We start from the raw sequence: 70,040 nt of genomic DNA on the forward strand, positions 1-70,040 counted from the left end.
AAGAAGAAAGAAAAAAAAGAAAAGAATAAAAGAATGCCTACTCCATAAACAGAGCAGCCCTGAGGGCTGCTGGTTGCCCATTTCTATGGTTATTTCTTGATTATATGCTAAACAAAGCGTGGATTATTCATGCCTCCCCTTTTTAGACCATATAGGGTAACTTCCTTACATTGCCATGGCATTTATAAACTGTCATGGTGCTGATGTGAGTGTAGCAGTGAGGACAATCACAGGTCACTTTCGTTGCCGTCTTGATTTTGGTGGGATTTGGCAAGCTTGTTTACTGCAACTTATTTTATCAGCAAGGCCTTTATGACCTGTGTCTTGTGCTGACGTCCCGTCTCATCTTGTGACTTAGAATACCCAACCATCTGGAAATGCAGCCCAGTTGGTCTCAGCCCTCAGCCTCATTTTACCCAGCCCCTACTCAAGATGGAGTTGCTCTGGTTCAAATGCCTCTGACATTTAGACCAGTTGTTTGTTAATCTTAACTTTAGCCAAGCCAAATCCCAATTCAGTTACTTACCTAGGAATGGGTTTCAGGCTGAAGACTGCTCTCTACCATCCTAGAAGCAGGAAACAAACAAACAAACAAACAACTCATCTTCCCGGTTGGAAGTGAGCTTAAACTTCATAAAGGAGTTACCTGCCTTCCATCATGGGCCCAAGATATTTTCCTTTCACATTCCTATAAAGGATTATATAACTTCTGCCTGAACATTTTCAATGACAGAGAACCCACAAATCAAAACTTCTATTTCTTTTTCTTTTTTCTTTTTTTTTTTTTTTTTTTGAGACAGAGTCTCACTCTGTCGCCCAGGATGAAGTGTTTTAGCATGATCTAGGCTCACTGCAAGCTCCGCCTCCCAGATTCAAGTGATTCTCCTGCCTCAGCCTCCCAAATAGCTGGGATTACAGGTACATGCCACCACACCTGGCTAATTTTTTTTTTTTTTTTTTAGTAGAGACAGGGTTTCACTGTGTTGGCCAGGCTGGTCTTGAACTCTTAACCTCAAGTGATCTGTCCATCTCAGCCTCCCAAAGTGTTGGGATTACAGGCGTGAGCCACTATGCCTGGCCCAAAACTTCCATTTCTTAACAAGTTTTTCATATGTTTAGATCTGCTTTGCTGTAGCTTCTTATCCCCTCCTACCCCTACCCCCAACCCCATTTACTCTGTTTCTGACCTCCAGAACTACACAAAATAAGGACAGCCCTTTGCTTCATGACAGTTCTTTAATATTTTAGAACTTGGATCACTGTCCACAGTGCATCTCATCTTTGCCAGGCTGAAAGTATTCCTGGTCCTATCACGTGTCCACATAATATTAATACGTGATTTCAAGAGCTTCTGCTCTGCTGGTTACACTAGGATAAATATTCTTCTCTTCATAATATATCTCATGTAGGAAAAATGGTCCAAGTCTTAGAAATAGACCAAAGTGATTCCTGGTGTCCTTTCAGTGGAGGGCAGGACATTGTTAGCAGACCCTCTGGGATTCTCTAATTCCACTTTCGATTGCCTGTGATTGACTAGGCTATTTTACAACTCTGTAGGAATAGGGTTTAAGTTATAGAAAATGAATAACGATGCAAATGTTTCCTGCCCATAGCAATGCAAATGATTCCCGTACATGACAATGCAAATGAATTTTGTCCGGCAGAGAATACAAATCTCTGCAAATCAAAATCTCATTTTAAGTGGATTTTAATTAATGAGTTAAATAAAATATTTGACACATTTATTTTATTTTTGTGATTTTACCTTTTTGAAAATTATACTTTTAACCCTCAGGAAACAGGATTCCCAGAACGCAGTGAATCCTTCCTGCTTGCCTGGTGACTCTATGCATGGTAACTCAAGAGCTTTTTAATAACCTCGTTAGCACTATTGACACTCTAAGTACAGAGTGAAACAAAACACTTAATTATTTTCTTCACAGATGCTACTGTAGCCAAGTTTCTCGTATCTTATGCCTTTTATTTTGTAACATGAATGCTAGCTTTTTAAATATTTATTTCTTTTAAGTTTAATGTTGAGAATGTGAGCTCATTACTCCAGCCCAAGGAAACAATTGTCATGTCATTTATGTCTTTATCAAAGAAAAAGCCGGAATCCAAAACCACTTAGAACTCAGAGGACTTTGGTAAGCAGAACTTGCTTTCACAGTCAGGATGCGGGAGAGAGAAGGGAGTACAAGGGTTTCTCTGCAGAAGCACGATCCAGCCGAGGCTGATGCAGGTTTATGGGAAACTTACACAACTGAGGGGAAAGTGGTCCTCTCCAGGAAGAACTGTAACCACGGGAGCATCTCAAACTGGGCCTACTCTATTGATAATGGAATGTCTAAGTACCTTGTAGATATAACAGAGCCAAGACTGCAAGTCTATGGCCCAAGCATGTGCAATAGGAAAGATTTGACCTCTGACACCCAAAACCAACAATTCCTCCCCATAGAACCAGGAAGACCAGGACACAACTGGAACCTGAACATCAGAACCATTTCAAAAGTGAGGGGGCCTGATGGCCAGGAAGATCCAGGGCTAAAATCAGCCTCAGTGTACCTTACCAAAAATAGTCACTTTTGAAGCTCTCCAATCAGACCTTACCACACCAAAATCCTTTCGCTTGCCACCTTCCAAGCCCTTAAAACTTGCCCCATACTCAAATTTGGGAGACAGATTTCAGTCGTGCCTCCTGTATCCTTACTGCTCAGCCTCTCAATAAATCCTTTTTTATCTCAAAAGCTGATGCCACAGTATGGCTTCTAAGCACATCAAGCAATGAGCCCATTTGCTCAATAACAGAATAATGCAAAATTGTCCATTTTTCTTTATACAATGTTAATATACTTCACTAAAATTACTCTCCTCAAAAGAATATAAAATTAAGAATATAAAATTGCTAGAGCCTCTCCAAGGGCCTTGTAAGGTACCCTGTGAAGGTGAGGGGCCCTGAGCATAAGCTTCTTTGGCTTCCCCGTTAAGTCGGTCTGAAGGTCTGCTAAGGTGTGCCAGTGCAGAGAACATCCTCAGTACCTAGGAGTGCTGACTTCCTGCCTATCTCACAATTTTTATATCATTCATTTCTGTGACTCCCACCTCTCTACAAAAGATACATACAAGCTCCATGGACCTCCTTTTTGGGGGTGACCACTTATTATTACTATTATTATTATTATTCAGCCCTATGACTGCCTATATTATTCTTAGAGATCACTTGGGAAACTGATTATCTTGATTTTAACAGAATGAAGTTTTCAAAGCTGTTGACCTTTATAAAAATCTAGTCTCCGTGCACCTATTTTTTTGGAATCATTTAAAAATTATTCCAAGTTTACTCTGCTTTCCTTTTTAGAGGTCTCACAGATACAGACAAAGAATCTTTGCTTGGCCAAACTCTACTCAGCCTTCTGAATATTCTTCTAGGCCCATCTGTGCACTTCCATGTAAAATCCAGTTTTCGCAATACCCTTGCTAAATCAGTTTAGCCAGAATTCACCTTACCCCTGAGGTTCCCTCTTAGTAATTTTTCCATCTGCTGAACCCCACCCTGCTCCTTGGCTCTAAGGTCCCACTTGCCCACGCTGTACTTGGAGTTGAGCCCAGTCTCTCTCCTTCACTGCAATACCTCATTGCTGTGGCCCCTATACCTGTTGCAGTGGACCTGAATAAAGCCTGCCTTACTATGCTATGACATGTGTCATTGAATAATGTTTTTCTTTAACAATACCTATTTTCAGATGCCTGAATTTTTTTGGATTTTCTTTCCAGAGTGAAACAACAGATGTTGGTGTGGATGTAGAGAAAAGAGAATGCTTATACACTGTTTGGTAAAAATGTTAAATCAGTACGACCTCTATGGAAAACAGTATAGAGATTTCTCAAGGAACTAAAAGTAGAACTACCATTCTACCCAGCAACCCCACGACTGGTTATCTACCCAAAGGAAAACAAATCATTATATATAGAGACACCCACACTCATATGTTTATTGCAGTACTATTCACAGTAGCAAAGTCATGGAATCAACCTGAGTGTCCACCAATGGTTAAGTGGATAAAGATGATGTGTATGTGTACACCATGGAATACTAGACAGCCATAAAAAAGAATGAAATAATGTCCTTTACAGCAACATGAATGAACCTGGAGGCCATTATCCTAAATGAAATGACTCAGAAACGGAAAATCAAATACTGCATGTTCTCACGTATAAGAGGAAGCTAAACAATGGTATACATGGATATAAAGCTGAAAATAATAGATGCTGCAGACCCCGAAAGCAGGGAGAGCAGGAAGGGAGTGATAATAATTACCTATTGTGTGCAGTGTTCACTATTTGAGATTTGAGTGATGGGTATACTAGAAGCCCAAACCTCACCATTATGCAATACATCCATGTGACAAACCTGCACATGTACCCCCTGAATCTAAAATAATATTTCTTAAAGATACACAAAGGTATGAATCCTAAATATTATATGCATGGGTCTTCACAGAAAAAGAAAGTGAGTACTCGAAAAGCAGTGAGATTTGAAAGCTTATATACTATCTTAAAAGGGGAAGGAGAGGGAGATATAGGTCACTTGGAGAGTAAATGATATTTAGGAAAGATGAGGGGCCTTAGAAGAAGTAATGGGAGATATGATCATTTGGGACAACGTTTTTCTGGATTTAGTGTCAACTTCTAGTCTCCTCTGCTGTGAGAAGAGTCAATCTTCTCTGATTGATAAAATTTCCTGGAGAGGGGATTTATGACAATTGAGATCTTTTTGGAAGATCTGTCTTTAAGCAGATAAGGGGAGTTCAGAGAAAGCCTCTCCCTGAATTTGCTGTTTTTCAAATGCCTTCAGCTTAAAATAATCAAAGAGTGGCATATTTTTGGGTGGCACATCCTGAATTACTTCATAGTCATATTTTGGGGTGGCATATTCTGGTCTTTAACAATACAAGGAGGAAAATGCATGAGAAAAACAAAGAAATTTCTGGGCTTTGAGGAAGATTTGGAAATAATGATAAATCAAATATCTATTCATTTACTTTATAAGCATTTGTTGATCTCCTTCTTGTGCCAGACAATAAACAAATAATTGCATTGCAGGGTTAATAAGCACGAAGCTTATATGCAAAGCTCAGGGGCAGCCTAGAAGTAGGGTTGAGAGAGTAGTAGGTTAGATTATGGAGAAATTGGTCAAGTGGGCTTTGGGAATTATTCCATTAATTATTTAAAGAAGTTCTAGAATTTGTTAATTATGTTACACTTAACTTTGGAAAATATATTTGACCAATGCTTATATGGTGCTTAATTGCTGTGTGCCAGTCACTGTTCTAAGCATTCTATAATTGTTAATTCAATTAACAATCCAATGGGATAGTATTGTTATCATTCCCATTTTATAGATGAGAAAACTGAGTCTCTAAAGGTTTAGAAGGTACCATTCAGGGCCGGGTGCGGTGGCTCACACCTGTAATCCCAGAACTTTGGGAGGCCAAGGCGGGAGGATCACCTGAGGTCAGGACTTCGAGACCAGCCTGGTCAACATGGTGAAACCCCATCTCCACTAAAAATACTACAATTAGCGAGGCATGGTGGCATGTGCCTATAGTGCCAGCTACTTAGGAGACTGAAGAAGGAGAATCGCTTGAACCTGGGAAGCAGAGGTTGCAGTAGCTGAGATAGCACCACTGCACTCCATCCTGAGTGACAGAGTGAGACTCCATCTCAAAAAAAGAAGATGAATAAGAGGAGGAGGAGGAAGAAGAGGAAGAAGGAGAAGGAAAAGAAGAGAAGGAAGGAAGGAGAGAGAGAAAGAAAGAAAAGAAAGAGAGAGAGAGAGAAAGGAAAGACGAAAGAAAGAGAGAGAGAGAGAGAGAAAGAGAGAGAGAGAGAGAGAAAGAGAAAGGAAGGCAGGCAGGCAGGCAGGCGCGCGCGGTGGCTCAGGCTTGTAATCCCAGCACTTTGGGAGGCCGAGTCTGGCGGATCACGAGGTCAGGAAATTGAGACCATCCTGGCTAACACGGTGAAACCCCGTCTCTACTAAAAAAAAAATGCAAAAAATTAGCCGGGCGTGGTGGTGGGCGCCTGCAGTCCCAGCTACTTGGGAGGCAGAGGCAGGAGAATGGCGTGAACCCAGGAGGCAGAGCTTGCAATGAGCCAAGATGGCGCCACTGCACTCCAGCCTGGGCGACACTGCAAGGCTTTGTCTCAAAAAAAAAGAGCTTATTTTAACCTAACATATTTCTAGGGAACTGCTTCTAGAACTTTAATATGCATGCAAATCCCTGAGGATCTTGTTAAAAAGCAGATTTGGTTTCAATAGTCTGGCTTGGGGTCTGATGTCCTGCATTTCTAACAAGCTCCCAAGTGACACCTGGAACACCAGTGTTCCAGGAACCATACTTTGAGTTTCAAGGGTCTAGGATCTACTGTAGTTTTATTTTTCTTTTTTAATAAAACATGCTCATTCATAGATTTTTCTCTCCACGTCTACTCCTGTGCTTCTGGGAAAATTATGCAAAAACTTCACATTCTCATCACCACCATGAGTACTTGTGACTCTAATCAATACCCTCTAGCATCAGCATTTATCTGTATTAAGAATGTGAACAGAGCAAGGGAGCGGAGTGAGGAAGATTGGTTGAGGTTAGGGAAAGCAGGAAGTCAAGAGAGAGGGGACAGAATCAGGAAAGCAGAAGAAAGAAAGAATTCTAGCAGCAGAAATGCTCAACTCTTTTGGGACAGCTGTGAGGCATGTGTGTATGTGTGTGTGTACAACTGCTTCTGAGTTGTTATTCCAAAACAGATTGTTCACTTCCATAAACAAAGTATTGTATACATACCTGTTTCTTAGTCCACTGAAAATGCTATTAATAACATCTATGAGGCCCTTGTGACTATCTCTGCATCATCACTGGGTATGTATTCATTTCTTCTATGTGGAATACTGAAACTTAAATTGCGTTCTCCTTTGACTAAGAGAACTGACTTTTCCACAATGTCTGTTATTTTACAAACTGCAGTTGTTTGAAAGTTTGATAAATGATTCTATAGTATCCTCATCTTGCCCATTAAATAGGCAGCCTCTCTGTTTCCTGGAGTAACACAAAACTTATCTCCATTCTTTGCCTACAAATAACCTTCAAAGCCTTTGCAGAGAGGAAGGAGTCTTATTTCTTTTGAAGAATTTGAGTCATGGATCACTCTCTCTAAGAAGCCAGTATAGGCTGGTGGGTTATTTCACAATTCATGGCAAATTCCATAAATTTAAATCAAAGAAGATAGTCTCAGTTCAGAAAAGCATTTTGATCTAAAAAATTGCTGCTTTATATTTGCTTCATATGATATTGTGATAATACCATAGTAGCTAAGGCTCACAGGTGCTCACTTGGAGCCAGCCCTTGCTCTAAGCACTTTACACATATTAACTTCCTTGTGCCCAACCATCATCAGGACTGTTGCCCACATATTCCCAATTGTTTGGCATTCTAAAACAGCTCACCATTTCTAGTAATTCCAAATAGGGACACAGGTTCTTTGGTTCACAATTACAGTCATTATTATCCAATTTTTTATGTGTAAATGGAGGCACAGAGAAGTGAAGCAAATTGCCCAAGATCACACAGCTGGTAAATTTGAGAGCCAGAACCTGAAACTGGAAAGTTGGGATCCAGAGCCAAGCTCTTAAGCACCATGCTTTGTTGTTTCTCAAGAGTAAACTATGTCATGAAACTGGAAAAGAGTCCTTATCAAAAAGAGAAATGGTGGATCTCATTAATATGTAAGCTGTGCTTTGAAACCAACAAAGGTAAAATGTTTAATGAGTCAGCCAAGAGTTTTCCTAGTCAGCTGCAGGAAAATGCAGCCATTGATTTTGCAGACACAGTAAGAGCAAAAGTACCATCTGCCTGGCCTCAGCCTCTGCCCGGAAGGAAGGGAACTAGGAGGAAGACCAGAGTCAAGTGGAAAACTAGAGGAAGTGCCCCATCTCTGAGAAGGCTCGGCCGGGCGCAGTGGCTCACGCCTGTAATCCCAGCACTTTGGGAGGCCAAGGCGGGCAGACCACGAGGTCAGGAGTTCAAGAACAGCCTGGCCAACATAGTGAAACCCCGTCTCTACTAAAAATACAAAAAATTAGCCAGACATGGTGGCAGGCACCTGTAATCCTAGCTACTCAGGAGGCTGAGGCAGGAGAATTGCTTGAACCCGGGAGGCAGAGGTTACAGCCAGCCGAGATTGCGCCACTGCATACCAGCCGGGGTGACAGTGCAAGACTCTGTCTCAAAAAAATAAAAAAAAACAGCCTCATAGGGAATGGAGTGGCTGTATTTGAGGAGTCAGAGTGGTCTCTATAAGACAGACAATAAGAGATGGGGATTTGAAACTATAAGACTTGGATATTTTAGACAGTGAAGGAGGCAAGGTCTGCCCTGGGTAATTTGCCAGGATGAAGCCTTCCCTGCACGTAAATCCTCTGCCTCACTGTGGCCATTTCCCTCATAAACTCTTTTGAATTCCTCCCATGCTAGTAAACTGCAGGCATTCAGGTAATATTATTCAGAGACAGCTGGTTAAAGGATTTTGCTTTAGTCACATTTAGTCAGTGGGAGGTAGAGAGACCAAGCCATGAACTCAAAAGGGGATAAAAATAGTGCTCGTCTTAGCCATCTCTTGCTGTGTAATAAATGACTTCACGATATGGGGACTTAAACACATTCATTGTCTCACAGTTTCTGTGGGTCAAGAGTTTGGGTGCAGCTTGGATGTGCATCCCTGGCTCAGGGTCTCTCACCAAGGCTGTAGACAAAGTGTGGGCTTGGGCAAGGATTGATCTGCTTCCAAGTTGTTCACATGCAACTGTCAGCAACCTCGGTCCTCGGTGACTTTTGCCCGGAGTCCTCAGTTCCTTTCCACATGGGTCTCTCCACAGCACCAGTATCCCTTAGAGAGAAAGTGGCAGGTGATGAGCACCAAGACAAATACTGAATCTTTTTAGGCCTTAATCTTGGAAGAGTCATGCCATCACCTCTCCCCATTCTATTGGCTAGAAGCGACTCATAGAAGCTAGCCTACACTCAAGGGGCAAGGAGAGCACAAGGGTGTGGTTACCCTTGGGGCACCTTAGAGGCAAAGGAAAACAGAAGCAGTGGCAGAGATTTGATGAAGGAAAAGTCTCATCCAACAGTAAGATTATAATTTTTGATACAAAATCCCTTCTCTACATATCTAAGCCACAAGAAGTCTGTCAATTAAAGTATACAAGTATACCATAAAATGCAGGGGCATTTTTTTCCTATGGACACCATTTGTTGTCCAATATCTGCAAATGCTGGGCAATTTTCCTCCCTGGATGCACCACATGACAGTCAATATGCCAGGACAGGTGTCCTACTGTTAGGTATGCTACTGGCATTTGGGGCATTTGTGTATACAGGGTGACCATTTATCATCCATATTGGACAGTTTTAGAGTGAAGGGACACTCTAAAACTACCAGGATCACAGGCAAACCAAACTGTGTAGTCACCCTCCTTTAGGCCAAGCCAGTCTTCAAGGAGTCCCTTCTTCCTGCCCTCCTTCTTTTTGTCTTCTTCAGCCTCCATCTCACTCTGGTTGTTTTTCTTCCCTCATTTACTCCACTTTCTACTCTCTGTACTGACCATTGTCAGATGAATAGATTGCAAAAATTTTCTCTCACTCTGTAGGTTGTCTGTTCACTCTGATGATAGTTCCTTTTGCTGTGCAGAAGTGCTTTAGTTTAATTAGACCCCATTTGTCAATTTTTACTTTTGTTGCAATTGCTTTTGGCGTTTTCATCATGAAATCTTTGTCTGTGCCTATGTCCTGAATGGTATTGCCTAGATTCTCCTTTAGGGTTTTTATAGTTTTTGGGTTTTACATTTAAGTCTTTAATCTATCTTAAGTTAATTTTTGCATAAGGTGTAAGGAAGGGGTCCAGTTTCAATTTTCTGCATATAGCTAGCCAGCTCTCCCAGCACCATTTATTAAATAGAGAATCCTTTCCTCATTGCTTGTTTTTGTCAGGTTTGTCAAAGATCAGATAATTGTAGGTGTGTGGTCTTATTTCTGAGTTTTCTATTCGGTTCCATTGGTCTGTGTGTCTGTCTTTGTACCAGTACCATGCGGTTTTGGTTACTGTAGCCTTGTAGTATAGTTTGAAGTCAGGTAGCATGATGCCTCCAGCTTTGTTCTTTTTGCGTAGTATATTCTTGTCTATTTGGGCTCTTTTTTGGTTTCAGGTGAATTTCAAGTTTTTTTATAATATTGTGAAGAATATCAATGGTAGTTTAATGGGAATAGCATTGAATCTAAAATTACTTTGGGTAGTATGGCCATTTTCACGATATTGATTCTTCCTAAACATGAGCATGGAATGGAAAACAAAATGTTAAAAATATGTTTTAATCTAGCCGGGCGAGATGGCAGGCGCCTGTAGTCCCAGCTACTCAGGAGGCTGAGGCAGGAGAATGGCGTAAACCCGGGAGGCAGAGCTTGCAGTGAGCCGAGATCGCGCCACTGCACTTCAGCCTGGGCAACAGAGCGAGACTCCGTCTCAAAAAAAAAAAAAAAAATATGTTTTAATTACCACAAATAGACATTAGCCAGATTGTTGTTAGACAGGTGAAATTAAGGAAACTACTTTCACAAACTGAGTTATTCATTAAAATAATGCTGCTGCTTCCTCATTAAAATAATTTGGTTTCCCAGTTAGTTATTCTCTTGTCTTTCTTAGTAAATATCTGTTAACTCATTCTAAGAAAGCATGTATATGAACAGAAGAATATTTTCTTAAAACCAAAAAATAAATTTCTTACAATCTTAATAGCAATCATTTCTGGATCCTACACAGAGAAGCAACCCATATGGAAAATAACAGTTAAAGTTTTTTAATGATCTAGAGAAACCATATGTCTTTTTAACTGTTTAGTCATTCAGGAAAGATGAGCACAAAAGTGTATTTTCTCTTTTTTCTCAACCCATCTAAATTGAATTGGCAACAAATATGAAATGCATTTTTCAGAGCTATTACAGAGTGCATGTACAGTATTATCAAATACAGTCTAGGCTGCTATTAGTTTTGCAGCAAAGAAATGTTTCTATCATACAGTCCTTATCAAGAAAATTAAATAAAAGGATTGATAACTGGCGGCTAATATTCTCTCATGAGCCAGCTTTTAAATAGGTCACATTGTTCTTCACTTCATTGGAAACTGAAAATAGCTGCTGTATCAGCAATGTTTGTGAAAAATAGCACATTATCTGGAACTGTCTGGGGAGGGGGAGAGTGTATTTCTTTATGAATTAAACATCTAGTAGAACCATAAAGTTTTAAAATCTGACAGGGGCCTTATAGTTCATATATTTAAGCCCTTCATTTTCAATCTGAGGAAGCAGACATCCAGAAATATTAAGGGACCAAGTAAAACAACTACTTAGTATCAGAATTATGAGTTCAGTAGTTAAAATCTCTATTTCAACTTAAGTACATTTCCTACATTTTTTTCTGAATAAAGACAGTGGGGTAAAAAAGCATTTAGCTTTAAATTTTTTCTGTAATAAGTATCCTTTATAAGTTTTCAGATTTTATCCCTTGATGAGTCTTAACTGTAATGAAAGTCAATGAATCAAAAACAGAGAAAAATAAGACAGATAAACAATTTTTATCAGATGAACAACTTTTCTCCCTACTGTCTTTTAAGAGACAGAGAAAGGAATCAGGGAAGGATTCTCTCTACCTGCTCGAAAGGGGACAATATTAGCCTCACTGTTACTGCTTTCCCAGAAACGACAGTCAAGCACACCCAGCCAAAAGCCAGGCTGCAAGAGAGACTTTTGAACAAGATCAGATTTTTCTTTAGTGCCAAATTGTCTTTGACCTCTCGGCCACTCATCATTTACTAAATATGTTACAGGTTGTATTTTGTGTATTTAGGGCTTGAAGAGGGTTGAAAGTGAAAGTTTTGCATCCAGAACACATTAAATCAAGCTCCAATTTAGAACAACCTTTTTCCTGTCTCCTGCTTGCTGCTAAGGGCCATTTTGAAAAACAAGAAAATGAACAGCTGGAAGGCTAAGCAATTAGTATTTTTTTTTCTTTGTACTTGATCTCCTACATCTCAGCTGAAGGACATACAGGGAGACTCTGCGCTCTGCTAAATTAGTAGCTAGTGAAAGTCCCTTGATAAATTAAAAAGAAATGAATTAATATCAGTGCTTTGCAAGGTGAGGCCTGAAGCACCTCTCTGGCAGAGATAGCTTAGGATGACCCAGTTATGATGATAATGAAGGGGTGGATAGGATGATAGTCCCAACAGAATTTAAAAGAATAGAAGACTGTGTAGAAATGGTAACCCACTTATAAACAACAGGTAACATTTATTGAGCACTAACTGTCTAGCAGACAATGTGCTAAGCTATCTTCAAACATTATCTCATTGCTCATAGCAACCCTAAGAGATAGGTTCGATTAAATAGTAGCTAAGTAGTAGCAGCAGGGATTTGCATCCACTGCAGTCTCACTCCAGAGCTCACACTTTTCACTGCTATGCTACTGTTTTGATAAGAAAGACATTTATCAGGGCGATTGCAGTGGCGCATATCTGTAATCCCAGCAGTTTGGGAGGCAGAAGCCCGTGGATCACTTGAGGTCAGTAGTTCAAGCCCAGCCTGGTCAACGTGGCACAACCCTGTCTCTACCAAAAATACAAAAAAAAATTAGCCAGGCATGGTGATGCGCGCCTGTAGTCCCAGTTACTTGTGAGGTTGAGGCACAAGAATTACTTGAGCCAGGGAGATAGATGCCACAGTGAGCTGAGTTCGCACCACTGTACTCCAGCCTGGGTGACGGAGTGAGACTTCATCTTAAAAAAAAAGAAAAAGAAAAAGACACTTATCAGGTTATGACGTGTTCAAGGGTTTGTAATTATGAACAAAATCATTTAAAGACCAGAGTCAAAGAGCTACAATGACTCCAAAGGTGTGAAGGAGAAGGCTCACAAAAATGGACTAAGACAGAGAGAGATGAAAGTAGAAAAGCCTATGCAAGGCTGGAGGGATGATTTTGTCGAATGGTTTACGAGAGGAGAAAGCAACAGCAATACTCGGCATTTCATTATCATCAGAGACAGGAGAGAGTAAATGTTTCTTTTCCCTAATGGCCCTAATTTCAGGAAAGTAAGTAGAACGAAGTAAATTCACACGGCCGACTCTCACTGCATGTCAACTTCATTGTTCTGGTATTAGAAAATGTAAGATCAGATTAAGAAGGTCTTAATCAGGTCTTAAGAAAAGGAAGGCTGTGGGACTTTCCTTCCAGAATTCAAACTATGTGTTTGGGCATGGAAAATCCCCACTCTGGATTTCTGTCTTCTCACTAGAGTGAAGATGCCTGGCCTTTTGGTTTCTAAGAAGGTTCTGAAGATATGATGATGTAGCTGGGAAAACGGTGAACAAACATTAGGAACAAACCACTGCCTGAAGTTAAAATGAACCAAATTTTAACCTCAAAAAAAAAAAAAGTCATCTATTTTATTTACATGAAAAGGACTATTTCAGAGAAAAGTAACAGCCTTTTCCCTCAGTTTGTGTTATTGGTGTTGTTTAATTTTTGGTTTGCACATCCGAGGAGTTCTAAGATTTCATTTCATTTTGTGTAAACAGTTTCCAAACTTGGGTAACAGGGTTTCACTGTGGTGGAAAAGGTGGAACTCCCTACACACATACCATTCATTTGAAGTATTCCCAAGTTCCACTTTCCTCTGCAGAGCAGCTATTTAATTTGTGCAGCGGTGTTTACACTAAAACATTTTGTCAACACTCGTACCAAATACTGAGAGTTTTATTACAAATTACAAAATTAGAAGGCCACAGGTATAGACTTTACACATTTCCAACTTATTTAGTTCAGCATATGATAGTTTTCAGTTTGCTCCAGTTCTTTATTTTTATAGGTTTAGAAATAGAAATATACGTTGGATTACAAGGTGCTTTCCAGTGATCCTTTGTTAAGGGAAAAGTTACAACATTGGAAATAGATCCTGTGTTCATTTGTGTACCTTTCTTTAATCATGCATTGTGGCTTTTGCTGACCTAAGAGAGGCCACATGCCTACAAAAGTTCCATCTCTACTACATAACAGTCAGGTAGTCTTCCAGGGCATTCCTTAGGTCATTAATCACATTGCCTGAACTGAACTGAAGTTATAGAATAATATTGGACAACAATATTATTATTTCATTTCTAAAACCACTTAGCAGATTGGAAATAGTTATTAATAATTATGGTTCGACCCAAATGAAATATAATTACTAATTTAAACATATGAACTGTAGTGGGATAAAGCCACAACAAATATGGATTAAATGCTTTCCATGGGTCAGGAGCTTTACAGATGATCTGGACTCTGGATACAGTGGCTCTTGAGATACTCCTAGAACAACCACCCCTTCCGGAGTTCACAGTGCAAAGAGGGAAATGGCCATTAAGCCCCCAGTGGCAGAGATCTGTGTTAAATGGGTCATCCAGGGACCCAATAAGGGAGACACAGAAAAACAAGTACTGCATGATCTCACTTATGTGTGGAATCTAAAAAAATGAGTTCACAGAAGCAGAGAGCAGAAGGGTGGTTACCAGGGGCTGGAGGGAGGGAAAATAGGGAGATGTTAGCCAAGGGACACAAAATTTCAGTTACAAAATGAATAAATTCTGCCGATCTAATGTACAGCATGGTGACTACAGTTAATAATTATGTTTTGTATACTTGAAATTTGCTACAAGAGTAGATCTGAAATGTTCTCACCACACACACACACAGGTAACTATATGTGGTGATGGCTATGTTCATTAGCTTGATTGTGGTAATCATTTCATAATGTATACATATATCAAAACATCACATTATACATCTTACATATATGCAATTTTTATTGTGAAAAAAATAATTTAAAAAATGAAGTTTGTGAGGAAGAGGAAAAAAGTGTTGTAATGCAAGAAGCACAGGCATGCACAGGCTGTGTGTATAGTGAGGGGGAAGAAGACTCTTAACAGAGAGCTGGAAGAAAGGGAAGGGGGTCCCTGCCTTCACTTGTGATCTGGAGAAGGATTCATGTGTATCACATAGATGTTAGTAACACAACTGAAAGTGGCTAAGTTCTATGTGCTTTGATCACAGTTGTGAGAATCAAAGAAAGTTTCTTCTAGGAAGTGATAATTTGAACTAGACCTTAAGAATGGACAGGATTTCCAATAGAGCACAGACTCAGATGCAGTAAGAAACAAGGAGTGCTTCGGGCACAGCAGGTAGCACTGTTAGAGAGCAGAGCACCTGCGGAGCGATGTGGCTGCCAGGGTAGGTGTGCTTGATTTTCAGTAGGTATCAGTATTAAAGCAAAGGTACAAGTTCCTCATATGACTTAGCTATTTTAACCCATTAATTATTAATTAACCCATTACAAATGTACATTCTTATGTTTTCTCAGTTACGGTATTGGTCTTTCATATGGCTTCTGTATAAGATCACTTTATTTTTTTTCTCTCAAACATACTGGTCTTTTTGAAAAATGTACCTCCTGTAAGACTTCAACACATTTATATGAGATACTGTGAATCGATAAAGGTCATGTTAATGTTTTCCTATAATGTTGAATACATTTTTATTTAAAAGCTGGGGGAAGTGGAGTTTTAAAAAAAGCTCACTTCTCGCCATTGGCACTTTATGTGAGCCCATTACACTTTGCTTTCTTGTAAGAGATTTCTGTAATGCTTTTTGAGTGCTATTAAAACTGACCTCTTCGATAAATGTCAACTTGCTGTCTAAAGGCAACCAAAGGAATTTTAAGTCAAATTATGTTTCTACTAAAGCTGAGTTTGGTCAGCTTGACGAGTGGAAAGTTTTCTTTTAGAATTCTAAGTATTGTGATAATATTGCAAACTGAATACTCTCTCAGATTTCTCAAGAAGCTGTTCTAAGAGTGAATCTGTGGCCTCATGTTGTAAATCAGGGAGTAAGTCCCCCTTGTGGGGTGTTTAAGGATCTCTCCAACTCTGGAGATCTCTCCAGTCTCCGACTTGGGAAATTACACTCAGAAAACGTGAAATAAAAAGATTTGTTCTACTCATAGGTCATAGAGAGGGACACAGGCCACACCACGCCATGCAGGGGGCCATGTGGAAGAAGTACTAAGCTAGCGCTCCACGAAGCAGGTGGGGGGGCACAAGAGAGTCAGCCCCCATGAGCGAATGCCTTTACTGGGGGTCCTGGTGCAGTACACAAGCAAGAGGCATGAGGGAGTGTTATTAGTGCTTTTTTTTTTTTTTTTTTTTTTTTTTTTTTTGAGACGGAGTCTTGCTCTGTTGCCCGGGGTGGAGTGCAGTGGCCGGATCTCAGCTCACTGCAAGCTCCGCCTCCCGGGTTTACGCCATTCTCCTGCCTCAGCCTCCGGAGTAGCTGGGACTACAGGCGCCCGGCACCTCGCCCAGCTAATTTTTTGTATTTTTAGTAGAGACGGGGTTTCACCGTGTTAGCCAGGATGGTCTCGATCTCCTGACCTCGTGATCCGCCCCTCTCAGCCTCCCAAAGTGCTGGGATTACAGGCTTGAGCCACCGCGCCCGGCTTATTAGTGCTTTTAAATGTCAGTAAGTCACAGTCAGAGGAGAACAAGAAGAGGAACTTGTAGCTGAACCAACCTTATCACACTAGTGCACCTGGGCCCTGGGCAGCGTGCTCATGGCCTGTGTGATACTGAGGCATCAGGAAAATATGAAGTTTTTAAAATTTACAATACAGGCCTCTTTGGTATAGACTGAAGCCAGCAGCAGGGCAGGGGTGGGGAAGAAGTGGACCAGGACAGGGAGATGCACCCTGGAGAAGATGGGAGCTCTCACAGTGTTCTCTGAAGCTGGCATTTTAGATGGTGGCAGTTAAATGGGCTTGGTGAGTGGGTGTCCAGGTTGTGGGGCCCCATGCATGGCCTCCATGGCCACTGTATTCATGGGCTCATGGAGTCAGCTCTAGAGGTGGTGAAGGGTAGGGGCAGGCTGATGTCAATAGGCCAGGTCATTCTGTTTCCTCAGTCGTTCAGTGCCTCTTCCGTGGACACTCTTGTGAGTGTTAACATGGCATAAAAATCTTCACTTTCAGGCCCACTCCTTCTATCCATCCACATGCATCTATGATCTTCCAGTACTTCCCATGACTGTCATTATTTTCTAACTGTGGGCTGTATCTTTCTTCATTATAAAGTGGGTGACCAAGGGTGCTGCCAGAACCTCTGTCCATTAAGAGATTTCCTCTGGCCACACTCTGCAAGCCACCTTTGAATGAGGCTGCAGCCCTCATGCACTTTCCACCTGTACCCACAGAGTAAGCCTACCTGCTATAAAGCAAATGTGGGTTTTTCCTTCCTCCTGTAGGATCCTCTACGTAGCTGGCATCATACGCAAAAGGAGGGCTGTGCTGCAGGTGCCTTGGAGTCTGGGTAGACTGACTGTTGGCTTGTGTCCACTAGTGCTGCTCTTATTCAATCCTGGATGTACTCCTCTAAACCAAATTAAAGATAAAAACACATGAAATAGGCTAGGCATGGTGGAGCACACCTGCCTATAGTCCACACTACTCATAAGGCTGAGGTGGGAGGATTGCTTGGGTCCAAGAGTGTGAGACGGCAGTGTGCACAATCATGCCCGTGAATAACCTCTGCACTCCAACCTGGGCAACATAGCGAGACTCCATCTCTAAAACACACACGTGCACACACACACACACACATGCACACACATACACAAAATTCTCCCAAGTTCTTATTAGACCCAAATGTTTGCTACTCATTACCAAAGAGATAAGATTTTCCTTTTAATAAAAAGAAAAACGGCTGAGCATGGTGGCTCATGCCTGTAATCCAAGCACTTTGGGAGGCTGAGGCGGGTGAATCACTTGAGGTCAGGAGTTCAAGACCAGCCTGGTCAACATGGTGAAACCCTGTCTCTGCTAAAAAAAAAAAAAAAAAAAAAAAAAAAAATTAGCTGGGCATGCTGGCAGGTGCCTGTGATCCCAGCTACTCGGGAGGCTGAGGCAGGAGAATCACTTGATCACTTGAACCCTGGAGGCAGAGGTTGCAGTGAGCCGGGATTGTGTCACTGCATTCCAGCCTGGGCAACAGAACCAAACTCCAAAAAAGAAAAAAGAAAGAAAGAAAGAAAGAAAGACACATAAAATAAAAGATACATCCAATGAAATTAGCCTAGAAAAGCTCCTGTTTATTGCATATAATCTCTTTTCTTTTTCTTTTTTTTTTTTTTTTTTTTTTTTGAGATGGAGTCTTGCTCTGTTGCCCAGGTTGGAGCACAATGGCGCGATCTCAGCTCACTGCAACTTCCACCTCCCAGGTTCAAGCAATTCTCCTGCCTCAGCCTCCCGAGTAGCTGGGATAATAGGCACCTGCCACCATGCCCAGCTAATTTTTGTCCTTTTAGTAGAGATGGGATTTTGCCATGCTAGCCAGGCTGGTCTCAAACTCCTGACCTCATAATCTGTCCACCTCAGCCTCTCAAAGTGCTGGGATTACAGGTGTGAACCACCACGCCCAGCCTATTGCATGCAATCTCTTTCATTTTTCCTTGCCTCTTACGAGTAGACATTTGTACCTATAAAGAAATCTGAATTCTAACAGAACAGTAAGTGCTGGAGTGTACATGGAGGAACTGATACATTAATCTTGTTGATCACTTCTAAAATCCTATGTGCTTGACTACTGACTAAGAATTGTAGCCAATTAAATTTAAGCACACATATTTGTCCCTAGTTCAAAAAGAAAACAATGAGCTATGGAAACATTTCCAGTATAATCAAGCATAAATTTGCTGAAATGAACCATGTAGAATTTTTTTAACAATGCAAAAACAGAGTCGGTGATTTTAATAGCAATCAAATATTTACAGCTTCTAAATTCTGCTCCTGTAATTGTAGAAGAGTGGATGAAGTATACAGAACTATAAATGAAAAAGGAATGAATCTTCCATCAACCATCTGGCTGTTCACATTGACAATCTGATTAATTGACAATACCTTTGCCCAAACAAAAACAATGGTATTGTAGAGAGACATATTCTTCTAGTCTTCATTCTGACGTTTCCCACATGCCTCTTACCACCAAAGTAAATACACATCTCTACAAGCATATATATATACATATCACAATGGCACAGAAACATACACTGGAAATAAATTACGTTTCTGCTAAGGGTGTCCTCTTTCTTGTGCTCCTTCTTCTAAATATTCCCAGAAGAGGTAACATACACTATTATCATCTCACTGAAAATTTGTTTATCTTATCTTCTGTGACCCAGGTTGTGAGAGAGGAAGTGGGAACAGAAAGTGTTCAAGAAGAGGAAGTAGTGGCCTCAAAGACAAACAGCCTACTGCTTTTTCCATCCATGACAACAAGATTTAAATTGCTCACTAATGCATAAGTGAATGCTTTAGCATAATAAAATAGTGATATGCTTTAGCATAATCACAATCCCCAAAGTGAATTTTATTTGTTGCCACTACCAGCTACTCAGAAGGCAAGAAAGCATCCAATTCTTGTCTTTGTGACAAATTTGGGTATGCATAAACTATTTATGCATAAACTATTTATGAATTTTATTTGTTGCCACTACCAGCTACTCAGAAGACAAGAAAGCACCCAATTCTTGTCTTTGTGACAAATTTGGGTATGCATAAACTAAGAATGTGTACAATAAAAGTTTCCTTGATGAAAAGGGAGAATGTTATCACTATCTGCTATCAGATTTTTTCAGGCCCCAAAAAAGAAATTTTGATGTGACGTATAAACCATATGTAATGCTTTCCTGGATCTAATGCAATTCACATGCACACCATAGAAGAGGCAGTTGAGTGGGCCTGGCTGCTAGATGTAAGCAACACATATCCCCTCCTATGAATTTATTCTTAATTTCTCTCTAAGCAGGAAGACTGATATGGTGGTGGTTGTTTTTCTTTAGGCATAATGATTAAAAGTTAATCAATGGTATCAGTTATTGATGACACAATGGTCATCTTTCCAAGAGATGAAAATAGATAGATGAAAACAGACATCTGCAGCTCCAGATACAGACTAGCTGTACTAAATGATTCTATTTCATCACTAAGGAGGATTTGTCCAATGGGGCTGTACCCTGTGGCAACCATTTCTGCAAGAGTCACTTTTTAATAAGTGCTCCAAGCTCCAGATTGAGTATTGTTTGGGAATTTGGCCAGTTAATGGAGAGGTGGCAGATTCTGATTTTAAAATAAGGTGTTCAAAAGTCACTATCCCATTACAGCAGGCATGCCAGGCAAGTTTAAGTATACACCTCATGTCAGGATGATCTGGAACTTGCTGTGGGAAGAAATGGGCCCCTTAAGGCAGCTGCCCACTGAGCTCTCCCACCCAAATCTGGTTTTAATTTCCCCTTATATTTCTGCCATCAACATTTAAAAATTTTAAGAGTTGGTGATTTCACTTCTAAAACACTGTCCTTGAAGTATATTACTTTGGGCCTCACACTGCCTGACCACCATACCACTAGTGTTTGCTGACATACAGGAAATTCAGTTCAAGAGTAAAAGATTTTTGGATGCTAACCAATATTTATACTGCAACTGGGTATAAGTTTTTCAGAGGCCTCAAGAGTATGCATATTGTTGACCTAACAATTTGATTTTCAATAATTTTTCCAAAGAAAATAACAGAGAAAATTTATTCAAGGATTTTGCTATAAAAATTCTTATGATAAAGTTGTATAATGTCAAAAAAAAGCAAGCAATGTAAATATGCACCTATATGAAATTCCTAAATAATTTATGATTAGCCCATACAGTAGAATATTTTGCTGTCACTTAAATAGTATTAGCTAAATCTTTAAAAATGGAAAAATATTTATAGTCTAATATTAAGTTTAAAAAGAGCTTAGAATGCAACATTATGTTACTATATAAATTAAAGGGGAGAAAAGACTGAAAGGACACACCCAAATGCTAAGAAGGATTATACATGAGTGATGGAACTGACAAATACCTTTTATAATCTCCTTGTTTTTCTGTATTTCTCAGAAATAGTCTATAATGAATATGAATTAATTTTGTATTTAGAAAAAAGTAATTTCTAAAACATGAAGTAAATTAGGGAGTGCAGATGTTAGTTGCTGGAAGCTCAGAGCTCCAGGAAAGCAAAGGCTTGCAAATTAAGGAGTCTGTGCCAGACTTAGTAAACTGTTAGGTGGAAATGTGTGCTGTTGCTAAAACGTTTGTGCTTTTAACAAAATGTAATTGTTCAACTACTTTAAGTGATCGCAAACAGACATGTTTTTTTCCAAGAAGTTGTGGATGATGAGTATTTAATGATGCTGATGAGTTGAAGTGAAGAGCACTGATGTCATAGAAGCAGGGAGTAGAATGGTGGTTACCAGAGGATGCAGAGGGAAGCGGGTAATGGTGAGAGATTGGTCAAGGGATGCAAAGCTCCAGTTAGATAGAAAGAGTGAGTTCTGGTAGTCTATTGCACAGCATCATGACTAGAGTTTGCAGTAATGTATTGTACGTCCTCATCACAAATAAATTTATCACTGTTTAGGGTGATCAGTATGCTAATTACCCTGATTTGATCATTACACAATTTACATATATATTGAAACATCGCATTGTAATACATAAATATATACAACGATCATGTGTGATGTGGTTTGGTTGTGTCCCCAACCAAATCTCATCTTGAATTGTAGTTCCCATAATCCCTACATGTCATGGGAGGGACCTGTGGAGATAATTGAATCATGAGGAGGGTTTCCCTTTTCATCTGTTCTGGTGACAGTGAGTTAGTTCTCATGAGATCTGATGGTTTTATAAGAGGCTTTCGCCATCTCTTGCTCTGCACTTCTCCTTGCTGCTGCCATCTGAAGAAGGATGTGTTTGCTTCCCCTTCCAGGATGATTGTAAGCTTTCTGAGGCCTCCCCAGCCCTGTGGAACTATGAGTAAATTAAACTTCTTTCCTTTATAAATTACCTAATCTTGGGTATGTCTTTATTAGCAGTGTGAGAATAGACTAATATAGTAAATTAGTCCGGGGGTTGTACCCAGCAAAGCCACAGGGGCGGAGCTGCCTCAGGCCATGGGAGCCTACTTTTTGCATCAGCACACCCTAGATATGAGACATAGAGTCAAAGGAGATCATTTCGGAACTTTAAGGTTTAATAACTGCCCTATTGGATTTCGGACTTGCATGGAGCCTGTAGCCCCATTGTTTTGGCCAATTTCTCTTATTTAGAATGGGTGTATTTACCCAATACCTATACCCCCATTGTATCTAGAAACTGACTAACTTGCTTTTGATAGTACAGTCTCATAGGTAGAAGGAATTTGCCTTGTGTTAGATGAGACTTTGGACATGGACTTTTGGGTTAGTGCTGGAATGAGTTGACTTTGGGGGACTGTTGGAAGGGCATGATTGTATTTTGAACTGTGAGGGTATGAGATTTGGGAGGGGCCAGGGGGAGAATTGTATTGTTTGGCTGTGTCCCCACCCAAATCTCATCTTGAATTGTAGTTCCCATAATCCCCACATGTCGCAGGAGGGACCCAGTGGAGATAATTGAGTGATGGGGGTGGTTTCCTCCATCCTGTTCTCATGGTAGTGAGTTAGTTCTCATGAGATCTGATGGTTTTATAAGAGGCCTTCCCCCACCTATCACGCTGCACTTCTCCTTGCTGCCACCATGTGAAGAAAGACATGTTTGATTCCCCTTCCAGCATCATTGTAAGTTTCCTGAGGCCTTTTCAGCCCTGTGGAACTGTGAGTCAATTAAACCCCTTTCCTTTATAATTTATCCAGTCTATGGTATGTCTTCATTAGCAGCGTGAGAATGGACTAATATAATGTACCAATCATAAATCTTAAAAATGTTGGCCAAAGATAAAATGTAGGCAATAACACTAGGTTCGAAGGTGCTGTGTTCAGAATTACTGGGGATAAGAACAAAGGTTGACAATTCCTTTGACCCCATATGAGGACTGACTTTTCCTCTGCCCACACCACCATACTGCCCATACTTCCGGCTGCTCTAGGCACACATGGCCTGTCGACCAGGATGAGTAGACAACACACAGCTGAGAAGTCCCAATGCCCAAGACTAGGCTGTTTTGTCAAGCCATCTCCAATTCCTATGCACCAGTGATGGTGGCCAGGAAATGAGAACGTTCAAACTCAAAGTGGAAGAAACGTTCCTCACAATTTGAATGGCTGAAATGAAAATATCAACAACAGGAGAGCACAGCAAGGAACAAAGGGACAATTGTAAGCAGTGGAGGATTGAGGTCCTTAAGCTGAACTGAAATGGGGTCCACTTAGATTCAGAAAGCCTTCAGACATGTGAGCCAGGTCTCAGCTTCCTCATCTATGAAGTGGAGATGATGGTTGATTCTCCTTATTCATGGTAGTTACACTCTAAAGTGACTGCAAACACTGAATTTGTGAATAGTGAGCCAGTGCTTTTATGGGAAATATGGGGTTAGATCCCTGCCAGCCCCTGGTCACATTTCCATCAACTGATCAATACATAATCTTTTTTGTAATGTGTGTTTCTGTTTAAACACAGCATATTGAATCCCTAACAGAGACATTTAACCCTTACTCAGAAGTAAATAGTGCTATTTCCTCAATAAAATATTGCTGATTAGCTAACATTGAACAGCTGCCAGCACTACAACTCCTGCCTGAAGGAAGTTTATCTAACACATGCATTTTCTCCATAAGGTACCTCACAGCCTCTTGTGTTTAGGAACACCAGACGGCACTTCAGCACTAGCTTTGGGGGCCATCTCAAACAGAAAAATCACCAGTATTGACACTGGAGTTAAAAATCCATTTTTGCAAATATGTAAATTTGCAAATACAGAAGTGATGAATAGTGAAGATTGACGGTAATAACAATACAAGCTGTGGAGATTAATGAAATAATGCATGTCAAACATTTAACAGCATATGGAACATATGTACCAAATATGTGTTGAACAAATAACTGTTTTTGCCAAATATTTGAAGCCACTATTAAGGTGTTAAGTATATAACTATGAATATTACCATATACTGTAAAAAGGTACTCTAGAAAGAAGACTACAAAAACAGTCTAATGTTAAAATTACCTGATAAACAGGTACAGTTTTTTTGCCACAAATTTTTAAAAATCACTTTAAAAAAAAAAACACTCAAAATGAAGCTACGTACATGTTTTTCATACCAAGTTAGTTGAGTTAAAATTAAGACCCTTGAGAAATCTGGAAGTAGGTAGGAATGAGGAGCAAATTAATTGTTTTGCAATAAAACCTGCTCTCCAATCCTCCAATCCCTAACAGAGACAATTAACCCTTACTCAGAAGTAAATAGTGCCACTTCCTCAATAAAATATTAACAGGATTCAGTAAAGGATGTTTCAGTGTATTTTTTTCTTTTACTTTAACAACCACCTTGTTTGGCATTTATTTTTACTTTGTTGTAATAGTAAACACAGGGGATCCCCTTTATTTAGCATAAGATTTCCTTGCCAGAAAGTAAATATTTGATGATTATATAAGAAGTTATAAAAACAATTTCCTGGGAGATTTCTCCACAAAGATATTTACCTGCTTGAGCCAATGGATTGAGATGATTTGGAAACCAAACTTCCTTTCCAATGTGGCTAGGCAGGCATTTCCTTCTAACTCATCCTTCATAACTCACTACAACATTTGAAACCTCTTGTCTTCAGGATTTTGTGTTCAAAACTTCACTGAACTTTTTTTTGTTTGTTTAACTTATCTAAAATATTAGTAATACTCCATCTATAGTATCTATAACATTTATTTTCATTGTCTCAACTGCCAAACCCACTCTTCCTGCATTCCTGGTTTCTGTGATGGATCACCATTCTTGCAGTTGCCCAGGCTTGTACCTTTGGGTTCACCTTTTACTTCTTCCTCTTTATTGCCACATGCCAAACTCATTCAACTTCTTTATCCTGAGGCTACATTACAGCGCCCATCCCCATCTCTCCATTCCCATTGCCCTTGTCCTAGTTGAAGTTCTCAATTCTTATTGCCAGAGCCAAGACAATAACTTTGTAATCACCCTTCCATCTTCTCCCCCACACCAGCATACCCATGGTTACCAAATTCATTTTTATAAGGAATTATTTTATTATCACCATGGGATGACACAGCAAGAAGGCCCTCCCCAGATGCTAGCCTCTCAAACTTCGACTTCCCAAGCTCCAGAACTGTGAGCCAATAAATTTATGTTTATTAGAAATTCCTAGTCTCAGATACTCTGTTACAGCAACCCAAAATAGACTAAGACAACCCCTCAAACATGGGGCTCCCTATCTAAATCCTTTCCACACCTTGTTCTTTTCTGTGGAACTGTGGAACATATTGTCCACCAGGCAACAGTTGGAGTTTCAGTTCTTCAGCATGCACAGGGCCACCTTGCCTTGAAGCACTTCAGATCTCCATATGGTAGTCATATAATGGTTCTCTCTTGGAATGAAGATGATTTTTTTTTTTTGCCACATTGTGTATTTACTCATGAACTCTTTCATCAGAAATGCTGCAGTTTTGTAACTGCCGTTTTTAGAGTCAAAACATAATCTTCCATTTTATCTAAAATATTCCCCTTCTATGGGTAAAAGAAATGTCTTTTAAAAAGTAAGGGGTATTGTTCTCCAGTCCCGATATAGAAAATGATATCCTAAAGAAAAAAATGCTGAAAGGTGGTTACTAAGAAAAGGGCCTCAGTTTTTCTTTCCCAGAACACGCTTGAGGTATATTTGACATCTGTCCAACTCAAATTTCATTCCTTTTGAATGTCTCAGTTCCCATATTCCTTTCACAAGGTAGACAAAAATCTCCATTTACCCTGTTGAAAAACTCTCATACTAAAATCCTACATCACGACAAAGCAAGGTTATGAGCATGGCTCACAGCATGCACTGTGACTTCTGAAGCAAACGTGACTATGGGGGCCTGGATTAGGAAAGATGTCAGGGAGGAGGTGGCATTTGAGTTAGGCCTGAAACAAGCATTAGCAGTGGAGTACCCAGAGTCACAGTGAAGGAAAATGTAAGCAGGAGGGATGTCCAGGAGAGGAACAAAGTCAAGATTTCTGGATGCAACGACAGAGAGCTGCAAGATGTTGTTTTGGCCTGGCCCATGCGTCATGAAAGAAAATTGTGAGACATTTGCTATAACGGAGGATTGTAGACTGGCCCGTGAGGACTCTCACTGCCAAGCAAAGGAGAGGCAGTACTTTATTCTGTAGGCAATGGGGAGCCAATGAAGGACAAAATAGCCAGCATAAAAAATAACCTAACAGATCTGACAGAGCTGAATAACACAATGCAAGAATTTCACAATGCAATCACAAGTATTAACAGCAGAAAAAATCAAGCTGAGGAAAGAATCTCAGAACTTCAACACTGGCTCTCTGAAATAAGACAGTCAGAAAAACATAAAGAAAAAATAATTTAAAAAGAATGAACAAAACCTCGAAGAAGTATGGGATTATGTAAAGAGGACAAATTTCAGAATCACTGGTATCCCTGAAAGGAAGGGGGAGGAAGCAAACAACTTGGAAAACATATTTCAGAATATTGTCCATGAAAACTTACCCAACCTTGATAGAGAGGCCAACAGTCAAATTCAGGAAATGCAGAGAACTCTTGGAAGATTCTACACAAGAAGATCAGCCCCAAACACATAATTGTCAGATTTTCCAAGGTCGAAATGAAAGAGTGTTAAAGGCAGCTAAAGAGAAAGGGCAGGTCACCTACAAAGGGAACCCCATGAAGCTAACAGTGAACCTCTCAGCTGAAACTCTATGAGTCAGAAGAGATTGGGGGCATATATTCAACATTCTTAAAAAAAAATCTTCAGTCAAGAATTTCATATCCAATCAAACTAAGCTTCCTAAGCAAAAGAGAAATAAGATCCTTTTCAGATAAACAAACGTCAAGGGAGTTCGTTACCACCAGACCTGCCTTACAAGCTATCTTGAAAGGAGCATTAAATATAAAAAGGAAAGACCACTACCAGTTAATACAAAAACACACTTCAACACACGAACCAGCCTCACTATAAAGGAACCACACAAACGAGCCAACATAAACAGCTAACAGCACACTGACAGGATCAAATCCACATATATCAATACTAATCTTGAAAGTAAATGAGCTAAATGCCCCACTTAAAAGGCACAGAGTGGCAACCTGGGTAAAAAAGCAAAATCCAATGGTACACTGTCTTCAGGAGATCCTTCTCACACATAATGACACCCATAGACTCAAAATAAGGGGACGGAGGAAAATCTACAGAACAAACAAACAAAAAAAACAGATAAAAGCAGGGTTGCAATCCTAATTTCAGACAAAACAGAGTTGATTTTCTGAAAAAGTTAATAAGCTAGATAGACCACTAGCTAAACTAATAAAAAAGAAAAGACAGAAGATCTAAAAAAACACAATTAGAAATAATGAAGAAAATGCTACCACTGATCTCACAGAAATTAAAAAAAAAAAATCAGAAACCACTATGAACACTTCTATGCACACAAACTAGAAAATCTAGAAGAGATGGATACCTGGACACATACACTCTCCCAAGACTGAACCAGGAAGAAACTGATTCCCTGAACAGACCAATAATGAGCTCTGAAACTGAATCAGTAATAGATGATAGTCTCACAACCAATAAAATCTCAGGACTTGATGGAATCACAGCCAAATCCAATCAGATGTATAAAGAAAAGGTGGTACCATTCCTGCTGAAACTACTCCAAAAAATTGAAAAGGAGAGACTTCTCCCCAGCTAATTCTATGAAGCCAACATCATCCTGATACCAAAACCTGGCAGAGAACAACAACAACAAAAAAAACTTCAGGCCAATGTCTTTGGTGAACACTGATGCAAAATCCTCAACAAAATACTTGCAAACTGAATCAGCGGCACATCAAAAAGCCAATCCACCACAATCAAGTAGGCTTCATCACCAGGATTCAAGATTGGTTCAACACAGGCAAATCAGTAAATGTGATTCATCACATAAACAGAAATAAAGACAAAAACTACATGATTATCTTAATAGAAGCAGAAAATGCTTTTGATAAAATTCAACACCGCTTCATGTTAAAAAATCTGAATAAACTAAGTATTGAAGGAACATATCTCTAAATATTAAGAGCCATCTATGACAAACCTACAGCCAACATTATATTGAATGGGCAAAAGCTGGAAACATTCACCTTAAAAACTGGCACAAGTTTATGAGGCTGAGGCGGGCAGATCACCTGAGGTCAGGAGTTCAAGACCAGCCTGGCCAACATGGCGAAATCCTGTCTCTACTAAAAATACAAAAATTAGCTGGGTGTGGTGGCACATGCCTGTAATCCCAGCTACTCAGGAGGCTGAGGCAAGAGAATCACGTGAATCCTGGAGGCGGAGGTTGCAGCAAGCCAAGATCATGCCATTGCACTCCAGTCTGGGCAACAAGAGTGAAATTCTGTCTGAGAAACAAAAAACAAACAACAAAACTGGCACAAAAAAGGATACCCTTTTTCACCACTCCTATTCAACAGAGTATTGAAAGTCCTAGCCAGAGCAATCAGGCAAGAGAAAGAAATAAAGGGCATCCATATAGGAAGAGTGGAAGTCAAACTATCTCTATTTGCAGAGATGATTCTATATCTAGAAAAGTCCACAGTCTTGGCCCAAAAGCTCCCTTAGCTGATAAACTGTAGCAAAGTTTCAGGATACAAAATCAATGTACAAAAATCACTATCATTCCTATACACCAAAAACAGCCAAGCTGAGCGCCAAATCAAAAAGGCAATTCTGTTCACAATTGCCATAAAAAGAATAAAATACCTAGGAATACAACTAACCTGGGACAAACTACCTAGGAATAAAATACCTAGGAATTCAACTAACTGCTGAAAGAAATCAGAGAAGACACAAACAAATGGGAAAAGCACCCCATGCCCATGGATAGGAAGAATCAATATTAACATGACCACACTGCTCAAAACAATTTACAGATTCAAGGCTATTCCTATCAAACTACCAATGACATTATTTACAGAACTAGAAAACACTATTTTAAAATGTATATAAAACCAAAAAAGAGGCTGAACAACTAAAGTAATATTATACAAAAACAACAAAGCTGGAAACATCATGTTACCTGACTTCAAACTATACAATGGGGCTACAGGAACAAAACAGCATGGCACAGATACAAAAATAGGCAGATAGACCAATGGAGCAGAATAGAAAGACCATAAATAAGGCTGCACACCTACAACCATCTGATCTTTTCCAAAGCTGACAAAAACAAGCAATGGGGAAAAGACTCCCTATTCAATAAATGGTGCTGGGATAACAGGCTAGCAATATGGGGAAGATTGAAGCTGGACCCCCTACTTACACCATATGCAAAAATCAACTCAAGATGGCTTAAAGACTTAAATGTAAAACCCAAAACTATAAAAACCCTGGGAAGAACCTAGGCAGTAACATCCTGGACATAGGAACAGGCAAAGACTTCATCACAAAGACACCAAAAGAAATTGCAACAAAAGCAAAAATTGACAAGTGGAATTGAATTAAACTTAAGAGCTTCTGTATAGCAAAGCAAACTATCAACACAGTAAACAGGCAAGCTACAGAATGGAAAAAATATTTGCAAACTATGCATCTGACAAAGGCCTAATATCAAGCATCTATGAAGTATGTAAATAGATTTACAAGAGAAAAACAAACAACCCCATTAAAAAGTGGCCAAAGCACATGAATAGACACTTTAAAAAAAAAAAAAAAAAAAAAGACATACATGTGACCAACAAGCGTATGAAAAAAGCTCAATATCACCAATCATTAGAGAAATGCAAATCAAAACCACAATGAGATACCATCTTACACCAGTCAGAATGGCTATCATGAAAAAGTCAAAAAATAACAGATACTGGCAAGGTTGCAGAGAAAAGGGAACACTTATACACTGGTTGGTGGGAGTGTAAATTAGTTCAACCATTGTGGAAAGCAGCATGGCAATTCCTCAAAGAGCTAAAAGCAGAGCTACCATTCAACCCAGCAATCTCATTACTAGGCCTACACCCAGAGGAATATAAATATAAATCATTCTACCATAAAGACCTATGCACACGAATGTTCATTGCAGCACTGCTCACAATAGCAAAGACATGGAATTAACCTAAATGCCCATTAATGACATATTAGATAAAGAAAATGTGGTATATATACACCATGGAATACTACACAACCATAAAAAAGAACGAGATCATGTCTTTTGTGGCACCGTGAATGGAGCTGGAGGGTATTATCCTAAACAAACTAATGCAAGAACGGAAAACCAATACTGCATGTTTTCACTTATAAATGGAAGCTAAATGACGAGAACTTATGAACACAAAGGAAGGAGACAATAGACACTGGAGCCTCCTTGAGGGTGTAGGATGGGAGGAGGGAGAGAAGCAGAAAAGATAGCTATTGGATCCTGGGCTTAATACATGGGTGATGAAATAATCTATATAACAAACCTGCAGGACACGACTTTACCTATGTATCAAACCTTCACATTTACCCCTGAACCTAAAATAAAAATTTTAAAAATTTTTTTAAAAACTTAAAGCCAAAGTCTTCTTTTTTTTTTTTTTTTTTTTTTTTTTTTTTTTTTTTTTTTTTGGAGTCTGAGTTTCGTTCTTGTTGCCCAAGCTGGTGTGCAATGGCACAATCTCAGCTCACCACAACCTCTGCCTCCCAGGTTCAGGCGATTCTCCTCCTCAGCATCCCGAGTAGCTGGGTAGCTGGGATTACAGGCATGCACCAACACGCCCAGCTAAATTTTTTTTCTTTTTATTTTTTTTGAAACAGAGTCTCGCTCTGTCACCCAGGCTGGAGTGCAGTAGCCTGATCTCTGCTCACTGCAAGCTCCGCCTTCCGGTTTCACGCCATTCTCCTGCCTCAGCTTTGCGAGTAGCTGGGACTACAGGCACCCGCCACCACCTCCAGCTAATTTTTTGTATTTTTAGTAGAGATGAGGTTTCACCGCGTTAGCCAGAATGGTCTCGAACTCCTGACCTCAGGTCCTCCAACAGCCTTGGCCTACCAAAGTGCTAGGATTACAGACGTGAGCCACCACGCCAAGCCAATAAAGCCAAATTCTGAAGTAAAAAATATAAAGAAAAGTAAAACTAAAAAATAACCAAAAGATTTCTCAACAAATCAAAAGTTCATAGAATGGTAGCAAAATTATTTTAACATTTTTCAGGAGGAAAATAGAGAATCAAAGAGAAAAATTAACTTTCTCTAATGTCACACAGGTTATATATATCAGATAATATGCAAATTTTTATTTTCTCAACAGCAATATGAGATAAACATTAATATCCTCATTTCAGAGGTTCCAGAAAACTCGGATAAACTTTTCCAGGTCGCTATTAAGTATGGAAATTTGAATTCAAATCTGTGATTATCTGACGTGAATATTTGAATGATTAACTGTGTGCTATCGTGTCTCCCAAATATTATTGACCAAATGGGTGTTGGAATTAGGAAAAAGATAGTTTTAATACAAATCAGGGTTTTGTATATGTAAAATAGGACACATTTAGGGGACATTTCTCTTCTCTACTACCAGTTGCTCAAGGTAGCCCTATGTGTGTGAGGAGGAAACATGCAGCACACGGAGGTCCACCAAAGGCCACACCTTACAAGATGGCTCTGAGATTAGATGAATCAGGGAAGAAACTCATTGCTCAACAGATTTCAGCATTATTTCCTCAAGCTAAGATCCAGAGTTTAAAGTGGTAAACTTATTAAAACAAGCAGGCAGAAACTTCAGGCCTCAAGTCATTATAACCTCTCACTCTCCACCTGAAGCTGGAAGTAAAGGGGTGTAGCTGTTGCTGCTGTTGTTGTTTGATATTATTATTGGTGGTGACTTTAAGTGAAGCAATGTATAGCACAATCAATTTTCCCAGAAGCTAACTGATATAAACAAGAGTTAGGCTGAGTGGAGTGGCTCATACCTATAATCCCAACACTTTGGGAGGCTGAGATGGGAAGATCACCTGAGTCCAAGAGTTCGAGACCAGCCTGGGCCACATGGTGAGACCCCCATCTCTACAAAAATTTTAAAAAAGAAAATTAGCCAAACATGATGGGGTGTGCCTTTATTCTCAGGTACCACTTGGGAGCCTGAGGCAGGCGGATCCCTTGAGCCCAGGAAGTCGAACATGCAGTGAGCTATAATCACACCACTGCACTCCAGCCTGGGCAACAGAGTAAGACCCTGTCTCAAAACAAAAAAGCAAAGTTTATGTGGCAAATTCATGGTCACAAACATCACCAGACTTCTAAATAAAGACCCAAAACACCTCTAATATTAACCATGGGAGCTATGCATACATTTAAGAATCATTAATAAAAACAGAAGGATAATTTTTCCAATTTCTGGTGAATCCATAAGTGACGGCAGTCATGGTGGTGATGAGTTAAATCAAGAAATAAATGTTTGCAAAGCGAAAATTGTCAGGCGCATCTCCTCCCACCAGGCAGTTCAAAACCAAACCATCACGAACGTGGCAACTCCCAGAGAGCTTTCTTCTTGCATCATTTATTGTCGTACATTTGTATTGATTATTGTAGACTTTATGCATTTTTATTTGACAGTAATTCATATTAATTAATTCATTCATTCTCCAAACTGGTTATTCCAGTTCAAGGCTGCAGGTGGCCAGAACTTATCCCAGTGGATCTTAGGCAAAGTGGGAGCCCATCTGGACGGGACACCATCCCATTACAGGGCGCACACACACACACACACACACACACACACTGGGACCATGTGGTCATGCCAGTTCACCTAACTTGCACCTCTTTGGGATGTGGGAGGAAACCAAAGGAACTGGAGAAAACCCATGCAGAAAGGGGAGAAAGAACATGCAAACTCCACACAGCCAGCAGTCCTGGCCAGGAGTCCGTTTTTTGTTTTTTGGGTTATTTTCTCATCAACACTGTACTGAAACCACTTCGAAAGAAACAATGTTATTTGGAAATCTGCTATGTGTGTTAAGTGCTTATTATACACAAAATGTAAAGCATTATGTTCTTCACTAATTTTTATTTTAGAAACATAGCTCCCATTCCAAATGAAGTTGTAGTACAATTCTCTGAAGATGAAAATGCATGCACTTAAGAAATATGTACCAAAAGAAGCAGACTTTGCTGTCAGCCCCGAATATCTGAATTCCAGCAATGAACAATTTGGATGTGAATTCAAAGGAAGTTTATAATGTTGAGAGAAAATAGCACTGCAGTAACCTGGGAAGCCCTAAAAGGCTGCTTCTGAGAATTTCTTTCCTTTTTGGCATAAAATTAAATGAATTGATTAAATTCTATGACTTAGGACATTTTTTTTAAATCCTGATGAATAGCACTTCCCTTCTCCTTCTAAACTAAATTGACTGCATTTTTGTGCATGCAACTAGAATTTTTTTTAAAAAATTATAATTGTATGTAGTAAAACAAAGACTTTAGGCAGATCTTCGTTTTACATACTCAACTGCTGATGTTTTATATCGATTAATTCTCAGTCACTGCTCTGAATTAGTCATTACATCCAAATTCACTATATTGCAAATTCTCTGAGATATGAGAGAGAAATATTAAACCTTCTCCCTGATTCGAAGTCCTCTTTGAAAAGTAATATTAAGAACAGCAGGCTGGGCGCGGTGGCTCAAGCCTGTAATCCCAGCACTTTGGGAGGCTGAGGCAGGCGGATCACAAGGTCAGGAGATCGAGACCATCCTGGCTAACACGGTGAAACCCCGTCTCTACTAAAAAGTACAAAAAACTAGCCGGGCGAGGTGGCGGCGCCTGTAGTCCCAGCTACTCGGGAGGCTGAGGCAGGAGAATGGCGTGAACCCGGGAGGCGGAGCTTGCAGTGAGCTGAGATCCGGCCACTGCACTCCAGCTTGGGCGACAGAGCGAGACTCCGTCTAAAAAAAAAAAAAAAAAAAAAAAAAAAAAATGAAATATGATCATTTTTGTTACATACAAAATATGATGTACCTCCTAAAAATAAAAGTATAGCTAACTTGACTCTTGAGTTAACTTAAAAATGTTACAACCTGTTCCAATTCTCCATTACCCAATCTCAAAGGTGAATTAATATACCTTTAATACTAAGGACTAAAAAGAAAAAATAGAGCTACTTATTTGAGTGTCTGGACAAACAGACAAGGCAGAAATCTCTCCTCTCTTCCTGAGTTGGTGACTGGGGGTAGGGCAACTACTCAACTTGTTGTTTTGGGGGAACTGGTTACTCGGCTGATTGTCTAATTAGATCTCAAACAGAATCTGAGCAAATCAGATGTGCAAGAAAGAAGCTCCGCCTCCAGGCCCCCCTGTAAACCTTCTCAAAGTGCTTCCTCCCTCCCCATCTCCTCTGCCACGCCCCTAGTTCCCGTCCATCAGGGCAAGACTAGCTTTCCATTGGTCCTTGTCCCCCTAAGGCAGAAAACTTTCCTGTATTCTTGGGAACAAAAGACTTGGCAATGGTGCAAATCAAAATATTTATTTAGCCAGTAGAGAATTATCTGTAATCCATTGTACCTTTTAAGCCAAAGCACACTTAATAAGCCCTAGACATCTCTTTTTCACTACTGGGGAGAAAATATAACAATGTACTAGAAAAGCACCATACACAATCTGACATTTGCTGAGTCTCTTTATTCCCAGCTTCCAAATTTAGATAATTACTCGCAAAACTTTACATCGATCTATCTACAATATTTGCAAGATACGTAATGCTTCCTTTTATTGTATTAATTTAGAATTTGAGATATAGCTTTCATATGTCCAAAGTATTTTGTATTTACAACACTCTATAAAGTGTCTACTAGGTTCTGTTTCTCTCCAAGACCAGGTATTGGCAAATCACTATAATTATTTTTTATTGGTATGACCACACCAAGATAGGCAATGAAATGTAATAGCCAGAATGCTTTCTATTATCCCCCAAAAGAGAGGAAATGGTGGGCGGGGCGCGGTGGCTCAAGCCTGTAATCCCTGCACTTTGGGAGGCCGAGACGGGCGGATCACGAGGTCAGGAGATCAAGACCATCCCGGCTAACACGGTGAAACCCCGTCTCTACTAAAAAATAAAAAAACTAGCCAGGCGAGGTGGCGGGCGCCTATAGTCCCAGCTACTCGGGAGGCTGAGGCAGGAGAATGGCGTGAACCCGGGAGGCGGAGCTTGCAGTGAGCTGAGATCCGGCCACTGCACTCCAGCCTGGGTGACGCAGCGGACTACGTCTCAAAAAAAAAAAAAGAGAGAGAGTAAATGGTGAAGGGTTTCAGTGCTATAATAAGAAGGCTAAAACAGCAAAAAGCTATGTAAGAGATGGTCCTTTACTTTACCTCTGAGTTTTGTGCCCAGGTAAATAAAACACACTAAGTTACCACTACTACTGTCCACAATAGTTGGTAATTAAACGTAAGGAAGAGTTGAAGTGGGGAATGAATTTCAGAATTAAATATGTTAAGGGAATGTGGAGGGTGGGGAACACATAAGAAATGTCATTTGTCACTAATGTGCTGTCACAGGGGGAGAAAATCAAGAACATGGTAATTTCCAAATTACACCGAGATGTTGGAGATTTCCCAATTTGCTTTCCTTTTTGTACTCTTGCTATCTTAACTGACCTTCAAAGTTGCATTCTTCTTGCTGTTTCTTCTTGGGAAAATTATTGCTAACTACTTTTTCCATTTACAAACTTGTTAGATTAAAACAATACAGGTTGAAAGAACTGCAAAAACATCAAGAACAACATTGTTCCCAATCCACTCTTCATTTCCTCCCTCTTCTTATCTCTTCCCTGACTCATTTACTTCTCATTTTCCTTTGATTACCATGTTCTAGTCAATCATGAAGGAACAACGTATTTCATGCTTTAATTTGTTTTCATGCGCTAATCCTATTTTTGAAAATTGAATAACTCAGGAAAGAAAAAAAAAATCACAACCCAAACAAGACAAATACCCAAACAAGCGAAGTAAGTAACTGAATAACACCATTGAGTAAGTTCTAGGAATTTCTTTTTGTTACTTAATCCTGAGAGGTAAATTAATTCACTTTCATGCCTTTCATTTGTCCATCTGTAAAATAACTTATAGTACTTTTGTGAGTTTCTGTTTGTAAAAAGTCTTACAGAATCAGGTATCTAGTACTTACCATTTACAATACAAATAACTATGCTTGACTGTCTGAAACATCCAAGAGGCAGGTGTCCTCATTCTCTCATTAAAGAGCTGTGTAGACTGAGGCTATAGAGATCATGATTCTGCCAGGACCCCCCAGTTCAGAAGGGCTGACCAGTGTTGAGACACACTTCTGATTATGTACCTTGGGTTCTCTTTACTGTACCACACTACTTCTAAGAAGTGGCTATTAATCATCACATTTTCCCATATTACTGAGGGATCACTATCTACTTTTTAACCAACTAGGCTGTGGAAAAATGCATGAAAACTTTGCCTTGGCATCTGAGCTAAAGAGAAGAGGAAGACACATGTTTCAGCTTGGGCTGCCATAACAAAATACCACAGGTTGGGTGGCTAAAACAATAGGCATGTATTTTTTTTAACAGTTCTGGAGACTGGAGAGTCCAAGATCAAGGTACAGCAGGGTTCAGTTTCTGGAAACTTCCTGGCTTGCAGATGGCCACCTCTTGCTGTATCCTCACATGGTGGAAAGAAAGCAAGCTCTTATCTCCCTTCCCCTTCTTATAAAGACCCTAATTCCATCATGAGGGTCCCACCCTAATTACCTCCCAAGGGCCCCACCTCCTAAAACCAGCACACTAGGGGTTGGAGCTTCACACCTACTAATTTTGGGGGAACTACAATACTGAGTCTATAATAGTAGATTTAATGCAAATTATCTGCTTGCTAAGTTATAAAACAAAATAATTACTAGAATTATAGAAAGTGAACTCAGAAACCATCTGGCTCAATTTCTTTACAGGAGACAAATGGGAAATTAATAAATCTGTTCAACCACAGTCAATTTCTCATTTGTATTTGATTCTTTCTTATTTTCCTGCTATACCTCACACCACAATTACCAATATATACTGCCTTTCTTCTCTCCTTATTAAATACCACAGTTTCCAGCAACCTGACTTACATTTCCACCATTCTACTAAAGCGTCTACTTAGCCAAACTCATTCTCTAGAATGAGAACCAATGAGAAATTGTTTTCTCTAGAAACCATTCCCTGAACACCCAGACACGTAGAATCAAGATCACATGCAGTCTGGCCACTCCTGCAGAGTGAGATGAACTCAAACCCCCTCACCATAGATCATGGAAGTTCTGCCAGATGCCCCCCATACCCCCAAACCCAAGTTATCTTCAATGTCCCAGAGCATTATGCTGTCAGGAGCTTGAAGCTCCTGCTGCCACTCAATTAGCTCAGCTCAGGGATTGTCCCACTGAGCTCTGTTGCTCTGGGCTGTTCCAGCTCAGACCTAGGATGCAGATTTCTACTTCAATTTCCACTAAACACAGCCCCACTCAAGATATTTGTGTAATAGAATACGTTATTGGTGAGGATTTAACATTAACTACCAGGGGACACGCAATAGGCCACAGCCACTGCTGAAGTCAGGCTTGGCCTCCGGCCATGTATCCAGCCCTCCTATTTCCTTCCTTCACTCCCTCCTCCCAGCCCCCAGCTCAACTCCCAACTGCATCTAGTCCATTTCTTTATGAAAAGTTAACTATCTCTCTCTCTTTTCTTTTTCTTAGAAACACTGTCTCCCTGTGTTGCCCAGTGTGGACGTAAACTCCTGGGCTCAAATGATCCTCCTGCCTAAGCCTCCTGATTAGCTGGGAATACAGGAATGTGCCACCACATCTGGCTTAATTAATTCTTTTGTCTCCTTGGTTGCTACTAAACCATGCCCTCTTCTCACATCATCACTCATCTTCCACCTAAAGACAATTCTTTCCCTAAAAGCAAGTCTGGTCCCTGCTCTGAAGAAATAAATGTTCCACCCCATGTTAAGCAAGTAGGTCATGAGGGTGGAAATTTGTGAATGATATTGCTTTATAAGAAAAGACACAACCGGATTTGGTGGCTCAAGCCTGTAATCCCAGCACTTTGGGAGACCGAGGCAGGCAGATCACCTGAGGTCAGAAGTTCAAGACAAGCTTGGCCAACATGGTGAAACCCCATTTCTACTAAAAATACAAAAATTAGCTAGGTGTGGTGGTGCATGGCTGTGACCCCAGCTACTCAGGAGGCTGAGGCAGGAGAACCCGGGAGGTGGAGATTACAGTAAGCAGAGATCGTGCCACTGTGCTCCAGCCTGGGCAACAGAGTGAGACTCCATAAGAAAGAAAGGAAGAAAGAGAGAAAGAGAGAAAGGAAGGAAGGAAGGAAGGAAGGAAGGAAGGAAGGAAGGAAGGAAGGAAGGAAGGAAGGAAGGAAGGAAGGAGAGGAGAGGAGAGAGAGAGAGAGAGAGAGAGAGAAGAAAGAAAGAAAGAAAGAGGAAATGCCTTTCCGTCCTTCCTCCATCCTTCGTCCGTCCGTCCTTCCTTCTTCAGTGCGGTAGTAGGACAGACGCAAGATAGTTGAGCTCTCTCTCTGCCATGTGAGGACACAGCAAGAAGACAGCCATCTATGATCAAGAAGGTGGGCCCGCAGTAGACACCAAACCTGTCAGCCCCTTGATCTTGGACTTCTAGCCTCTAGAACTGTGATAAATTAATGTATCTGTAAGCCACCCAGTCTATGGAATTTTGTTATAGCAACTTGAACAGAGTAAGGGAGTGGGGTGCAGAGTCTCTTCAGATGCTGCTAAGGAAGTCCTCTAATTCTCACATTTTAAATTTTGATTGCTAACCCCAGCCTGCCATTTTCTTTCTTTCATGCATCAACAGTGCCCAGCAATAGCTGTCCAATTCCATTGTCCTTGTATGTTCTATATCCTCTCAGCCCCGTTCTTTTCAAATGACGGAGCTATCACACAGCACCATCCCCTTCCACCTGCACTCCACTGTAGCTCAGCATATGAGTGTCTCAGCCATCACATGCTGCAGCATGCTAGAGGCACCAACACCTTCCCTGCACTATAGCTGGCTCCTCATTGCCAGCCGGCCAGTGACTGACAAACTCCAGTGTCCCATTCTTACCATCTGCTTCTAGAACACTCCTGGTACCTGCTGCCTTAGGTTGGATTTCCTAGGAGAAGAATCAGAGACAAAATGTAGGTTACTGTGATTTACTGAAGGAGTACCCTTCAGGAGAAATTGGAAGGGGTGGGAGAGAAGTAGCATAAGGAAAGGGAAGGACTAGAGCAAGACTGTGGTCTCAGGACAAATCAAAACTTAGCCTGAGCCCTGTCGGGATGGGTGTCCAGGAGCATCGTTCCACGCAGAGCTGCCCCACCTTTGAGGCAAAGGGGTTGGGATTTGTACCCCTGTATCAGTCATACCCAAATCCTGAGATATTGGGTCTGGAGTAATATGTATTATCTGTGCTTTAGGTCAGGCAACCTCAGACCTAAGCTTCTACATTTTCCTAGACCCTCTTCCTGTTAGGCTTTTAATCCGCATCAAATTACTTATCCATTCTAAACTTTAGCTACCATCTCTGAAAATGAGGATATTAATTTCTATTTCAAAAGATAATTATGAGAATGAAAGGAGCTAATTGTACAGAACACTTGCACTTGCACAATATACATTTATGAGTGCAGTAGTGAGCACTACCAAATGCTAATTCCTAATCCTCTCACCCAGTCCCAGCACACTGTTATTTGATTTGGGGCAAGTGAGTTAACCTTTCTGAATATCAATAAAATATGTCAATTTTCCTTTCCTACGAATCTTACAGTATTGTAGCACTGAAAAATACACACACACACACACACACACACACACACTGATATGGTTTTGCTCTCTGTCTCCACCCAAATCTCATCTTGAATTGTAATCCCCACAATTCGAGGGAGAGGCCTGGTGGGAGGTGAATTGGATCATGAGGGTGGTTTTCCCCATGCTGTTCTCATGATAGTGAGAGAGTTCTCATGAGACCTGATGGTTTTAAGTGTGGTGCTTGCTCTATCTCTCTCTCTCTCCCGCTCCTGCCACCTTGTGAAGAAGGTGCCTGCTTCCCCTTCCCCTTCCCCTGCCACCATGATTGTAAATTTCCTGAGGCCTCCCCACCCATGCAGAACTGTGAGTCAAACCTCTTTTGTTTATAAATTACCCAGTCTCAGGTAGTATTTTTATAGCAGTGTGAAAACAGACTAATACACAGACACACACACACACTCACACACACAAGTGCTTTTTTTTTTTTTTTTTTTGAGAGGAAGTCTTGCTCTTGCCATCCAAGCTGGAGGTGCAACGGTACAATCTCAGCTCACTGCAATCTCCACCTCCCAGGTTCAAGCGATTCTCCTGCCTCAGCCTCCCAAGTAGCTGGGATTACAGGCATCTGCCACCATGCCTGGCTAATTTTTGTATTTTTAGTAGAGACAGGGTTTCATCATGTTGGCCAGGCTGGTCTCGAACTCCTGACCTCAGGCGATCTGCCCATCTCAGCCTCCCAAAGTGCTGGGATTACAGGCGTGTAATCCTGGCCACTGCACCTGGCCACAAGTACTTTTAAAACTAAGAAATATCATTAAAATTTAACATTTTGTTAGTCTCAAAAACATTTGCTGTTGAAATCTTATCCAGTTTATAAGAGTTCAGAAAGGTAGCATATTTATTTTATCATAAACTTTTCATTGAAACTTAAGATTTGCAAGCTTGATTTTTCTATTATTGTTCTGCTGATATGATCCTATATCATACGGATGGAAACAAGAAAAAGAGCTATAAGGCATATTCTGCATATAATAATAAAAGACTCTGAGCCTCTGACTGCAAATATAAATAATTCTTTAAGTCTTAATTTTAAATCAAGGTAAACATGACTTTATTTTCCTTGAGTGTATTGAGAGTCCAGCTACAACTTATTAACTACTGAATGGCTCCTGTGTGAATGAAGTACCACTGGTACAATTTCTTACCTGTTTTACTAGAAATAAATAAACAGAATGATTTTAGTTTATGTTTTTAATTCTCTATTTGAAATCAGACAAATATAAGACAGAAAATGCAAATACCTACATCATAATACCTTTTGTTAAGTGTGGACTTAATATCTTTTGTTAAGTTGAACAGACGCGTGCTTACATATTCAGTTCTACATCTGACAAGGTGTTTTGTTCAAAATTCAAATCTTATAAAAGGGTGTTCCTGTTTTTGAAAATTTCCTTTTATTCTTTCTTAAGGAGTAAATCATTTCTTGATATGGCTTATTTTACTATCTGTCTTCCTGGTTGCTTAATACCAATAACAGTGACAGAGACTACACAAAAAGCAAAAAGGTAATATCACTGACAGAGTGACATCTGCAAAAACGACAGAGTACAGATCTCCAAAAATTTTCTCCTCCACAAAAACAATGAGAAAACTGGAAAAAATGGTCAGAATCAAGGCCAGGTGTGGTGGTTCATTCCTGTAATCCCAGCACTTCAGGAGGCCAAGCTGGGAGGATCACTTGAGCCCAAAACAAAAATTAGCTAGGCGTGGTGGCGTACACCTATAGCCCCAGCTACTTGGGTGGCTGAGGCAGGGGAACCACTTAAGTCCAGGAGTTTGAGGCTGCAGTGAGCCAAGATCCCACCACTGCACTCCAGCCTTGTCTCAAAAAACAAACAAATAATCAGAATCAACTTTTTCAGAACACTAGAAACTAATCAAAGGCCTGCAGCAACCCAGGTAGTGTTTATTCAAGAAATGGCTGAATCTCATGAAGAAAAGTGAGCTTTGTGATGACTTAACTTACTCTATTCCCATCTTTCCCTCCCCCGTTCCACAGTAACCTTGAAAACTAAAAGAGTGTTACCACAGTGAAAACCAATAGCCTGGCAGCTACGGGAGGAGGCAGAAAAGGAGTAGATCTCCTTTGAAGCCCCATTCTCAAAGAACTGTCATTATTTGACCTGTCCAGTGGTTCCCTGGAAGACCCCACTCACAAAGCCTTCTTTATTTGACCTGTTTCATAGCTGACCCAGTGTGAAAAGCACTGGTGTAAGATTGCTGCTGCCTTAGGTGGTAGGTAATAGTTGAGACAAACAATGAACCAACTAAAAAACTTCATAAAAAGGAAAGCTGGGGAAAGAGGTGTTTATAGAGCTTTGATAAGCTCTGACATATTCCTGGGAACTTAGAAGGTCATGATCATGCCCATAATTATGCATATACTCAGGAAAGACCTGAGAAGCAACTAAGCCCTTACGTCTGGTTAACCTTCAGGCTCTACATAAGCAAGAAATGAAGGCTAAGGCAGAGTTGTCAACTGCCTGACTAAGTGCTGAAGGCTTGCTCCAATACACAGAAACCCTTGGTGAAAACTGGTAGACTATTGATTTCAGGCATTTAAGAAAATTTCTGTTCAATCATTAGCTGACCACTAAGCTAACTGAGCAGAGACTTCAATGACCACACATGACAAAGAATACACTCTCAGAATTCGATCAGAAGGGTCACTAAATAAACAACAACAACAAACAACCCTGGAGAGGGAGGAGAATCCAGAGTTTGTGGAACTGAAAATGTGCAGTTCTCAACAACAGAATTATAAGACATGCAAAGAAACAAGAAAGTATTCCTCATACACAGGGAAAAAGCAGTCAATACAACCTGTCCCTGAGGAAGCCCAAATGTTCCACTTGCCAATAAAGATTTTAAATTAGCTATTTTAAATATGTTTCAAGAGCTACAGAAAAGCATGTCAAAAGAACTAAAGGAAAGTGTGAGAATGATATCTCACCAAATGAAAAATATCAATAAAAAGATTAAAATTATTTCTTTAAAAAAGAATTTTAAAAAATAGAAGTTCTGGAGTTGGACTAAAGAAGTTCAACAGTAGTTTTGAGCAGGCAGAAGAAATAATCAATGAACTCAAAGACAGGTCTATTGAGATTAATCAGTCTGATGAACAGAAAGAAAAAAGAGTGAAGAATAATGAAGAGAGCCTCACTGAGCTGCAGTATGCCATGAAGCATGATAATATATGCAAAATAAGGGTCCCAGGAGAGGAGAGAAAAGGCCAGACAGAATATTTGAAGAAATAATAGCTTAAAACTTCCCAAATTTGATGAAAACCAATACTACACATCCAAGCTCAATGAACTCTAAGTAGAATAAAAATAACATTGGCAGGGAAAACTTTGTTAGAGATTTAGTATTTGTAACTGTGTGTTTCCAAGGAATTCTCATTTATAATTTAGTTACTTGATTATTTTTCTCTTTGTCGTATCACTCCATGATAATGTAAAAGGGAAGGTGTTTCTGACGTCTAAAATCTAAGTTGGGGCAGGGTACGGTAGCTCATGCCTGTAATCCGAGCACTTTGGTGGGGCCAAGTCAGGAGGATCACTTGAAGCCAGGAGTTCAAGAGAAGCCTGAGCAATAAAACAAGACACTGTCTCTACCCCCTGCCCAACCCCCAAATAATTAGTTTGGTGCAGTGGTGCATACCTGTAGTCCCAGCTACTCAGGAGGCTGAAGGAGGAGGGTCACTTGAGCCCAGTTTGGAGGCTGCAGTGAACTATGAGCACACTGCTGCACTCTAACTCCAGCCTGGTGACACAGTGAGACTGCATCTCAAATAAATAAATAAATAAATGTAAAATCTAAGGTGGTGGAGATGGGGGAAGAAGGCATTTGGAAAAGAATAGAAAGCACCACTAGTCTTCAAAGCCCATATATTATTAAAAATATAAAATAAAAAGTAAACTAAAGCATAAATGTGCATACATATGCCATAGTTAAATATTTAGGCTAAGTCTGAGCTCAAATTGTAATGTTTTTTAATAATACATAAATAGGTTCATGGACCATGTCTTATTTGCTTAGCACTGTTGCTATCAAGATTATGGTCATAACCTGGAAATCCAACATTTTGCTTAAAGTTTTAGAATCCTCTTTATTAGGATGGTTAATTTCAGTGGTAAAAAGTTTAAAATAACATAAAATTGGGAATCTTTATATTCTTATGAAAAACTGCTATTTTGAAAAAGGCCAATAAATCTTAAACAATTTAAGATAAGAGTACAGAGCTGAAAGTCATAAATTCCCTAGGAAATTTGTGATTCAAAATGGGATAATTAGCCAGGCGCGGTGGCTCACACCTGATATTCCAGTATTTTGGAAGACCCAGGTGGGAGGATTGCTCAAGGCCAGGAGTTCAATACTAGCCTGGGCAATATAGCAAGACCTTGTCTCTAAAAAAAATAAAATAAAATTTAAAAATTAGCTGGATGTATGCCTGTAGTCCTAACTACTCAGGTGCACAATCAAGGTTACAGTGAGTTATGATTATGTCACTGCAGTCCAGTCTGGGTGACACAGTGAGCCCCTGTCTCAAAAAAAAGAAAAAAGGGATAATTAAAACTAAAAATCAATTTTTCGAAATTATAAAGAATATTTACAGAGGGTGAGTCATTCATTTTTAGCTTTTGCTATTTAATCTTGACTTTGTTCCCCCCCAAAAGTTAAAAGCTACAGAGAATATTCTGAAAACCTCTTTTTATTGTTTTTTAAACTTATATTTTAAAGTAATTTCAAACTTACAGAAAACTTGCAAGAACAGTACAGCAATGCCTGCATATTTTTCACTTGGTTCCCCCAACTATAAACAATGTACCACATTGGTTTTCGCATTCTGTCTCTGTCTCTCTATCTCTGTTGTCTCTCTTTCTCTCTCTCTCTCTCATAAATATAATTTTATTCTGGGCCAGTTAAGAGTGAATTGCAAATATGACCTCCTAATTATTTTAGTGAGTATTCAAGGACATTATTCTATATAATCAGAATATCTCCATATCTGTCATGAAATCAATACGTTACTATAATCTAATCTACAAACCCAATTCACATTTTGTCATATTTCTCAATAATTATCTTTATAGGAAAAAGAAAATTTTACCAGTCCAGGATGAAATCTCAAATCATGTGTTACATTCAGTTGTCAACTCTTGTGTCTTCTGCAATTTCAAATGACTCCTCAGTCTTTTGTTGTCTTTCTTGAACTTGAATTTTTGACAAATACAAGCCAGTTATTTTGCAGAGTATTATTTAATTTTGATTAAAATGATGAAATAACTTTTTTAAAAAATTAACAATGGAAAGGAAATTCAAGATTTTATAAATTAATCAGCACTCTCTCTATACCCTATACCTCACCTCTATGCGGCAGCTTATACAAGAAAGAACGCCCCACCCTTGAAAGAGAGAATGGGACAGAGAGAGAGTAGAGTGAAAATAAAAAAGGGAGTTGTGAGAAAATTAAAGCAATCAGAGCAGTTTCAGAACAAGAGAAATAGCTTTTCTACAGCCACAGCCTTTTATCTAATTCATTAAAACCTCATAAATTTTAAATCCTAAATACAATTCAGTGGAAGTAACCAGTAGCTAGGTATAAATAGGCCACTGTAGTCAAAGCTCAGTGTGTCTAGGTATCTATATTTCTTTCCAGACTTGAAATTCTAGTTTCATCTTTACATTTACATTTTACATAACCTAGAGTGTTTGCAAAACCAAGCTATGTTTATTATTCCATTTTCCCCGAAGAACAATTTTCACCTTATTAGAACTCATGGCTTCTCCTTCTTCATTGTCTAATTTCCAACTGGTGGTCCCAGCAGTTTAACTGTGGGCATTTCAGGTGTTTCGTTACTGTAGTGATCATTCCAGGATCTTTTATTTCAATAAATGTATTCAGCCAACAAGTAAACTTCTCCTGCATGCAATCATTGGGTATTCATAATCACAAATATTGTTTTCTGAAGGAAATTATATTACATATTTGTAACCTCAGACTACAAATTTTTCAAAACTATACACAAAATATAGAAATGCATTTGCAGCAGTGACATCAAGTTTCACATTCTGTTATTTCTAAAAATTATACAATGATTTGATCAATGTGGCAGTGCTTCATTCAACTCCCATTTTTTCATGAATCCTATAGTTGGTAATATATTACTCACTGGTCTTGCTTTACCAAAACTTTGTAAAAACTTTAAAGTATTAGCTCTGAGTTAGATGGAAACTTCATAAGTCAGATTTCTATTTTAATTAACCTAAAAGGATATACAGGTTAATTCTTTTGAATTTCTCTTGTAAAACATGTGTATTCTTTTTTCTGTACTGATTTATCATGCAGCTCATATGAGAAAGAGATGAAATAATACAGCAGGCAAGAGCTTTAAAAGTGATTTTATCCAAGACCTTCATTTGAAAGGCAACTGAGAGAGACTCAGAGAAACTGTGTGTCCAGGCTTGCTGACACCAGGTCTACGATCCTTGCTGCTATACTATACACAAAAGGACTTGCAAATCTTCTTAAGGTGATATGTTTCATGCACAAAAACAGCATCGGCACAGACTGTGTCCTGTATATTCTTGACAGAACACAGGAACATCCTCTGCTTGAGAAGGTTAACCTGCTCCCGATGAGTGCATTTGCGGAGGGCTGAGAAGACAGCCGATCAATTGTGGCCATCATGGCCAGATCACTGTCTTACAGAGCCAGATTGTGGGTAAGCCCTGATCCTGCTAGCCTTCTCTAGCCTCACCCTTACATAATATCTAACAAGTATTTTATGAATATCCATGTGACGGGAAAGCAAAGTATTAGCCTGCCCAGAGGGCCTACGAGTCTCTATTCAGTTCTGCAATACTTGAGACTTCCTGTGCCAGGATGCAAAAATTGAGTTGAGATGCAATTTTATCCAGCCATTGTAGAAATTTCAGTAAGACTTTATTCCAGAGACTTTGGCCGCATAAAAATAAAATGCAGTGGATATTTAAAAATTCATCCAAGGATTTAAAAGGAAAGGAAAACCATAAAAGGACAGAATCAGAATACAAATATAAGTAGAGAAACCAGATGAGAGGTGGAAAAATTAATCAAATAAGTTGTAGTTTTGTTGGTGTGATTGCAATTCGTTAAACCAATTTTTTTACCAACTGATGGGGCGTGCCTTTGGTGAACTGATGTGATCAGATTGTTTCTTTTTGTGTCATACAGGCAAGAAAAACAAGGGAAAACAAATTCATTATTTAAACATAAGAAACATGTCTCAGCAAATTCGTGTGCAGTTGACATTTACTGAGAACTTCATATTACTGAATACCCCGCCTGGTTCTTCCATGTGTGTGATCCTATTTAGCCTTCATGACCATTTAAAGAAATACGATTTGTCATTCTAACTGGTGTGAGATGGTATCTCATTGTGGTTTTGATTTGCATTTCTCTGATGGCGAGTGATGATGAGCATTTTTTCATGTGTCTGTTGGCTGTATGAATGTCTTCTTTTGAGAAATGTCTGTTCATATCCTTTGCCCACTTTTTGATGGAGTTGTTTGTTTTTTTCTTGTATATTTGTTTGAGTTCTTTGTAGATTCTGGATATTAGCCCTTTGTCAGATGAGTAGGTTGCAAAAATTTTCTCCCATTCTGTAGGTTGCCTGTTCACTCTGATGGTAGTTTCTTTTGCTGTGCAAAAGCTCTTTAGTTTAATTAGATCCCATTTGTCAATTTTGGCTTTTGCTGCCGTTGCTTTTGGTGTTTTAGACATGAAGTCCTTGCCCATGCCTATGTCCTGAATGGTACTATCTAGATTTTCTTCGAAAGTCAGGAAACAACAGGTGTTGGAGAGGATGTGGAGAAATAGGAACACTTTTACACTGTTGGTGGGATTGTAAACTAGTTCAACCATTATGGAAAACAATATGGCAATTCCTCAAGGATCTAGAACTAGATGTACCATATGACCCAGCCATCCCACTACTGGGTATATACCCAAAGGATTATAAATTATTCTACTACAAAGACACATGCACACGTATGTTTATTGCGGCACTATTCACGATAGCAAAGACTTGGAATCAACCCAAATGTCCATCTGTGACAGACTGGATTAAGAAAATGTGGCACATATACACCATGGAATACTATGCAGCCATAAAAAAGGATGAGTTTGCATCCTTTGTAGGGACATGGATGCAGCTGGAAACCATCATTCTTAGCAAACTATCACAAGAAGAGAAAACCAAACACCGCATGTTCTCACTCATAGGTGGGAACTGAACAATGAGATCACTTGGACTCGGGAAGGGGAACATCACGCACTGGGGCCTATCATGGGGAGGGGGGAGGAGGGAGGGATTGCATTGGGGAGTTATACATGATATAAATGATGAATTGATGGGTGCTGACGAGTTGATGGGTGCAGCACACCAACATGGCATAAGTATACATATGTAACAAACCTGCACGTTAAGCACATGTACCCTAGAACTTAAAGTATAATAAAAAAAAAAAAAAAAAAAAAAAAGAAATACGATTTGTATTTCATGTGCAAATTGGGTGCTAATTGCTACAAAAGTGTTACAAGTTAGGGTTGGAGGAAGGCATGAAAGATACATTAGACATTTATACATGGAACAGTATGCGCCTTTGTATTGATTATCTATTTATTGCTGCATAATTAAGTAACTTAAAACTTAGTAACTTAAAACAATGATCATTTATTATTTCTGATAGTGTCTGTGGGGCAGGAATTCAGACAGGGCATGTGGGGATGCCTTATGTCTTCTGCACAATGGGGCCTCAACTGGAAGACTCGAAGGCTGAGACTGGCATCATCTGAGGCTCATTTGCACATCTGGTGGTGAGACTGGCTATCGGCTGCAGATCTAGCAGAGGCATGGACTTCCTTACAACATAGCAGCTGAGTTCCAAGGGTAAGCATCATGGGAGACAGATACAGAAAAAAAAAAAAAAACTCTCCTTTTTGTGATCTAGCCTCTTAGCCTCAGAAGCCGCATGGGATTCCTTCCACCATACCCTGCTGGGGCACTCAGGACATGCACAAGACTATACCCCAATTAAAGAGTAGCGAACATCACTCCCGTCACTCCCAGCTCCTGGTGGGGGAGTATCTGTCAGACTGCAAGAAACCAAGTGGGATGGAATAAATATATAGATGTGGCCACCAATGGGATATACAATGTTTCCCACATTCTAACTCTCTAGTAAAAATCTTAGGGTGAGCCCTGGATTTAGTCAACACCAGGAAATATGTTTCATGTCAGGCAGCCAGAGAAGGGAAGGGAAGGGTAAAGGATTGTTCTTCATTGGGGGATCCAAGTAGTCTTCACAGAAGAGACAGTATTCAAGCTTTATCCTGATTTTGGAGGATTTCCATTCATTTATTTACTGAGTGCCTGATGGGGTATATTGTTGATAACATGCTAAGTGGAGAACATATAGGAAATTCTACTTCCCAAGGCACAGGCTAAGGACAATCTCACAGAGAGGGCCGCAGGGCTGACCCTCGTGGTGAACTACTCACCAGCACCCTTGGTTCTTTCCTTCCGTGGGAACATCCCTGCCAGCCTTGCTAGAAGCTAGCAGTTTCCCAGAGATCCTGAGTCACACTGCCTGGCTTCCCTTTATTCTCTACCACAGTGGATAGAAGTACCTTGGCTTATTGCATATCAATAAGCAATTTGGGGACCAAGTTAGAAACTATTTTATATTACTAAAGGAGAAAAATCCTATAAAACATAGTAGATAGACTAAAACAGTCTATTTGTAGATTATTGAGTTCGCATTTTTAAAACCTTCAAAAAAGATAAATTTATTGGAATGTGAATCCAGTATTTAAAATATATAAAAGCAAATATTTTTCGAATTTCCATTTCCTTTTATTTCACTCTTTCCTATTATTTATCCCTCTCCCCATGTGATTCCACACAGAACACAGGTCAAAAGCTTTTACTTGTTGATGGAGAAATATGCAGAAAAATCAATTGATACTTCTAATTAATAATTGACAAAATAAACTAGAATTGTCAAAGCCATCATTATGATTTTCTAAATCCCATCACTTATTCTGTCCCTGAACAAGTGAAGCTTTTAGCAATGGTAGGGCATTGTTTTTTTTTAATAGCTCCAAGCCTTATATTTTATTACGGAACAACTTCCTAAAGTAGGATATGTCCCAGATTTACACATCAATGTTTCAGGAAAGAAATATTTCCTATTTAAATTAAATCTCTTCTCTGACAAGGAAAAGATGACCATGATTCAACTGTGATTTCTTTTCTCATATATATGATTAGCTCATAACTTCAAACTTATTTTGAAAATAATTGGATATCTTTACAGTTCATAACTTTGTAAATTTTAGTTCTAATAGAGGATCAAGGCCTTGTCATATAAGAACAAAGTGATTCCAAGAGGTTAAGAATTTCACTGGGTGCTTGGCCGGGCGCGGTGGCTCAAGCCTGTAATCCCAGCACTTTGGGAGGCCGAGACGGGCGGATCACGAGGTCGGGAGATCGAGACCATCCTGGCTAACACGGTGAAACCCCGTCTCTACTAAAAATACAAAAACTAGCCGGGCGAAGTGGCGGGCGCCTGTAGTCCCAGCTACTCGGGAGGCTGAGGCAGGAGAATGGCGTAAACCCGGGAGGCAGAGCTTGCAGTGAGCTGAGATCCGGCCACTGCACTCCAGCCCCGGCGACAGAGTGAGACTCTGCCTCAAAAAAAAAAAAAAAAAAAAAAAAAAAAAAAAAAAAAAAGAATTTCACTGGGTGCAGACATATATTTTTCAAGGATGGAGAATCTTTTTTAAAACAGAAGTGGAATGAAAACCAAAACTCTCATTTCTCCCTTCTGAAGATCATTAGATCTGGCTCAGAGATAAAGTTAAAATATAGTGAAATTTAGATCAACTAGCTCATCAGGCTTAAGCTAATTCAGAGACCTGTCCAGTACGATAAAGCTCCTGGATAGTCTGTTATCGCCCTTCTGCTTCATAAGTGGTATTCTTCTGTTCACATCAAGATTAAAACTACAGAATGATTTCTAGGTGTGGCCTATGAAGTCCATGTAAGTCACATATTTATTGATATAGTGATCCCTAGGCTAAAACTACACTATCAAAAGGATATACTGATCTGCAATAAAACTAGTGGATAAGAATCCCAAAATATGAGAAGAAGGAATGAACCACCAGTACTGACAAGATTCACTTGCTATCCACATTCATGTGGGAGCAAATGGAAAGAGGAAAATGGGGCATCTGAGTGCCCTGAGAACAAAAGCATCTAAAATCACTCTTAGTAACTGCCTAAGAGGTTGAGAACATTCCTAGATGGGATCAGCAAACTGATGCACAGGTAAAAGCAAGGACGCTGTGGGAAGGTCAACACATGCAGAAATAATCTTGGTCCTAGGAATTCTCAAAACTTGCAACCCTGATCTCACTTCTAGAGCAAACTCCTCTATCTGCTCACACTGCCATTACAAAACACCATATGCTGGGTGGTTTAAATGATAGAAATTGATTTCTCACGGTTCTGGAGGCTGGGAAGTTCAAGATCAAAGTTTTAGCCAACTCAGTTTCCAGTGAGGGTTCTCTTCTTGACATGCAGATGGCTGTCTTCTCACTGTGTGCAGACATGGCAAAGAGAGAAAAAAAGCACACTCTGATGTCACTTTCTCTTTTATAAGGATATCACTTTTACCAGGTCAGGGCTTATGGATAGTTAACTTTATGTGTCAACTTGAATGGGGCATCAGAATGTCCAAACAACTGGTAAATCATTACTTTTGGGTATGTCTGTGAGGATGTTTCCAAAAGAGATTACATTTAAATCATTAGACTGAGTAAAGAAGATCTGCTCTCACCAGTGTGGGTGGGCATCATCCAATTTGTTGAGGGCTTATATAGAACGAAAAGGCAAAGAAGGTTGAATTCACTTTCTGCCTGATTGCTTGAGCCGAGGCATCAGTCTTCTGCCTTTGATGCTTCTGGTTCTCAGACTTTAGTACCAGATTGGAAGCTACTCCACCAACTCTCTAACTCTCAGACCTTCAAACTACACCACCAGCTTTACTGTGTCTCCAGCTTGCAGACAGCAGATCACAGGACTTTTTGGCCTCCATAATCATATGAGCCTAAGGAGTTGGGAATATTCCCAGACAGGAGTCTGCAAAATAGCTTATTTTTTTATATATAAAATAAGTTTGGGTCTATTTCTCTAAAGAACCCTAAATACAGGGCTCCATTCTTATGATCTTGTTTAATCTTAATCACATCCTTAAAAGCCCTGCCTCCAATATGGTCACATGGACGTTAGGGCTTCAGCATACAAATTTTGAGGAAGGGAACATATTTCAGTCTATAGCACTTTCACTGAGAATAAATTGAATTTCACTGAGGAGAAATTAATAAACTGAGCAGGACAGGGACATGTGGACCAAAGAAAAAGGGAATCCAAATAAACATGGGGAGGAGAACAGAGCTACAGATACCTTTTATTTTGGTTTTCTGTAAATCACATGATCTGAATTACAGAAAAAGAATAAGTAAAAATGAATGGAGCCTCAGAGAAATATTAGACATCTTTAGTTACACCAAAGTATGTATAATAGAAATATCAAAAAGAGAAGAGAAAGAAAAAGAAACAGAAAAAATATTCAAAGTAATAATGGCTAAAAACTTTCCAATTTTGCTGAAAAACTGTAATCTACACATTCAACAAGCTCAACAAATTCCAAGTAGGACAAACACAAAGAAGTCCACACCCATACATATCATAGTAAATATGTTAAAAGATAAAATTAAGCAGAAATTTTTGTAAGGCGCAAGAGAAAACTGATATACAAGCAACCTCCAATAAGATAGACAGCTAAATTCTCAGAAACAATGTAGGCCAGAAAGCAGTGAGATGTCCTATTTCAAGTGGAGGGGGAAAATCTATCAACCAAGAATCTTATGTTCAGCAAAAACATCTTTTCAACCCGCAATCAAAATAAAGATATCTCCAGGTAAACAAAATCTGAGAGAATTTGTTGCTAGAAGACTCATCTTACAGAGAATAGTAAAGCAAGATTTTGAGGCTGAAATCATCTGACCTCTCAGATAGTAATTTGAAACAACACACACACACACACACACACACACACACAACCAAGAAATGTAATTAAATAATTATAAAAGGCAATCTAAATGCTTACTTCTATTTCTTTCTTCTCTTAACTGATTTTAAAACCAATTACATAAAAGAATGGGTACATAATTATTTTGTTGCATCTATAGCATATGCAAATGTAATATATTTGACATCCATGGCACCAAGGAAATGGGTGGGAGCAGAGTTGTACTGGAGTAGCAAAATAACAGCTGATCATAACTGGGACACACAGGAACAAATTAAGTGAACCAGAAACTGTAAATTAGAAGAATTAGAAGAAATATAACAAACTATAAATAAATAAATACTTCCTCTGCTTTCTTTTATTGGATTCTTCAATAGACATAAAATTATATAAAGTAATAACTATGACAACATATTATTGGTTTATAAAATTAAAAGACATAATACATATAATAATATTAGCACAGGAAAAAAGAAGAGAGAATAAAGCTATACAGAATTAGCATCTCTATATCTTACTGGAATTAAATCTAATTTAGATTCTGATAAATTAAGGTGTACATGGTAATCCCTAGAGCAACTACTAAGGAATTAACTTTAAAAAATGAAAGTGTTATTAAAAGAATTAAAATGTGGCAAGAGAATATACTTTCTTAATGCAAAAGGATGCAGTAAAGAAGGAATAGGACAAAAGATATGTGACATAAACAAAAAAATAGTAGACACAATTTGAGCAGTATCAATAACAATATTAATTGTGAATGGGTAAAATGGTCTATTCAAAAGGCAGAGATTGTAACAGTGGATTTAATAAAAAATCCAACTGTATGCTCTCTATAGGATAATATTCCTACAAACTTTAGGTACAAAGATACAAATAGGTTGAAAGTATAAGGATGGGCAAAGATATATCATGCAAAGAACAGCCACTAGAGAGCTGGAGTGGCTATATGAACATCAAAGTACACTTTAAAACAAAAAGTTACTAAAGATAAAGAGGGACATTTTTTAATGATAAAATGATAAATCCCATCAGGAAGGTATACGAATTATAAATATAAATACATCTAACAACAGAGCCCCAAAACACATAAAGGAAAGGCTGACAGAATTAAAGGGAAGAATAGAGTTCCACAATAATAGCTGAACACTCCAATGTTCCACTTCCGATAATGAATAGAACAACTAGGCAGACAAGAAAGAAAATAGAGGATCTGGGAGGAAATGGGAGATTGTTAGTCAAAGGATACATAATTATGGTTAGAAGGAATACATTTCCCTTTTTAAATTTTAATTTTAATTTTTAGTTCTGGGGTACATGTGCAGGATGTACAGGTTTGGTAATAGGTAAAAGTGTGCCATAGTGGTTTTTGCACCTATCAACCCATCACCTAGGTATTAAGCCAGCATGCATTAACTATTTATCCTAATATTCTCCCTTCCCACCACCCCATCCCCCCCCCACTAACAGTCCCCAGTGTGTGTTGTTCCCCTCCCTGTATCCACATGATCTCATTGTTCAGCTCCAGCTTATAAGTGAGAACATGCGGTGTTTGGTTTTATGCTCCTGTGTTAGTTTGCTGAGGATAATGGCTTCCAGCTTCATCCATGTCCCTGCAAAGGACATGATCTCTTTCCTTTTTATGACTGCATGATAGAAGGAATACATTTCAAGAGAGCTCTTGTATAGCAAGGTAATGTGAGGTAACGTACCTGGTAATTATCTAGATTTAACCATTCCAAAATGTATATACTTCAAAACATCATACATAAAAACACAATGCTGTCGATTTAAAATAAAGAAAATGTATAAAGGAAAAGGTAGAGGACTACACAAACTATACGCAGCAGGAAACTTCCCCAACAATAGCAGAACACATTCTTCTCAGTGCACATGGAGCATTCCTTAGAATAGGCCATATATTAGGCCATAAAATAAGCCTCCACAAATTTTAAAAGACCGAAATCAATTAATATATTTTCTCTCTCATCAGAATGAAATAAAAAATTATAACAGGAAAAAATTGTAATATTATAAATATGTGGAAAGTAAACAATATGCTACTAAATAGTCAATGAGCCAGAGAATAAATGCCATGGGAAACTAGAAAGTACTTTGAAATAAGTGAAAATGAAGACACACATACCAACATTTATGGGACACAGCTAAAGCAAAGCTCATAGGAAATTGATAGCTGCAAATGTCTACATTAAAAAAAGATTGCAAATCAACAATCTAATCTTATGCTTCCATGTTAAGATGCTGGAAAAAGGAAGAACAAACTAAATACAAGCAAGCAGAAGAAAGAAATTAGTAAAAACAAGAGTATAAATTAATTAAGTGGAGAGTAGAGAAACAATAAAGAAAAGCAGCAAAATCAAATATTAGTTGGTTGAAAAGATCAGAATTGACAAACCCTTTAAGCCAAACTAAACAAGGAAAAAGAAGACTTAAGTTACTAAAAATGTAAATAAAAGAGGGGACATTACTACCAACATTGCAGAAACCAAAGTAATTATAAGAGGATACTATGAACAATTTTATGCCAGCAAATTAGGCAACTTAGGGCCGGGTGCGGTGGCTCACTCCCATAATTCCGGCACTTTGGGAGACTAAGGTGGGTGGATCACTTGAAGTCAGGAGTCTGAGACCAGCCTGGCCAACATGATGAAACCCCATCTGTATTAAAAATACAAAAATCAGCCAAGTGTGGTGGTGCATGCCTGTAATCCCAGCTACTCGGGAGGCTGAGACAAGAGAATTGTTTGAACCCGGGAGGCAGAGGTTGCAGTGAGCCAAGACTGTGCCACTGCACTCCAGCCTGGGTGACAGAGTGAGACTCCATCTCAAAAAAATAAAAAAGGTAACTTAGATGAAGGGGGCACATGCCAAGAAAGATGCAAACTACCCAAACTAACTCAAAAGAAATAGAAAATTTGAACAAATCTGCAACAAATAAGCAGATGGAATCAGTAATTAAAAAAAAAAAAAAAAAAAACTTTCAATAAAAAGCCCAAGACCAGTTAGCTTCACAGGTATATTCTACCAAACATTTAAAGAAAAATTAGTATCTGTTATTCACAAACCCTTTCAAAATAGAAGAGAGTGTAGCAAGGGAACACTTTCCAACTCATTTTGCATATTCTATATCTGATAAAGGACTTGTTAGAATATATAAAGACCCTTGTAATTGTTTTTTTCTTTTTTCTTTTTTTGAGAAGGAGTCTCGCTCTCTCTCCCAGACTTGAGTGCAGTGGTAGAATCATAACTCACTGCAACCTCCACATCCCAGGTTCCCAGGTTCAAGCGATTCTCATGCCTCAACCTCCCAAGTAACTGGGATTACAGGCATGCACCACCATGCCTGGCTAATTTTTTTAGTAGAGACGGGATTTCACCGTGTTGACCAAGCTGGTCTCCAACTCCTAAACTCAGGTGATCCTCCTGCCTTGGCCTCCCTAAGTGCTGGGATTACAGGCATGAGCCAACGGGCCTGTCCTCTTATCAATAATAAAGAGACAACCTAATTTTAAAATGGGCAAAGAATAGAAATGGAGGCCGAGCACAGCAGCTCACATCTGTAATCCCAGCACTTTGGGAGGCCAAGGTGGGCGGATCACATAAGCCCTGGAGTTCAGGATCAGCCTGGGCAACATAGTGAGACGCCATCTCTTAAAAAAAAAAAAAGAAAGGAAGAAAGAAAGAATGGAAAAGAAAAGGAATAGGAATAGGCATTTCTTCAAAGATACACAAATGGCCAATAAGTACATGGAAAGATGTTCAACATCACTAGCCATCAGGGAAATGCAAATCAGAACCAAAATGAAACATCACTTTACCCCTACTAGAATGGCTATAATCAGAAAGTTGGATAACAAGTGTTGGCAAGGAGGTGGAGAAATTAGTACCCTCACACATCGCTGTTAAGAATGTAAAATGTGCAGGCATTTCGGAAAAGTCTGGCAGCTCCTCAAAATGATAAACACAGAATTACCATATGGCCCAGAAAATCCACTACAAGTATACTACTCAGGAGAAATGAAAATATATATCCACACAAAAACCTGTACTCAAATATTCATAGCAGTATTACTTATAACAGCCAAAACTGGGCACAACCCAAAATATCCATCAACTGATGAGAGAATAAAGAAATGAAATATTATTTGACAATAAAAAAGAAAGAAGGCACTAAGAGATGCTATTTTAAGCTCAGACACACCAGCCAGCACCAGGCTTTCTCTACAGGGTCCGTGCTCACTCCTCAAGATTCCTCTTATGCTCCTCAATATTCATAAATCTAACCCATTCCTTTTCTTGTTTCCAACTTTGCTGGCTTCTGAGGTTGCTACTCTGTGATAACTTCACATTCTCTGTTTACCTCTCCACATATCTATTAACAACTCTGTGCCCATTAACAATCCTTTATATTAAGGTGACCTGTGTTCAGTGTGGTGTGGTTTCTTCCATTTGACTGGACTTAACCACCCACCCCCCATGAAGAGGTCTTCTTGCCAAAAAATATCAACCTAAACTCTGGTAGAAGTATACAATCAATACTACCTATTAAAACCTTGCCAAACTACTGAATCTGAATCTAAGCAAACTTCTAGATACCAGTTTATAGATACCAATTTATAAGAAATCCAGGGGTCAGGGAACGTATAACTTATACCACAGAAGTGTAGTCAGCAAAACCCAGACTATGAAAAATTTACAGAAGTGACCTGGTTTCTTCAGTGAAAAAACAACAAATTGCCAGAGGAAAAAAAAAATCTTTATGGGACAACCCGGAAAATGTGAATACTCCCTGGATAATAGATGTTATTAAAGAATTGCTACAGGTTTTTTTGGCTATGCGTGTCACGCCTGTAATCCTAGTGCTTTGGGAGGCTGAGGTGGGTGGATAACCTGAGGTCAGGAGTTCAAGACCAACCTGGCCAACATGGTGAAAAGGCATCTCTATTAAAAATACAAAACTTAGCCAGGCATGATGGCGGGTGCCTGTAATCCCAGCTACTCAGAAGGCTGAGATGGGAAAATGACTTGAACCCAGGAGGCTGAGATTGCACTGAGCCAAGATCATGCCACTGCACAGCCTGGGCGGGCAACAGAACAAGACTCCGTCTCAAAAAAAAAAAAAAAGAACTACTAAGGGTTTTTTTTTTTTTAAAGATATGGTCACAAAGTATAAAGTTTGAAACAGGGGAGTAATCTTGGGGTAGACAAAATAATGGCCCCTGTTTTAGGGGAAAAAAAAAAAAAAACCTCTTAAACCATTTTTCCTATTATCTCACTTAAAACAACAACAATCATGAACACAGAAGATTTCTGTAACCAAATATGGAGGGATGGGTTTCTCCCTACCAGCAGGCAAGCAATTAATTCTGCAGTAGACTGCAGTTCAATTCCCACACTACTTGCAGATACTGTGAGATCCGGATTGAGGGCTTAGTCTCACAAGACTTCCCTGCCCCAGATACCAGTCATTATTCCGGCACTCTGGCACTTCTGAGCAGTTTCAAGTTGGAGTTCCCATGTCCTGCTCTTTGGGTTAATTTGCTGGAGTGGCTCACAGAATTCAAAGAAACAATTACTTACATTTACCAGTTTGTTACATAGGATATTGCAAAGGATATAGATGAACAGATATGTAGGGCAAGGTATGGGAGAAGGGGCACGAAGCTTCCACGCCCTCCCTGGGCATGCCACCTTCCAGGAAGCTCCATGTGTTCAGCTATCCTGAAGCTCTCCCAACCCTGTTCCCTCGGGTTTTTATGGAGACTTCATTTCATAGGCATGAGTGATTAAACCATTGGCCATTGGTGATCAACTTGACCTTCAGCCTTTTTCCTCTCCCTAGAGTTTGGGAGGTAAGGCTGAAGGTCCCAACCTTTGAATCATGCCTTTCTCTTTCCAGTGACCAGCCCCACCCTGACACTGTCAGTCAACACACAAAAAGTACTCTGGAGAGTCCAAGGATTTTAGGGGTTGTATGCCAGGAAAGGGGAATGAAGACCAAATATATATTTTACAACATCACAACCTCCAAAGCTGCCTATGACCTAATCTGCAGAACCTGTGAGCAGGTTCTTTTATATGACCAGGAAAAGTAAGGTTGCAGATGGGATTAAAATTGCTCATCAGCTGATTTTGCGATGGGGAGATTATTCTGAATTATCTAGGTAGGCACAGTGTAATCACAGGGTCTTTATAAGTGGATGAAGGAGGGAGGAGAGTCACAGAAAAAGAGAGGCAGTAGAGGTCACAGTGATGCCATTTCCAACTTTGAAGATGGAAGGGAGCCACCAGCCAAGGAATGGGGCAGCCTCTGGAAGCTGTGAAGGCAAGGAAATGGATTCTCCACCAGAACCCACACAAGGAAGGAAGCCTTGCTCACACCTTGGTGTTAACCCAGTGAGACTTATTTTGGACTTCTGACCTCAAAAGCTGTATCATAATAAATCTGTGTTGTTTGAAGCCACTAACTTTGTGGTAATTTGTTATAACAGCAATAGAAAACTACTACAAACCCAAGGGGCAAAAGAAGGGACTGGGAGAGGGTAACAAAGAAAGATACATTTTAGGGGCCAAAATACATTATTCCACAACCCTGCACAAATCTCCATAAGCATTTTTCTCTCCATTACATAACTTTGCTCACACATCTTCCTCCTATGATATCCTTGAAGTCAGGAACTGACACCAGCATTTGCAGTCTTAAAGCCTTATTGGAGCAGTCTGCATACCACATGATTGCAGGAGGAGAGAGGAGGAAAATGAAAAAGATCCAGAATATAATATGTAATCAGATATTCCATAGGTTCCATTGAATACATTTCTAAGAACTAGTGCACACTACTTTATTGCATTATTTAAATACAATAAACTCAAGTATACTATGCAGACACACGTAATCATGCTAGAAAATAGATGGCATGTGAGCTGTTGGGTCACTTTTAACCCTGACTGGATTTCTCTGTTCTAAATCTTGGTTTGGCAACTCCTGATACACCAAAGTACTGAATGATAGAATTCAAAGGTAATACACATAATATCTTTAAGAAGTCTCTTTACTTTAATGGGCCAGGTGGGATTCAGGAGACAACATGTAAGTGATCTAATGTTATTAACATACTTTTATCTTCCAATAATACCCCAATATGCTGAATAATGTATTTTAAGTAAGTGCAGATATCTTTTTTTAAGTATAGAGCATGTTGAGATCCTAGTAATGACAGTTGAATATTAAAGAATCACAGAAGTAAAAATTTGTTGCCAGATTTGGACATTTGGTTGCCACACAGACATTACAGATGACAGACAAATAATTTGTCAACATAATTCAGTGAAATACGATTCAATACATTGAGCTATCATTAAAAATATAACTTGTGAGATTTGATGACTGGGAAAAACCTACAACACAAACTCACTGGCAGGAGACCAGAGTAACCATGTCATTTTATTTTACATTTTATTTTAATTTATCAAAGTTATGCTTGGTTCCAGATCTGTGAGATAATATTTTAAATATGGAAAACAGAACATCAACAAAACAAACAAGAAAATGACTTGCAGCCTTGAAGTATGCTCAGGGCAAAGTAGCGTGGGTGACCCTTCGATTAAAGAAGCTAAGTCAGAGCCAGAAATCGCTTCATGTTTTAAGTACAATAATCAACAAGTCAGAATTACAGCCAATAATTAAACTTTTTAGGCAGTTGCTTCATCATGGCATTCATTTCTGCATACATACTTTCAGGTTGGAAGTAGAAATTCTCAAAGGTCTGGCAACCAATATACAAAAACAATTCTGAAGACTTTAATTAGAGAAGCACCTTCATACAGTGCTCTCAGATTCAAAAAGTTTTAAAAGGGGCTTGGATTTGGAGGAATGCAGGAGGAAGACAGATGGATGGGGAGAAAGGAGGATGGTCAAAGAGGCAGAGCCCTTGGCTATGAGAATCAACTTCAACCAGAAAAGATCCACTTTTACTAATTTTATGAAGTAGGATTTCATATGAGTTATCTTTAAAGATATCTTCAAAGAAAGTGTTTACTTACTTTAAAAAGAGAGTCCAAAAATCACCATCCTAAAGAATGGATATGTTTTGTTACAAAAGTAGAGGCAATAAGAAATTTGTAGCATAGTGATGTTAAGGAAGAAAACTAACTTCTGACCCATTGTCTACATTTCTGTTCATTTAATTCCATTCTCTCTGAGCCGTCTTGGTGCCTCCTGGTTATGAGAACACCCCCTTATCTTACACCATCCAACAAACAGAATCCTGTAATTCCTTTGGTAGATTTGGGATTCTGGTTTACGGAACTATTGGCTATGGCAGAAACACCTAGGATGCTATCTCAGTGTGTTTACATGGTTCCTATTGATTCTAGATTTAGATGGTGCCTTTTTGCTTCTTATGCTTGTTATTTATAGGGAATGTGGTTTTACAAGCTAAGATCTTCTTGACAGTGGTATTATTCCATGTAGAAACTAGCTCAACTCCTCCTAGTCACTAAGAGACCAAAGGCTGTAGTAACTCTGTCTCCCTATCACCTCTCTGGATTTCTATGTGGTCCATGCCTCCTGTAAGACTAATTTCAATGTAAAAACTATGTCTCCTAATTCTGCCCTGAATATGTCTTGGAATATGTGTCAATATTTTCCCATCTCTCCATGGTCCTTCTCATCTCTGTCCGAGGTTCCATCTTCTGTTGACATGCCCAAGAGTCAGCTCAACCCATTGCATCACCTGTTTTGCTTTATGTTAACTGTATTTCTGAACTCAGCAGTCTTCACAAGTCCAGAAAAGACTAACTGTAGTCACACTGAGAATATGAGTTAACAGTAGTAATTTTTCTAAATATTTCATAGAAGAAATGGATGAACAGGACCAAATCCCACACCGTGAAATCTACTTAAGAAGAAATCACCATTAAATCAGTCTATCTCCAAAGTTCCACCCTCCCACTAAGCCTCCTGCAAGCGTAATTTTTCTCCACTGATCCGCTATGCAGGGCCCAAATTTAGTAGTTCCTGTTTTCTTTTTCCTGGATTTATTCCCAATCTCACATGCCTCTGAAAATAATTTTCAGAGAATTCTTGACAACTATGAAAGGCTTGTATAGTCTGTGTAGTCAGCAGATGTGCTTTTAGAGACAAAGTTACATAACTAATAATACCCCACTGATATCGAAAACATTGCCATGGTTTTTTCTTCAAATAACACTCATAGATTTTTGCTATTTAAATAACAATGACACATCAGAATTGTTTCACTGTAACAGAGGATTGAAAGAAGCCCAAAATGTTATTGAATGACTGCATTCTTTACTGTGGGGCAGGCTGTCATTTGAATGGCAAACAGGTATAGGTGCTTTTTCAGGACCGTCTCCCCCAGTGTCCTGTAGAGTCATTCACTTAGCTGTGTTGGCATCCGGGTAAATAGTCTGGTGGCCCCTTATAGAGGAAGCCTGGCTTCCTGCAGCTACCAGCCATGTTGACAACAACCCATGCTCAAATACAGAAGAGGAACTCTCCAGTCTTCCAACACTCTAGATTCTGCATATGGGGAATGGTTAACTGGACAGGGCCACCATCACCAGAGATTTAAGGATCAAAAGAGTAAAAATAAAACCACACGCATTGCTATGATCCGAAGGTTTTTTGTGTCCCCCCCAAAATTCATATTTTGAAATCCTAACTTCCCAAGGTGATAGTTATAGGTGGTGGGGCCTTCGGGGAGGTGATAAGTCATGAGGGTGTCGCTCTCATGGGGTTAGTGCCGTTATAAAACAGGCCCAAGGATCATGGCGGACGCCAGGCAGGACTAGACTGCAGCTCTGGACAGAGCAGCATGCGGAGGCTTGTGTTGTAAATTTCAGCTCCAGATCGACTGCAAGAGCAAACCAGGAATCCGGAGAGGACCCACAGACCCTCTGAAGGAAGCGAACTGTTCCTGCAGGACCTGGGAGACACCCGGAGTACTGTGAGTATCCCAACTGCTGAAGTGGGAAAGGGAGACCCTCCTTTCCGGAACACACACACCCCCACTGGAGAAGTCGGTCTGTTTGCGGGGAAGTTTCTAACTTTATCTAGAGTTGAGTCAAATGAGAGAGCCAAGCCTAGCAATTTGAACAAGGCGAGAAGCCACCTGGCCAGAACTCAGGAGAGGGCGCAAATCGGTAAATCAGGGGGTATGCACTTCACAGGCAGGGGAAGAACTAAAGCCCTTTTCTCTGGCAGCTGGGAGGTGGATCGCCTCGGGCAAATTTTCAAGCCCCTCTTACCCTCTGCCTGGAAACAGATAGGGGCTGTTGGGGGAGAGTACGGAGGGGGAGAGTACATTCATCCTCTCCACCACTTAAGGACACAGTGAGAAAGCGCCACCTATTAAACGGAAAGCCTCGCCAAATACCAAATCGGCTGGTGCCTTGATTTTAGATTTCCCAGCGTCCAGATTTCTGAGAAATAAATTTGTGGTTTATGACACCCGGTTTATAGTATTTTGTTAGAGCAGCCCAAATGGACTAAGACGAGCATTAGTAAACCTAATTACTTTCTCTAAGAAGGGGATTGGGACCATCAGAAAACAAATGAGATAATTCAGCAAGAACATTGATGATACTGGATGCTATGAATATCTAGTAGATACGAGCAACCCCTTCCCATTGCGCTCTAAACTTGAAATTAAAATAATGTGCCAAAGTTCTTTATATGGCATCTGGGACTCATTTACAAATGATTACAAATAAACAGATTTGTTTTCTAAACAGTTAATCATCTAGGCCTGGCATGGTGGCTCAGGCCTGTAATGCCAACACTTTGGGAAGTCAAGGCAGGAGGATCACTTGAGCCCAGGAGTTCGAGACCAGCCTAAGCAACATGGCAAAACCCCAGCAAAAAAAAAAAAAAAAAATCTATCTATCTATCTACCTACCTACCTACCTACATGACCTATCTATCAATTTGCAATAATTGTAAGGACTCCCTACAGCTTAAATATCACACTGGAAAACAATTGGTAAAACATTTTGATAAATCAGTTTATCAAAAATGAAAACCAGAAGTAGGACTGACCACATATTGAGGAACATTGTTGTCAGTATATTTGGCCAATGATGGGCCTGGATGCAGGGCCAGAGGTACATCTCAATCCCTCTTACCACTTCAAAAGATGGAGCTGCACGCTGTTTTGGGTTTTTTGTTTGCTTGTTTTTTATTTTTGAGACAGAGTATCACTCTGTCACCCAGGCTGGAGTGCAGTGGCGCCATCTTGGCTCACTGCAACCTACGCTTCCCAGGTTCAAGAGATTCTCATGCCTCAACCTCCCTAGTATCTGGAATTACAGGCATGCACCACCACGCCCAGCTAATTTTGTGTATTTTTAGTAGATATGAAGTTTCACCATGTTGGCCACGCTGGTCTCAAACTCCTGACCTCAAGCGATCCACCTGCCTCAGCCTCCCAAAGTGCTGGGATTACAGACATGAGCCACCATGCCCGACCATGCTGTTTCAATTCATGGCTGAAACAGGTCCACAGAGATGGGCTTATATGCCTGTAGTTAAAACTTCAAAGTGAAATGCAAGTTCTCTATCAGAGAAAGCTGACTATGGACTCCAAGATATTTGGGGAAAGATTTGTGTCTATTCTGACATGGGTCCTTGAACAGACTTCATGGAGTAGTATCTGAGTCCTGGGGACAATGGGTAAATGTAGAAAAGGCAGAGGGTGGCATGACCCTATGTCTCTGTGGGGTCTCGGGAGCCCTGGGTGCATTGTTTTAACAGCTTCTTGACAAGCATAGACCTTGGTGTGTGAGCTGGCGTGGGACTCTGTGTATGAAGGCAGTGGTGGAGAGAGCCCAACTTCAGGAAACTACCCAGGGAACCAGGGTGACTCCAGTGGAAGTGGCAGGCGCCCCCTCAGCTTCACAGACAGGGAGGTCTGGATCTCTAATCTCTGTGGAGATGGTCAGTTACAGGGACACGCCTGGGAAAAAGTATTCCCCCCAGCCAGGGTAGATAAAGGAAAGGCTCCAGGTTGTAAGTGAAACCCCTCTTGAGAAGAACTGGCACAAGGATGGCAGGTGGCCCCAGAACGGAGGCAGGAAAGAAGTCTGTAGGCTGCAGCTGCTGCTAGGAGTTTGTGTGGGCTCCAAAAGTGATGTCAGTAGCAAATAGTCAACAAGTCTTAGAAACTGATGAAGAAAAGGCAGGAAAAGTAAAGAAAAAGGGGAAGAAGATAGAGAGTTGAGCCAAGTGAGAATTACCGTCAATAAAAAAAGTGAGGTTGAGGCTTTGTTGGAAAATCCTCCCTTGTGCCCTAATGGTATTTTCTTGTGTCTCCCAGCACCAGACAGCCTCCCACTTCCCCAGCCTAGGCCTAATGTCCCAAACGCTTTCCCCTACAACACACCTTGTTTTATATTCCCTCCTTCCCACGTATTGTTAGCAATAGCCAAGTCTCACCATGTTACCTTCACATTTATCTGATCTTCAACAAAAGACTCTTGAAAATAAAAAACTTTCATCCTCAGGGGTAAGTTTATATCATGGTATGTCAGTCTTTGTAGCAGGTTGGTGAAGACAGAGTTTCCTTCAAAATCCACACTGAAGAATTGCTTGCTACATCTGTATATTAAAGCATGTCTCTCCTTAAGCCAGCCCAATTTGGGGTTTAAAAGAGAGCTGTCCGAACAGTAGGTAAGTGTGTATCCCTCATTCCTCCATCTGTCTGCAATTAGAGCCCATCCCGTTAGAAAATATCCCCATCCCCAATTACTTCTGTGAGGTTTTTCTGGGGGGTGGAGGCTCATATCCTGTCTGCATCTGTCATTTTATTGCTATCTTGTTCCTGTTCCCTTTAGTGAGGGACACAGCCTGCTGCCTCCAAGCTGCTGAAGGCCCCACACACTGTCATGAATGCTGGAGTCACTTCCTACCACTGGGATCGTACCCTGTGGACATTTTAATTGGTTCTAAACCCAAAAAAAAATGTAATTAGTTCTGTGCTATTTCTTTATTTGTGCCTTACCTACTTCCAGAAAGATTTAAAATTTTAAAAATATGTACAAGGAAACTAGATAACAAGTAGGAAGTGAGTTTATAGAAACATAATGTTAGAAAGATAAAAAATGAAGCTATAAGTGAAATTAATGCATAGAATGCAAGCCATATAATGATGTGCACTTGCTTGAGGTGGCCTGAATATTTATCTCTGAGCTGTCTAGCAGGCACTTCAAAAAAAGTGAATCATAAACAAAATCTACTTCATCCTCAGTATCTGAAATCTGAGAAACATCTCCTATGGATAGAGCTTTATAAGGAAGTTTCTCTTTAATTTAGCACCCGTAATCTTTACCATTATTCTTAGAGTAAAAACAAGAAAATTCATAAGGTCATTTGTAATATTGCTTCAAAGTATATTTATGACATGTTATATCAACAGAGTTCAGTAATTTCACTGTAGGAGGAAAAAATTATTTGATTTAAGTTTCAGGCAAAAATCAAAGTGAATATCTAGAAAATGGCCTGCAAATTTTTCAGGCATAATTCCATAAATCTTGTTTCAGAGTACCCTAGAATCAGGGTAACCCTTCTTGACAAGTACTTAGACATGCAGACATTCTGTGTTGCCATTTAAAAGCTGACACATATACTTCAGGCTCAGTCGGCTGAGCCAGGAGTGAAGTTAGCAGATTCTTATAAGTTGAGCTGGGCACAGTGGCTCACGCCTGTAATCCAAGCACTTTGGGAGGCCAAGGTGGACAGATCACCTGAGGTTAGGAGTTCGAAACCAGCCTGGCCAACATGGCAAGACCCAGTCTCTACTAAAAATACAAAAATTAGCCAGGCATGGTGGTGCGTGCCTGTAATCGCAGCTACTCAGGAGTCTGAGGCAGGAGAATCACTTGAACATAGGAGGTGGAGATTGCAGTGAGCTGAGATCATGCCGCTGTACTCCAGCCTGAGTGATAGAGTGAGACTCTGTCTCAAAAAAATAAAAATAAAAATAAAAAAGGCACCTAAAAAGGTCACACACAGAATAGAAAGCCTCAGTGCCTACACAGAGGAGGGCAGAGAGTACAGGGGGACACAGACAAGGTTTTCTACTCTAATACACAGAAAAAGAAGTAGCTGGGTCTCAAAGCTCTGTTATTTAGAATATAGAAACAATAATCTTTGCAGGGAAAATTATTTACCAATATCTCAGCAAAACAAAAAAAAAACAAAACCACCTCATTAAAACACCAGTTGAGCACCCAACTTTAAGTAGTGTAAGTATCTATCAAACCCCTAAGATAATTGGCTGAATTGACCTCAATGTAATTAACTGGATTTACCTGTTTTGTAGGGTTGTTAACTATAAGCCAGTTGTAGGTTGGAGGAGTCTATTAAAAATGAAGAGGATTTTTTTTGTTTGTTTCTGAAGACCCTCTTTCTGGAAATACTTTCAAAGGGAAGCCAATTGTCAACTAAGATCATTCATTGTTCATAAAATTAAATCACATGATCTGCATATAATAAAATGCTTAGACTTATTTTCAGGGACAAAGGGTGTGAATTTTATCCTTTTCAATTTAGATATATTCAACTGAAAAGTAAACATTTTGTTTCTATCTAAACTTTCCAAAAAATGTAGAACCCTTGCAAGCCCAATAAAAAGTCAGTACTTTTATTTTAAAGCATATTAACAATTCAAATGTAAAAAATCCATGTTAAAAGAAAAGCAATAATAAACCCCATCAAAAGGTGCTGATAAGATATTGTGGTTTGACTTAGAGCTTAAGAAAATAAAAGAATAAACTAGTTCCAGGGGAAACTGTTTATGTATTCTATTGTTAACTATTTTGGCAGATGGGAATGTTTCTTTGGTGACAAGCTCAAAGCCATGTCAATCTGCAGTTAGACCACTCCTCCCTAATTTCATCAAATTTGTGACCCAAAGTCAGAGACTTGATAAGGCCCTCTTGGTGGGGAAAGGGCTTACCCTTTAATCTATGAACCTGCTAAACTGCTTGGGAACAGGATATGTCAGCTTTCTGTTATTTGATCCCATTTCACCATCTGTCCATCTTTACAATGCAAAACAGAAGAAGCCAATGTATCTTAAATACGATGCCCTGGGAAAATGTAAAACAGAAAGATGGAAATTGGCCCTCTATTTGTGCCTCCATCTGCAGACTCTTTCATTCTGGCCTCAGTTCTGGAGCCAAATTTCTATTCATCCCAGACATCTCTACCATTATCTCAGTATCATTTATTACAACACTTTTTTTTTTTTTTTTGAGACAGGGTCTCCCTCTCTTTCCCAGTGGTGCCATCTTGGCTTACTGCAGCCTCCACCTCCGGGCTCAGGCAATCCTCCCACCTCAGCCTCCAAGAGTAACTAGGACCACAGGTGTGTGTCACTGTGCTGGCTAATTTTTGTATTTTTAGTAGAAAGGGGGTTTTGCCACATTGGCCAGGCTGGTCTCGAATTCCTGGCCTCAAGCAATCCACCCACCTTGGCCTCTCAAAGTACTAGGATTACAGGATTGAGCTCCCACACCCAACCATTTATTATATGACTATTAAAGCCAGATATTTCAGATTATGAAACTTTGTTTCCATAACAGATGATTCCAACATCATTTATGGTTTGTGGCTTAGGAGGAGGAAATCACATAATTAAGTCTAAGCACTACGGGTATAATTTTATTCTTGCCAGTAAAGAAACTGAATAGTGAGAAATTCAGGCTCTTTCTCCAGACCCCCCAGAGAAGGAAAACATTTTCAAACAATCCAGAATAAAGCCACCAAAATGGGTTCAAAAAACACTGGAGACACAATGACAAAATAGAAAACAGTATTGTTCCTTAGAAAATGAAACATCAAGCTGTAAACATCAAACGAATAGTTTAATGTTGCCACTCTAAAATGTGTATTACAAGATGAAACAAGAGTCTTGACTGAAAACATGGAAAAAATCTGGAAATGTAATGAACACAATATTTTGTAAAGTCATTTTAGATGAAGGCCTTCAATAATTACAACTTCCAACTCATACATTGTAGTTAAAAATCCATGACAGGACTAACATCAGCCATCCCTGCTGCAGTTCCGATTGATATGTAAAACCCAAGACTCTCATACTCCCTCCTCAGATACAACACGTGTAGAAAAAATAAATGTCAGGAGAGCAGAAGACCTTTCAACTAGATAGAACACTGTGTTAGAATGAGAATTAAGGGAATTTGATTCTGACATGACCCCATCAAATCCCAAGCCTCATTTTGCTGATAGAGATTGAAGAAAAAAGCAAAAAGGTTGAATCTACACTTGCGTGCCAGTAAAAATTCCATTGCAAGTTTTACAGAGAGAACAACTGACATTTGGGAAAGTATAGGGAACGTGGCTGAAATGCCAAATAAAAGTCTGCAAGATTAAACTGACTTCTAGCAGGTATGTAAGCAGCCATAAGCAGAGTAAAAACTCACTATTAGGAAATCCTTTCTTCCTATCAGCAGCATATCTCTACCTGAGCCATCACACTTGTTAAACGGGAATACTGTATTCAACAAAAAATACCTAGAGTAGGCAAAGTTCTGACAGCTGAGATCCAGGGTTCCGATGAAGACCTTAGTCTTAGAGATTGGGCAAAAGACAGTTTTCACACTGGGATAACATGAGGTAAAAAAAAAAAAAAAAAAAACATGGGATAACGTGAGCTTTATGAATCATTTTCTAAACTAAATCATATTTCTGTTAATGGGCCTTTAGGTCTTAGTTTTTAAAATGTTTCAAGAATGTTCAAAAACTTTCCATTTTTCAGTACTGGGTAACTAAAGAAGAACAG

At 39.6% G+C, this 70,040-nt stretch overlaps 1 long non-coding RNA gene across 2 annotated transcripts; it reads right to left on the minus strand.

Moving 5' to 3' along the window:
• Window positions 1–325: 325 nt before the first annotated feature.
• LOC115899693 lies at window positions 326–19,341 on the minus strand. 2 transcript variants are annotated; one of them, XR_004059327.1, is made up of 4 exons: window positions 19,230–19,341; window positions 17,391–17,557; window positions 8,792–8,940; window positions 326–566 (listed from the first exon to the last, which is right to left on the minus strand). It is a non-coding gene; the product is annotated as an uncharacterized LOC115899693 (long non-coding RNA). The 2 variants fall into 2 exon arrangements; XR_004059326.1 differs by lacking the exon at window positions 326–566 and having other exon boundaries at window positions 8,320–8,940.
• Window positions 19,342–70,040: the final 50,699 nt, after the last annotated feature.

Source organism: Rhinopithecus roxellana, chromosome 9, assembly GCF_007565055.1.
Source record: "Rhinopithecus roxellana isolate Shanxi Qingling chromosome 9, ASM756505v1, whole genome shotgun sequence".
NCBI lineage: Eukaryota > Metazoa > Chordata > Mammalia > Primates > Cercopithecidae > Rhinopithecus > Rhinopithecus roxellana.